General features: G+C 40.2%; 4 gene segments (V, D, J or C); all 4 read left to right on the plus strand.

Annotated features, from left to right (window-relative positions):
• Nucleotides 1–3,712: 3,712 nt before the first annotated feature.
• Nucleotides 3,713–4,215, plus strand: LOC100939612 (immunoglobulin kappa variable 1D-13-like). The segment is given in 2 exon segments: nucleotides 3,713–3,767; nucleotides 3,892–4,215. Coding segments are annotated over 2 exon segments (378 nt in total).
• An 18,433-nt stretch (nucleotides 4,216–22,648) lies between these two features.
• On the plus strand, nucleotides 22,649–23,419 carry LOC100939642 (immunoglobulin kappa variable 3-11-like). The segment is given in 2 exon segments: nucleotides 22,649–22,735; nucleotides 22,905–23,419. Coding segments are annotated over 2 exon segments (459 nt in total).
• Nucleotides 23,420–36,967: 13,548 nt separating this feature from the next.
• On the plus strand, nucleotides 36,968–37,455 carry LOC112131990 (probable non-functional immunoglobulin kappa variable 1D-42). The segment is given in 2 exon segments: nucleotides 36,968–37,022; nucleotides 37,139–37,455. Coding segments are annotated over 2 exon segments (372 nt in total).
• Nucleotides 37,456–56,756: 19,301 nt separating this feature from the next.
• Nucleotides 56,757–57,429, plus strand: LOC100939736 (immunoglobulin kappa variable 1-9-like). The segment is given in 2 exon segments: nucleotides 56,757–56,832; nucleotides 56,958–57,429. Coding segments are annotated over 2 exon segments (378 nt in total).
• Nucleotides 57,430–68,999: the final 11,570 nt, after the last annotated feature.

Raw genomic sequence — 68,999 nt, forward strand, 5'->3', positions numbered from 1 at the left:
GGTCACAGATGGATTCAAAGGTTTCCTGACTGGCAACTGGTTGAAAGAGTTAAGCTCTGCCTAAGAGTTGAATTCATCATAAAGAAATGCTTGAGTTTAGATAAGGGGGCGTGGAAGCCAAGGTTCTTGACATGTAGATGAATCCTATGGGTTGCAGACAAAGTAGATTGGGGAGGCGCTTATCAGACCTTAGAAAAAAAATGTCAGACTCTTTGGGAAAGACTTAGTAAGGGGAGGAGATTCTCTGCAGAATGCAAATTTTCCCAACAACAGGCAGCTTAGCAGGGCCACTTCAGAATAGGGCAAAGAAATATTTTTAAGGTAAAATATTTTGATTTTTCTCAGGGCCTGTTATCTGTCATGTTGGAGTATGGTATCTTATTGCTACAAAGAGTCTGTTTTGTCATTCCAGCGATATCTGTTGTAATGATAATGCTGGTCATTTGTGTCTGAACTCCAAAGGGAGGAGAGCATAATGAGGCACATCTAAATCCACCTGTTACTCATGGCCTAACCTAGTTTTTCAGATTTCTTTGAAGTTCTCTCTGCCAAAAAAGGAGTCCACTCAGCTGGTAGGTGGCCTACAACATAATTTTTGGTTTTAACTCACAGGAAAAAAAAATCATTGCATAAATTCAATCTAAAATAGATAGGTAAAGAAAAATTAATTGCTTCCTGAATATTCCTATATGTCAAAGAAAAAGAAGTGATAAGAATTCAGATAATTAATACCCCTCATACAAAAGAAAAACAATTTTTTTTAAATATCTTAGTTTGGGTCCACCAGCAATGAGGATTCCTGTTTAAGCAGCAAATTTACACTGGGAGGACAGAAGGAAAGTGAAGGAAGGGAACAGAAGATGAATGGTAAAAGACACGTCAACAACCCACCTGACTCAGGATAACTGAAGGTCAACCACATGTGGAAACATGGACTAAATTCCTCTGGGCTATTCCACCTGAGAGATGAGGAAGCTGGGGTATGTATACACCTCATCCTGTCCTCACTGATTATGAGCTGTCTTTCTTGTTCTCTTTCAAGCTGCTATAACAGATTCCTTGCCACTGTGTAATTCATAAAAAAACAGAAATTTATTTTCTCACACTTCTAGAAAATGAGAAATTTAAGACCAAGGTATGGGCAGGTTAAGGTCAGCTTTCTCTACTTTCAAGATAATGCCTGAATGGTTGAGTTTTTAAAAGGAGGGAAGGCCACGTCTTAACATGACAGACAAGCCAAAGAGAGAGTGAGCGAGATCCAGCCTTATAATCCCGGTTTATAGTGGCATTAATGTATTCCACTAGAGGGCTCCACCCTCATGACCTAAACACATCCCAATAGGCCCCACTTGGCAATACATTTACACTGAGAATTATCTTTAAAACAGATGCATTCTGGAGGACACAGTGAAACCATACAACTTTCCTAAGAGATACACATTCCAGGCCATCTGGCCAGCAATGCATGCAGGCAGAGTTCTCTGCCCAAGATCATAAAGAACATAAGATATATATATATATATATATATGGCCATTGGAAGTGAGCAGAGGTATAGCAAAGGGGAAAGCCCTAGACTACAGATGGGGACTGCTACATTCATCGCGGTACAGTTAACCCTCGAATAACTTGAGTTTGAAATTTGCAGATCCACCTATATTTTCTTCTGTGTGTGTCATCTGTGAGCAAGCACTTAAGTAATAAATATATTTTCTCATTTTTATGATCTTCTTAATAACTTTTTTTCTTTAGCATACTTTATTAGAAGAATAGAGTATATAATATATCAACTATGTATTTCATCACTAAGGCTTCTAGTCAAAAGTAAGCTATTAGTACTTAAGTTAAGGATGCAAAAGTTCTACACAGGTTTTCAATTGCATCTGTAGTCAGTGCACCAACCTCCAAGTTGTTCAGCGGTCAACTGCTCTTTCAGGCTGTAGCCGCATCTCTCTGGAACAGGATTCTGGCAGGTGGGTTGCAAGTCAAAGAATCCAGAAAATACTATCTCAAACTATGCTGCATTGATATGATGATTATGTAAAACCAAAGGCATTTAGAAAGCAGCAAACGCACAAAAAGGCTTTTCCTAAATATCCCTTATCTGCTTAAAAGCAGATTCTCCAGAAGGAAATTAATTGTCAAGAAAATTCTTCCTGGGAAATTTAATATCAGGGAAGATTAACACAAAACAGGTATCAAAAATAGAAGAGATTGGAAGTTGATGCTTTATCCAGACTGGCAATTACCTGTTCTTTTGAGGATGCACTTCTATTCTTATCTATTCTCTCCAAGTTGCCTACACTTCCCAATTGCCTCTTCGCTAGAAAGGAAATATGAACAACTGGATCTCATTGAGTTATCTGGGTACTCACCCTGCTGTGATATCCCACTGCACTTTAAGTGAATTTTGTTTGCCTTTTCTCTTATTAATCTTTCGTCAGTTCATTTTCAGCAAACATTTAGAGGACAAATGGAGCTTTCTTCCTTTCCCCCAATATAAGCAAGTTCCCTTAAAATTCAGGCTGCTTACAAAGCAGCAGGAAGGTTTGTGCACAGGCTACAGCCCTGTGATTTGGCTCCCCTAGTCAGGCAGCCGTAAAATTTTGTGGAACCCTAGGTGGCAGCCCACTGATGCCAATATAGTTGGATCCATTTCCCCTGCTACTGAGCCAGGCTGGGACGTTCAGGGCACATTAGAGATGTGAGATATAATGAGTGTAAATCTGTGTCCAGTTTCATCTGGATCCAACCGATTTCTCCATGTACATAGGCAATTGCTTTATAAGAGATTGTCTTTTTCCTAAAAATGGTAACAGGGAGGCTGGTGTCTGGGTAAGGATGATATCCCTGGTCACTGATAAAATGTAAAAGAGGAAAGTGGCATTGACGATGCATGGCAGGGACATGCTCCGTGCAGTGGCCATGCTCACTAAGAGAGATGAACTTTGAGAAATCAATAGCAGAAAAGAAGGTAGACTATGAAGGTGCCCAAAACAAGAATAAGATGCAGCGCATTTAGTCTCTGGGTATTGAAGAGACCTGTAGCTCTTGATAATGGTGGATCAGTGAGTGCTGCATGCATTGAGGAAACTCGGTATCATCTCTGTGTATCCGTAGTAAATTGCTTGATCTTATAGTGGTAAGAACAATGGCATAACACCATTACCTAATACTTACAAATATATATATAGCAACATGTCACTAAATTTTCTTATTAATTTTTTTAGAAAGGAACAATGTTAAACTCACAGAAATGTTCCAAGTATAGGACAAAGTACCCCCTTCACCAACCAGAATCATGTGAGAGTCTTTTGAAGACCTGAGAATCATACCATTTAACATTTTACTACGTATTTCCTACAAACAAGAAAATTCTCCTAAAGAGTCCCCATACACCAATGAAATACATTACTCCATCAGCTCCTGAGGAATATTTCAAATTGTCAAAAAAATATACCTAAAAAATGTTTCTCGTAACAAACCAGTCCCCGGTAGAAACACATTCACTGCAGACAAATTTATGCTACCCTAGTCTTACCTGGGACACTGAGCTGGTGCTGAGTTACTCAGATGAGACAACTCTGCAGCTGTGCCCAGCCTGCCCCAGCCCCTGCTCATTTGCATGTTCCCAGAGCACATCCTCCTGCCCTGAAGATTTATTAATACGCTGGTCACACTTCATACAGGAGTCAGACCCACTCAGGACACAGCATGGACATGAGGGTCCCTGCTCAGCTCCTAGGGCTCCTGCTGCTCTGGCTCCCAGGTAAGGAAGGAGAACACTAGGAATTTACCTAGCCCAGTGTGCTCTGTACAGCTTGGTCTTCAGGGAAGTTCTCTTACAACATGATTAATTGTGTGGACATTTGTTTTTATGTTTCCAATCTCAGGTGCCAGATGTGACATCCAGATGACCCAGTCTCCATCCTCCATGTCTGCATCTGTAGGAGACAGAGTCACCATCACTTGCCGGGCAAGTCAGGGCATTAGCAATAATTTAAATTGGTATCAGCAGAAACCAGGGAAAGCCCCTAAGCTCCTGATCTATTATGCATCCAGTTTGCAAAGTGGGGTCCCATCTAGGTTCAGCGGCAGTGGATCTGGGACAGATTTCACTCTCACCATCAGCAGCCTGCAGCCTGAAGATTTTGCAACTTATTACTGTCAACATTTTAATAGTTACCCTCCCACAGTGTTACAAACCCGAACATAAACCCCCAGGGAAGCAGTTGTGTGAGGCTGGGCTGCCCAAGCTGCTCTTCCTTATGCCTCCATCAGCTGAGAGTGTTCCTCAGATGCAACTACCCTCTGATGGTGTTGATAGAGGGGGACATGAAGTCACCTCTGCATCCCAATTCCTTTCTTTCTAAGCCCCTGCTGCACAGACATAGAAATGCCTCTCCTGATTTAATAGAAAAGACAGAGATCATGACACCTGAGGAGTCTAGTTTAGGGCTTTGGTTGGAATTCATATAACGGAGAAGAAGCCACTATAGATATTCTAAGCAGGAATTGTCATAAAACAGAGAATTAGAGTCTAAACTACTGAAGTCTAAATCAAATGTGGAGATAAATCTCTAAATGTAATGTATTATTTGCAAAGAAATATTTGCCAAATGGTGCATACAGGAAAACTCAGTGGTCTGCAATACGTTGGAAGAAGAAAGAGAAGGTTAGTGTTTTATGAAAAAGGGAAAATATTACCTTTTGCACTTTGAGAAAGTTCATTGACACTAGGAAGGGTTGGGAGCTGGCAAGCTCAGACTGGTAAGCAGTGGTGGACAAAGTGAATCCTAGAATTACATTGAGTTATCTCAGAAGTTGCAGGTAAATGTGGATTCAGGTCACAGGAAGCCAAAGCAGTGAAAGTTGCAGAGAATTTTCTTACTGAAATGCCAGGGATTCAGTGTAGACCCTGCTGCTCACCACACATAAAGCCAATCACTAAAACAAGTACTGCCAAGGAACAGGCTTCAATCAGGTACTGCAGCAAGGAGATGGGACACCATTTGCGAATGTATCTTCCTAACCAACTAAAATTAGGAGTTTATATAACAGGGAAGAAAGTGGGAAAACAGGAATGAGGGAAGGGTAAGGAAGATAATTTGGTCAATAGGAAGCAGGAGGTCAGTTAGGCAATCATAATGGGTGAAGGGTCTGATGTCTCACTGTCCCAATTCAGTCTTTTTTTTTTTTTTTTGCTTTTATTATTATTATTATTATTATTATACTTTAGGCTCTATGGTACATGTGCGCAATGTGCAGGTAAGTTACATATGTATACATGTGCCATGCTGGTGCGCTGCACCCACCAACTCGTCATCTAGCATTAGGTATATCTCCCAATGCTATCCCTCCTCCCTCCCCCCACCCCACAACAGTCCCCAAAGTGTGATGTTCCCCTTCCTGTGCCCATGTGTTCTCATTGTTCAATTCCCACCTATGAGTGAGAATATGCGGTGTTTGGTTTTTTGTTCTTGCGATAGTTTACTGAGAATGATGATTTCCAATTTCATCCATGTCCCTACAAAGGACATGAACTTATCATTTTTTATGGCTGCATAGTATTCCATGGTGTATATGTGCCACATTTTCTTAATCCAGTCTATCATTGTTGGACATTTGGGTTGGTTCCAAGTCTTTGCTATTGTGAATAATGCTGCAATAAACATACGTGTGCATGTGTCTTTATAGCAGCATGATTTATAGTCCTTTGGGTATATACCCAGTAATGGGATGGCTGGGTCAAATGGAATTTCTAGTTCTAGATCCCTGAGGAATCGCCACACTGACTTCCACAAGGGTTGAACTAGTTTACAGTCCCACCAACAGTGTAAAAGTGTTCCTATTTCTCCACATCCTCTCCAGCACCTGTTGTTTCCTGACTTTTTAATGATTGCTATTCTAACTGGTGTGAGATGGTATCTCATTGTGGTTTTGATTTGCATTTCTCTGATGGCCAGTGATGGTGAGCATTTTTTCATGTGTTTTTTGGCTGCATAAATGTCTTCTTTTGAGAAGTGTCTGTTCATGTCCTTCACCCACTTTTTGATGGGGTTGTTTGTTTTTTTCTTGTAAATTTGTTGGAGTTCATTGTAGATTCTGGATATTAGCCCTTTGTCAGATGAGTAGGTTGCGAAAATTTTCTCCCATTGTGTAGGTTGCCTGTTCACTCTGATGGTAGTTTCCTTTGCTGTGCAGAAGCTCTTTAGTTTAATTAGATCCCATTTGTCAATTTTGGCTTTTGTTGCCATTGCTTTTGGTGTTTTAGACATGAAGTCCTTGCCCATGCCTATGTCCTGAATGGTAATGCCTAGGTTTTCTTCTAGGGTTTGTATGGTTTTAGGTCTAACATTTAAGTCTTTAATCCATCTTGAATTGATTTTTGTATAAGGTGTAAGGAAGGGATCCAGTTTCAGCTTTCTACATATGGCTAGCCAGTTTTCCCAGCACCATTTATTAAATAGGGAATCCTTTCCCCATTGCTTGTTTTTCTCAGGTTTGTCAAAGATCAGATAGTTGTAGATATGTGGCATTATTTCTGACGGCTCTGTTCTGTTCCATTGATCTATATCTCTGTTTTGGTACCAGTACCATGCTGTTTTGGTTACTGTAGCATTGTAGTATAGTTTGAAGTCAGGTAGTGTGATGCCTCCAGCTTTGTTCTTTTGGTTTAGGATTGACTTGGCGATGCGGGCTCTTTTTTGGTTCCATATGAACTTTAAATTAGTTTTTTCCAATTCTGTGAAGAAAGTCATTGGTAACTTGATGGGAATGGCATTGAATCTGTAAATTACCTTGGGAAGGATGGCCATTTTCATGATATTGATTCTTCCTACCCATGAGCATGGAATGTTCTTCCATTTGTTTGTATCCTCTTTTATTTCCTTGAGCAGTGGTTTGTAGTTCTCCTTGAAGAGGTCCTTCACATCCCCTGTAAGTTGGATTCCTAGGTATTTTATTCTCTTTGAAGCAATTGTGAATGGGAGTTCACTCATGATTTGGCTCTCTGTTTGTCTGTTATTGATGTATAAGAATGCTTGTGATTTTTGAACATTGATTTTGTATCCTGAGACTTTGCTGAAGTTGCTTATCAGCTTAAGGAGATTTTGGGCTGAGACAATGGGGTTTTCTAGATATACTATCATGTCATCTGCAAACAGGGACAATTTGGCTTCCTCTTTTCCTAATTGAGTACCCTTGATTTCCTTCTCTTGCCTAATTGCCCTGGCCAGAACTTCCAACACTATGTTGAATAGAAGTGGTGAGAGAGGGCATCCCTGTCTTGTGCCAGTTTTCAAAGGGAACGCTTCCAGTTTTTGCCCATTCAGTATGATATTGGCTGTGGGTTTGTCATAAATAGCTCTTATTATTTTGAGATACGTCCCATCAATACCTAATTTATTGAGAGTTTTTAGCATGAAGGGTTGTTGAATTTTGTCAAAGGCCTTTTCTGCATCTATTGAGATAATCATGTGGTTTTTGTCTTTGGTTCTGTTTATATGCTGGATTACATTTATTGATTTGCGTGTATTGAACCAGCCTTGCATCCCAGGGATGAAGCCCACTTGATCATGGTGGATAAGCTTTTTGATGTGCTGCTGGATTCTGTTTGCCAGTATTTTATTGAGGATTTTTGCATCAATGTTCATCAAGGATATTGGTCTAAAATTCTCTTTTTTGGTTGTGTCTCTGCCAGGCTTTGGTATCAGGATGATGCTGGCCTCATAAAATGAGTTAGGGAGGATTCCCTCTTTTTCTATTGATTGGAATAGTTTCAGAAGGAATGGTACCAGCTCCTCCTTGTACCTCTGGTAGAATTCGGCTGTGAACCCATCTGGTCCTGGACTTTTTTTGGTTGGTAAGCTATTGATTATTGCCACAATTTCAGCTCCTGTTATTGGTCTATTCAGAGATTCAATTTCTTCCTGGTTTAGTCTTGGGAGGGTGTATGTGTTGAGGAATTTATCCATTTCTTCTATATTTTCTAGTTTATTTGCGTAGAGGTGTTTGTAATATTCTCTGATGGTAGTTTGTATTTCTGTGGGATCGGTGGTGATATCCCCTTTATCATTTTTTATTGCATCTATTTGATTCTTCTCTCTTTTTTTCTTTATTAATCTTGCTAGCGGTCTATCAATTTTGTTGATCCTTCCAAAAAACCAGCTCCTGGATTCATTTATTTTTTGAAGGGTTTTTTGTGTCTCTATTTCCTTCAGTTCTGCTCTGATTTTAGTTATTTCTTGCCTTCTGCTAGCTTTTGAATGTGTTTGCTCTTGCTTTTCTAGTTCTTTTAATTGTGATGTTAGGGTGTCAATTTTGGATCTTTCCTGCTTTCTCTTGTGGGCATTTAGTGCTATAAATTTCCCTCTACACACTGCTTTGAATGCATCCCAGAGATTCTGGTATGTTGTGTCTTGGTTCTCGTTGGTTTCAAAGAACGTCTTTATTTCTGCCTTCATTTCGTTATGTACCCAGTAGTCATTCAGGAGCAGGTTGTTCAGTTTCCACGTAGTTGAGCGGTTTTGAGTGAGATTCTTAATCCTGAGTTCTAGCTTGATTGCACTGTGATCTGAGAGATAGTTTGTTATAATTTCTGTTCTTTTACATTTATTGAGGAGAGCTTTACTTCCAAGTATATGGTCAATTTTGTAATAGGTGTGGTGTGGTGCTGAAAAAAATGTATATTCTGTTGATTTGGGGTGGAGAGTTCTGTAGATGTCTATTAGGTCCGCTTGGTGCAGAGCTGAGTTCAATTCCTGGGTATCCTTGTTGACTTTCTGTCTCGTTGATCTGTCTAATGTTGACAGTGGGGTGTTAAAGTCTCCCATTATTAATGTGTGGGAGTCTAAGTCTCTTTGTAGGTCACTCAGGACTTGCTTTATGAATCTGGGTGCTCCTGTATTGGGTGCATATATATTTAGGATAGTTAGCTCTTCTTGTTGAATTAATCCCTTTACCATTATGTAATGGCCTTCTTTGTCTCTTTTGATCTTTGTTGGTGTAAAGTCTGTTTTATCAGAGACTAGGATTGCAACCCCTGCCTTTTTTTGTTTTCCATTTGCTTGGTAGATCTTCCTCCATCCTTTTATTCTGAGCCTATGTGTGTCTCTGCACGTGAGATGGGTTTCCTGAATACAGCACACTGATGGGTCTTGAGTCTTTATCCAATTTGCCAGTCTGTGTCTTTTAATTGGAGCATTTAGTCCATTTACATTTAAAGTTAATATTGTTATGTGTGAATCTGATCCTGTCATTATGATGTTAGCTGGTTATTTTGCTCGTTAGTTGATGCAGTCTCTTCCTAGTCTCGATGGTCTTTACATTTCGGTATGATTTTGCAGTGGCTGGTACCGGTTGTGCCTTTCCATGTTTAGCGCTTCCTTCAGGAGCTCTTTTAGGGCAGGCCTGGTGGTGACAAAATCTCTCAGCATTTGCTTGTCTGTAAAGTATTTTATTTCTCCTTCACTTATGAAGCTTAGTTTGGCTGGATATGAAATTCTGGGTTGAAAATTGTTTTCTTTAAGAATGTTGAATATTGGCCCCCACTCTCTTCTGACTTGTAGGGTTTCTGCCGAGAGATCCGCTGTTAGTCTGATGGGCTTCCCTTTGATGGTAACCTGACCTTTCTCTCTGGCTGCCCTTAACATTTTTTCCTTCATTTCAACTTTGGTGAATCTGACAATTATGTGTCTTGGAGTTGCTCTTCTCGAGGAGTATCTTTGTGGCGTTCTCTGTATTTCCTGAATCTGAATGTTGGCCTGCCTTGCTAGATTGGGGAAGTTCTCCTGGATAATATCCTGCAGAGTGTTTTCCAACTTGGTTCCATTCTGTCCGTCACTTTCAGGTACGCCAATCAGACGTAGATTTGGTCTTTTCACATAGTCCCACATTTCTTGGAGGCTTTGCTCGTTTCTTTTTATTCTTTTTTCTCTAAACTTCCCTTCTCACTTCATTTCATTCATTTCATCTTCCAGGGCTGATACCCTTTCTTCCATTTGATCACATCAGCTCCTGAGGCTTCTGCATTCTTCACGTAGTTCTCGAGCCTTGGTTTTCAGCTCCATCAGCTCCTTTAAGCACTTCTCTGTATTGGTTATTCTAGTTATACATTCGTCTAAATTTTTTTCAAAGTTTTCAACTTCTTTGCCTTTGGTTTGAATATCCTCCCATAGCTCGGAGTAATTTGATCGTCTGAAGCCTTCTTCTCTCAGCTCGTCAAAGTCATTCTCCGTCCAGCTTTGTTCCGTTGCTGGTGAGGAACTGCGTTCCTTTGGAGGAGGAGAGGTACTCTGCTTTTTAGAGTTTCCAGTTTTTCTGCTCTGTTTTTTCCCCATCTTTGTGGTTTTATCTACTTTTGGTCTTTGATGATAGTGATGTACAGATGGGTTTTTGGTGTGGATGTCCTTTCTGTTAGTTTTCCTTCTAACAGACAGGACCCTCAGCTGCAGGTCTGTTGGAGTACCTGGCCAGCCGTGTGAGGTGTCAGTCTGCCCCTGCTGGGGGGTACCTCCCAGTTAGGCTGCTCGGGGGTCAGGGGTCAGGGACCCACTTGAGGAGGCAGTCAGCCCGTTCTCAGATCTCCGGCTGCGTGCTTGGAGAACCACTGCTCTCCTCAAAGCTGTCAGACAGGGACATTTAAGTCTGCAGAGGTTACTGCTGTCTTTTTGTTTGTCTGTGCCCTGCCCCCAGAGGTGGAGCCTACAGAGGCAGGCACGCCTCCTTGAGCTGTGGTGGGCTCCACTCAGTTCAAGCTTCCAGGCTGCTTTGTTTACCTAAGCGAGCCTGGGCAATGGCGGGTGCCCCTCCCCCAGCCTCGCTGCTGACTTGCTGTTTGATCTCAGACTGCTGTGCTAGCAATCGGCGAGACTCCGTGGGCATAGGACCCTCTGAGCCAGGTGCGGGCTATACTCTCCTGGGGCACCGTTTCCTAAGCCCGTCGGAAAAGCACAGTATTCGGGTGGGAGTGGCCCGATTTTCCAGGTGCCGTCTGTCACCCCTGGAAAGGGAACTCCCTGACCCCTTGCGCTTCCCGAGTGAGGCGGTGCCTCGCCCCTGCTCCGGCTGGCGCACGGTGCACTCACCCACTGACCTGCGCCCACTGTCTGGCACTCCCTAGTGAGATGAACACGGTACCTCAGATGGAAATGCAGAAATCACCCGTCTTCTGCGTCGCTGGCGCTGGGAGCTGTAGACCGGAGCTGTTCCTATTCGGCCATCTTGGCTCCTCCCCCCCCCAATTCAGTCTTATGTTAAGTTTCAGCTCCTTGATAGTATCTGGCAGGCCTGATGGTTGGTTTCCTGAAAAAAGAACTCATGTAAGACAAATGTAACTATCTTGAGTTTTAAGACTGGGGGAGTCAATTTCTGTTTATTCCAAAAATCATAAACATTAGTTCCATGGGATAACAGGGCCTATTTCAATCACATTCTAGAAACAATATTTTGCACCCTGAGTGCCTTTCCCCTCTGGTTTCTTGGCTCTGTTGGGTATGACAAGAATGACCAAATTCCTAAGATTAATTTTCACCTACAACCTTTCAAAGTCAAGGATATAGTAGTCATGAAAGCTGGTATTAGAAGCAGGAATCTCTGGTGCTCCCTCAGGAAAAAAAATGCATCTGCCCCTGCAGTACAGGCTATCTAACCATGTGGTCCTCAGTCCTGTCTGGTAGCTCAGGGGTGGGGGTGCTGATGCTCTCAGCTTCCTACAGCATCTTTCCAGGTGTTTCTCCAGTCCTCACCTCTGTACCTGTGTCTGTCTTAGGTACCAATGGAGAATATTGAGTCATCTTTTTCTGACTTCCAAATCTCATGGGAGGACTTCTTATTGGGCAACTCTATAAGAAACAAGAGAGACAAAAAGGGATATTTATGTAAGTTAAAATGATTTTTCCCCATGAGGCCACTTAAATAAATTGTATTTAAAGCCACATGTTGAAAACACATCCAGCTTTATTTTCTTATTAATGCAAATTTACATGTGCAAATATTTTCAACATTGTAAAGGTTGAAAACATAATTATTTATACGTGGAATGATCAAACACCTCTATAATTAAATACAGTAAACATTTTCTTAAAAATTTGTACTCACTGAAATAAAGCAATATATTTGAAATGTGTGAAGCTATGTTAGAAATTATTGGACTTAAACTCAATTGTGCAGTTTTGTTTGGGATGTTGTTCACTCTTGTGACCTGCCACAAGAATCTTGAGTCATGTGTAGTCACTGCTGTTCAGCCTTATCCTCAGACAATTGATATGTATAGGCTGAAGACGAGTTAAGTGCCATGCAGAGAAACCACTCACCTGACCCCTCCTTGATCAGCCAGATTATTGGGAACATGAGCACCCATGAACATGAAAACAAATGTTTACTGTTGTCTGTCACTGAGTTGTATATTTAACCAGTTACCAATCATTAATGCATAAAAGTTTCCTGATACAGTATTTACACCTCTACCTACATGTAACACATGTATTTTTTCTTAAATTGGTGGCATAAATGTAAATATTTAGTAATCAAATTATAAACTTATTAAGAGAAAATTAACGAGAAAAGTAAAACTAATATTTAAATAAAAAATTAAAATTTACCATATTTATGGAAAAATGTGCACACATGTATATAAGATACATACAAGGGAATATATTTTTATTTGATAAAATGTTGGCTACAAGTATATATAGTACTCATACTTAAGTGTCTTTATTCTATGATATATGCAATATATGTCTATTTGTAAAATTATTATCTAAATTGAATACATTTAAATAATTTTTGTTACATTCCATAAAAAAATGTATTCTGGACCACACACAGTTCATACTCTTACTGCAGAAAATGTATTGATAACGTTTATTTTTAAAACTCTACCAAATGATTGTCCTTACCCGAAAATATTTTCCAACCCAGTAGAGCTCCAAGGGTATGACTAAAAGAAATTTTGACTAATGTTGAATATTAACCATGGCATCCTATGAAAGTCTCCATTATATTCATGCCCACAATGATGATATGCCCGACAGAGTTCTCACAACGATGGATGCTGGATGGAGTCACATCAGTGCCATTGTCACAGAAGCCCTGGAAATGTAAAAATCATAACAGTGGGTAAACTGAAAGGCCTACATCTGATGATCACATTGCAAAGAGAACAACATTTTAATAATATTGGCTGTTGGTTTTGACACGTCATCAGGCCTTAAAAGAAATGCAACCGGATGATTACAGACAAAGTCATTCTGTAAGAGCTATGACTAGATGTTTTAAAAATGAGCCATAATCCAAAAAGAAAAAATACTTTCCAAGTAGATGTTAATCGAAATGCCATTAATGAGCAGGGGCTTTTAATAATGAGGATGATTCAACACATGGACTTCAGTCAGTCACCTCTCCCAGCTTTCCCAGGGAGTCTCATGAACCAATGTTATGGAGGTCCCTGTGGGGACTCAATAATATGAGTTTCCCCCAGTGGAGACTTAGAGTGCTACTGGCTCTTCTGAACACCTAATTTGCCAAGAAGAATGACCCCTCCTGAACCCTTCACATTGTATCACACATCAGGGCTCAGACTAACAGCTGGTGTCAGGTGATTCTAGTGTCACTGGGTGCACCAGACTCAGATTTTGGACACAAAAGTTTCCTGAAGCAGCCACCAGTTATGCCTCTTTTGAATGGCAGCTCCTTGCTTACTGTAGGAAACTGATAGGTGCTGAGTATCTCAGAGCTAGAGCACCAGGCAGGATGCTGCTACCTTAACTAGCCATTCTCACTTTGGTACCTACAAACACAATCAATAAAACTGGACAGGCCCAACAGATCGAAATCATTAAATGGAAATGATACAGTCAGAATCATCCCTAACCAGGATCCCACAGGACCCATGTGCCCCATGAACAAATGGCAAGCTTGCTAGAAGGGAACAAATGTCTATAGGGGACAACTTAGTTTTTCCTTTGGTAACATACGGCCAAAGATTCAGAGACATGCCTATGTCAGTATGGCACGGGGCCCTGATGATTGCACAAAACACATGCCAGTGGGTCCACTGGCTGCGGCCACCATCCAGCCAGGGGATGGCATCTTTTGACTGACACTGAACATGGCCATTCTGCCCAATGAGACAAACTACATGCAATGATAGTAGCCATGCAGGCTGCCCCTAACACTATATTTTGCTCCATTTCCACTAAATCATGGGCCATTGCCAACAACCCAGCCATCTGGTGAGGAAAATAGCAACTGAGTGACTGAACTATTAAAGGATCTCCTGTGTGGAGAAAAGGACTATGGCAATAGCTTGCTTCCTGGACAGCTAAATATATGTCACTCTATTAGATGCTGGGGCTACCAAGGCCACGCTTGAGAGGAATTTATGTCCTGTTTTTGGATATTCCATGAGACTTAACTCTGACCAAGAAACAGCCTCACTGCACAATCAACATGACAATGGGCACATTCTCGTGGAAACCAAGAAGGGGTGATCATAAAGCAGGCTCACTGGCTGCAGAGAATGGGACATCTGAAAGATCCTCCTTTCACTTCTTATCATCTTAGTGACTGCTTTGGGGAGTTTTATCTTCCTACCAGTGGAACTAGCTTTTCGCGGCCCAGTGAAATATACTCTCACTATGGCTTAATAATCTGCATTGAGATTGTGTAAGTCAAGGTGCTTCATCAATCTGAGAAGATAAACTTCTGCCTCCAGTTCAGGGGAAGTTGGTGATCATATGAAATATGCTAGCTTTGCTAAGGGGGATGTCTAGGTAGTAGGGTAACTGCAAGACAGTTCTCCAATTACCCTGGACTGACTTAGTTCTCTCCACTTTCTTGCTTATTTTAAGAGTTCTCAAGTATAATTGTTGAATGTGCTGGAATTGTAACATCCTGAGATAGACAGGAACTGAGCAGAACAACCTACCTGTGCTCTATACCAGTTTCCCATAGAATAGAATGTCCATTAGCACTTTAGCCCTGTGTGTCTTGTTACCCCAGGATATAAAACCCAGAGTGGCTACTTTCGTGGGTTCCTGCACTGTGGTGCATGTGGGGTACATATAGTCGACTCCATCAGCTCCACATAGCTTTCCTGTGCCTTGGGGGATCGGCCCATAATGAGTCCAAGACTTTTGTGTTCCCTTGCTGCTTATCTGTAATAATAAAGCCACTTCATGTAACTTGCTATGGGGGGTGTTCTGTTCCCCACGCTCAAGTATGTTGGTAACCAGTGCACAGCGAAGCTGCTTCAAAGATGTCATTGACATAGAGACAGAGCTGCAATGGAGGTTGCTGGGGGTAGGGATAGAGAAAATGGGTAGAGTATTGTTTAAGGGGTATACATATTAATTTGTATATATTTCTACAGATTGTGTCAGTAATAATGGCAGAACATGTGAATATACTTAATGCCACTTCTCTGTATTCTTAAGTATGGTTAAAATAGACAATTTTATATTCTCTGTGTTAACTATAGTTAAATAACTAACATCTTTATTATAGTATTGTTAGCTCAGAAGACATTGCTTTATTTTCTAATTTTCTGAGCAAATGTTCATAAATAATCACTTTGTGATGACATTGTTCACAAATTTTGTGTGTGTGTGTGTGTGTGTGTGTGTGTGTGTTGTAAACATGGGGTCTCCATATGTTGCTGAGGCTTCCATCAAATTCTTGGCCTTACGTGATGCTTTCTCCTTGGTCACTCAAAGTGCTGAGATTACAGGTGTGAACCCAAGCACCTGGCCAGAAGAAACAGTATATAAGACATTTCATAGGGGACTTCTTCAAAACGTATATTTCATCGCAGCCACCTCCAAAGCCAATCTCCTCAGCCATGTTTCTGTACCCAAGTGCACTTCTCCCTGTTTGATGTCACATCCCTTCAGCATGAAGTCACACGGACACATAGGAGAACAAGGCAAGGAGTCAACCCAACTTTATGAGTGGAAATCACTGCAAAGATCTGTCATTAATAGGGTTTAGGTGTTGCAGCACTTCTCCACTAGCAAACACCCTCTGATTTCTCTTCCTGGATTGTTTTCTCAGGGGTTTCCTAATATTTAATGCTAAAGCTGAGATTAGAAGCTTTTTGTCCCAAGTCTAGTTGAATGCTATTTCACTCAAAATGTATTGTCTTAAGGAGTCTGATAATAAATATTGAATAATGCCTGTTACTACTACCAACAGTCCCTTTAGATCTCCTGTTATCGTGCTAAATATCATGACTTAGGGAAAGTGTTTGAAAGGGGGTTTAGACAATATTGATCCTGTTTTCAATATCCTAATACAAGTCAAGCACCCACAAAAGTCAAGAAAATTGTAAGGAAAACATGACTTAATGATCATTAGCCATTCTGGTCACTGTTGAGTGAAGATTAACAAAAAGTCTTAAAAACAAGTAGCTGAAACATTGAGAACGCTCGTGAATTCTGGGCTGAGATGTAAAATGGTACAACTACTTTGGAAAACAGTTTGGCAGAGTATTAAACACTTACTGTAAGACCAGCAACTGCACTCCTAGGTATTTGCCCAAAAGCAATAAAGAAATATTTATGCAAAGCCTTGTATAATAACATTCATGGTAGCCTTATCCATAACAGCCCAAAGTGGAAACAACCCACATGTCCAACAGCAGGTGATGGGATACATTTGAAATAACTACACAGTTAAATAGTACTCAAAAGTGAAGAGTAACACATCATGAGGACACAGGGCGACATGAATGAGCCTAGGAAACAATTATGCTTCATGAAAGTCACCAGCCACAAAAGAACACCTGCTATATTCTATTTACGCGAAATTCTTAAAAAGAAAGTGAAATCTATACTAACAATAAGCTGACCAAGGATGGTCTGTTCTGTGAGGTGGAAAGCAAGTTGATTCCTGAAGAGCAGGACGAAACTTTTTGGAGTTATAGAAGTATTCTGTGTATTGATTTTGGAGGTGTTTACAAGAATGTACTTGTTCAACAGTATATTTAAAATCAGTGTATTTGATTGGAAACATTTTTTTCAATAAAATTGGTTAACAGTGAATAGTTAGTAATTGCAAATCCAATTAAGTAACATTGCTTCACATCTTTTATTCTTGCAGTGTCCTTGAAGCTACATGAGCCAAAATTTATTTCTGGGAGATAATCTCAGCCTGACACTAAAGAACTGTGTATCTTCTGGCAAGAGCTCACTTTTCTAGGTGTTTTTTGATTTTTCCAAGAATTTAAATGTATTTCATAGGTTAAATCAAAATGGTAGGCTTTTAATACACATTTCTTATTTATATCAACTAAAAGTCTAAGTAATAAAAAGTTATTAAAAATTGGGAAATATTTAAATGCAAAGAAATATTTTTTAAGTTAGGGAAAGAGATCCAACATAACTTATAGTTCATATAAACTTTTCAGAAATTAAAATTACCTATCAAGACTTCTTATCATAAAAACTGTAACACTTTTTACAATGTGTGTTCACTAAATGTGTAGATACACAGATGGATTCCATTTTAATTTTTTTCTTATGATTTTTGTGTCTATGTTTATAAGAGATCCTAGCCTTTAATATCCTTTTTTTGTTATGTCCTTATTAATTTTTGGACTGGAGGACATTATGACCTCCTATAATAATTGAGAGTATTTTTTTATTCCCTTGAAAGTTTGTGTAATTTTGATAAGTACCATGTCACTAACCACCAAATAAAATTTGGAGTTTTTTTTTTCTGGGTAACTTGTTCTTACAGATTTCTTGTTACTTTTGAGGTAAGAAGTAGGCAGGATTTCACTCTGGACCAGATGTGAGGCTGGCCAAAACAGGAATAGGATTCTGAAAACACATCTCCGTAAGACATACCCACCAGTGCCATGACAGTTTACCATTGCCATAGCAAAATCCAGAAGTCACAGCACCTTGCCATGGCAAAACCTGGAAATTGCTGCCCTGCCATGGCAACACCCAGAAGTTGGGGCAACACAACCCATTTTTGCACAATTTCTGGATAACCCACCCCTTAATTATCACATGATTAAAAGTGCTTATAAATGTGACTGTAAAACTGCCCCTGGCTGTTAGTCTTAGCCCTCTGCCTATGAATTATGCCTGCTCCACCGGAGTAGTCACAGAGCTGTAACACTGCTGCTGCCTCAATAAAGCTGTTTTATTCAATCACCGGCTTACTCTAACGTTCTTTCCTGAGCAAAGCCAAGAACTTGCCTTGCATCAAGATTGAGACAGCCAGTCAACTCTAGAGATGGTGAGAGGCAGCGTTTGATGTGGCATTGAGACAGCAGAAACAGCAGAGAAGCAAGACAACAAGAGACAGCAAGAGATGGGATTTTGTGAGAAGATGGACATAGCGGTTAGCAATGAGCAGGACAGCTATTGGAGAAGTGGCAAGACAGCGATCAGTGAGAGAGGGCCAGACGGTGATCAGTGCTACAGCGATCAAAGCTACAGAGTTGCTAACATTGCAGAGCTGTTAACACTAGCCGAAGGCTGTTTTAAGAGCCATCATCTTTCCTGACAGGCGGTGGAGCCCTGGGGATGCGCAAGTGGCCACAGAGCCACTGCTTCATGCAGGCCAGCCGCTCTGTGCTCCAGTTCCCCCGCGGGAGCGCAATCCACCCAAGCTGGGGAGCCTGGAGAGATTTTCACACAGGCCACACGTTAGAGACTGCTTGGCACCATTTTGGCTCCTGCACACCTGTAAGTGTGTGCCCACCTGCCCTATATCAGATGATCCAGGGCATAAGAGCTTTGGCTAGATAGTCCATTTGAAGTCCTCCATAGCACACCTGACTACATCCTCCTTGCTCTTTCTCTTAGTCATTTCTCCTCTAATGCCATTTTATTTATCCATCAGCCATTTTATCTTATTTTCTGCCCTGATATATGTGTTTGCTTTGCAGTTTTGGCTTTGGTTCCCTGCTGATTATGTTTGTGCAATTGTTTAAGGCAGGACACTTGGATGTAAGAATTCTCTTGTTCTGTTGGCCATAAGAAGCCAGAGTCACATTGTTCTGTGGCCCCAACCAGGCCTTTGGGGCTCACTGTTGGCCACCCAACTGAGGCTCCAGGATTTTCTGCATTCGTCAGCCCCTGGATACTCCAGGGTTTTCTGGCATTTGGTGTGGGGACACTGATAGGCTGATACTCGGGTACTCTGGGTTTTCAGCATTAGGTATTTTTGGCCACTCCCTGGATGCTCCAGGGTTTTCAGCATTGACATTCCTCCTAGGATTGTGGATTGGAGACTTACCTTATGAGAATCTTGGTTTGCCTTTTCTTGTTTTCTGCCCTAAAGTTATCATTTTTCCATAATGGCATTTTGTTTTTTTGTTGTCTCTTTATTTATGTTTTTTCTTCTACACTTTACTAAATGAAAATACTGCTTTAAGGCCTGGCACAGTGGCTCACACCTGTAATCCCAGCACTTTGGGAGGCTGAGGTGGGCAGATCATTTGGGGTCAGGAGTCCAAGACCAGCCTGGCCAACATGGTGAAACCATGTCTCTACTAAAAATGCAAAAAAAAAGGGCCATAAGTGGTGGTGCACACCTGTAATCCCAGCTACTTGGGAGGCTGAGTCACAAGAATCGCTTGAACCCACGAGGTGAAGATTGCACCATTTTTGTCAAGTTAGTTGCCAAAAAGTTACTCATTTAGCCTCTCTTTATTTTTTTACTCTAATAGGCTGTGTAATGACTTTCTCCTTTCCATTTACAATATTATGTTTTGTGTCCTTTTTCTTTCCCTCTTCCTATACACCCTTCATCAAGTAGTCACAAGTTTCAATTCAATTATTTCTTGGTGGTAGTATGGCTCATGAGAACTGCAGATTCTTCTGGGTTTAAGGCCATTCACCATTTTTATATGTAATACTGTGGAATGTATTGTGACATAATCCTCTGCTTCACAAACTGATCACTGTCAAACATCATCTCCCAAGCAATACAGAATTTTTCTGTTCCTCAATGGTATAATTCACATAGGAGTAGAAATCTCAAGTTTAAATTGTGGATTTGCACCTTACCACTTGCTGTATTCAAGGTGAATAATATTAATACATCAGTAGGGCCAGGCACAGTGGCTCATGTTTGTAATCCCAGAACTTAGGGAGATCGAGGCGGGCAGATCACCAGAGGTCAGGAGTTCGAGACCAGCCTGACCAACACGGCAAAACTCCGTCTCTACTAAAAATATAAAATTTAGCCGGGTGTGATGGCACATACCTCTAATCCCAGATACTTGGGAGGCTGAGGCAGGAGAATCGCTTGAACCTGGGAAACGGAGTGAGCCAAGATCATGCAACTGCTCTCCAGCCTGGGTGACAGAGCAAGACTCCATCTCAACAACAACAACAAAAAAATCAATAGCTTTGAATTTTTTTTTTTTTTTTTTTTTGAGACAGAGTCTCGCTCTGTGGCCCAGGCTGGAGTGCAGTGGCGCGATCTCGCTCAGTGCAAGCTCCACCTCCCGGGTTCATGCCATTCTCCTGTCTAAGCCTCCCAAGTAGCTGGGACTACAGGCATCCGCCAGCACGCCCAGCTAATTTTTTGTATTTTTAGTACAGACAGGGTTTCACCGTGTTAGCCGGGATGGTCTCGATAGCTTTTAATTTTAAACATCTATTTGACAAGAAATTTACAATTCCTTCTCTCTAAAATAATGTAATGATTCTCTCAGGAGTGAGCCTGTTTTGATGCCTCTCTCCCCAACATGATAGAAGTGTGTCACAAATCTTTGAAAAATTCAATTTCCCTGTGGCAACAACAACTACCTGGGACTGAAAACTTCTTCCCTCGCTCTAGTCCTTTCTTCTACACCCACTTCCACCTAATCTGTGACTCATACAATACTTGTCAGGAAAGATTCTGGAAAAAGCAAAAAAGGCTTCCTTAGAGGTATCAGAGGTTCCTGTACCAGCATCTGTCCATCTCTAGAGGGGGTTGTGAGTATGAGGAAGAGCAGAGTTTGTCAATCTTCTACTTGCTTTCACTGCCACTGTATTTCCTAACAACAGCAACCACAGCAACAGCCATAACATCACAGGACAAACCTCTACTACTTCCAAGGCTTTTATCTCAGTAAATCTGCTCTACCTCTATCTCAGGCAGCTAGAAGGTTTGATACTCATACAAATAGTACTGTAGCTTTCTGTTCATAATTGGAAAAGTAGACAAGACTCAGTGTAATGCAGGCATTCCTTATGCCAGTTAGCACTCAGTTTTTGGATCATCATTGCACACATATATCCATCATATGTCTAATATATATGTAAAAATCCATGAAGCAAGAGTCATAATAGCTAGTGTTTGATATTGTATTGTATTTTCCTCTTATACCATCTTCTCCTTTTCGTCATTAAAAAAAATCTGTTCAAGTCAGTCTAAATTAATTATTGGATGATAAGTAGATAAAATCCTTTATTTCATAACACATTGACCCAATGAATATGTTTCTTTGCAAGACAGAGTCCTCATTTCCAAGATAACAAGCCTGACAAAATTATACTGGAGCAAGTCCACAAGTAATGATGGTAGCTTTTCCTTATTGTCAGTCCTGGGGCAAGAATAAGACAAAAGATAACAAGGTAGAATAAAGATTATGTAAGAAAGAAGGACAGCAACAGGACATGGGAAACTTTCATCGGGTAACATTTTGATAATGGATGATGAGAAGTAATGCGTTAGGGATGGGCGGGAATGATTGAAGGTCTGAGTACTTTAGCACAGATTAAGACCAAATCATTAGGATTTTAAAAGTTGTGTACAGTTCCTGAAGAAAAAGCCCTAGAATTTAATTTGACTGTTGATAAAACAGTCTTGGATTAGATTGAAGACTCTTTTCTGTGCTAAGTAAGTATATTTATGATAATGATGATGACTGTAGTGCTGAATATTTAATCAATAAAAACAAAAATAATTGCCGCATACATAATGCCCTGAATACTATTATAAATGTTTTATCTTATTTTATTTAAACTGTCTACAGCACTGTAAGGCAGGTACCACTATTATCACAGTTACACAGCCATGGAAACTGAGACACACGGAAGTTAAGCTACTTGATCAATTCCAAGCCATTGGCAAGCCATGGAGCATCTATGTCAGGGCCGGCCAGGACATGTGACTGTAAACAGAAGTTTTTAACTTTTTAACTCAAAGAGGGTATGTGTCTGGGTTAATGGAAAGCTTCAGGACCCTCAGAAAACATTACTAACAAGCAAATGAAAGGTGTATCTGGAAGATTATGTTCTAACAGACTCTTCCTTTTCATTGATCCAATAATGCACTCAGGGAGATGGCCGGGCATATTGAGGACAGGAAGAGAGAAATGAAAACACAGCTTTTTAAGTTGTTCTTAAAAAGAACAACACAGGCTTGTGCCAAACATCATCTGGGTGGATTTAGGTGATTGAGGAGAAGAAAGACACAGGAGTGAAATTCTGTAATCACAAGGGAGGAGTTCTACACTCAGGCTGAGCCAACAGACTTTTCTGACCTGACAACGAGGGCGGCACAGGATGCTCAGTGCAGAGAGGAAGAAGCAGGTGGTCTCTGCAGCTGGAAGCTCAGCTCCCACCCCAGCTGCTTTGCATGTCCCTCCCAGCTGCCCTACCTTCCAGAGCCCATATCAATGCCTGGGTCAGAGCTCTGGGGAGGAACTGCTCAGTTACGACCCAGAGGGAACCATGGAAGCCCCAGCACAGCTTCTCTTCCTCCTGCTACTCTGGCTCCCAGGTGAGGGGAATATGAGGTGGTTTTGCACATTAGTGAAAACTCCTGCCACCTCTGCTCATCAAGAAATATAATTAAAATTCAAAGTAGATCAACAATTTTGGCTCTACTCAAAGACAGTTGGTTTGATCTTGATTACATGAGTGCATTTCTGTTTTATTTCCAATTTCAGATACCACCGGAGAAATTGTGTTGACGCAATCTCCAGCCACCCTGTCTTTGTCTCCAGGGGAAAGAGCCACCATCTCCTGCAGGGCCAGTCAGAGTGTTAGCAACTACTTAGCCTGGTACCAGCAGAAACCTGGGCAGTCGCCCAGGCTCCTCATCTATGATGCATCCAACAGGGCCACTGGCATCCCAGCCAGGTTCAGTGGCAGTGGGTCTGGGACAGACTTCACTCTCACCATCAGCAGCCTAGAGCCTGAAGATTTTGCAGTTTACTACTGTCAGCAGTATAATAACCAGACTCCCACAGTGATTCAACATGAAACAAAAACCTCAACAAGACCATCAGTGTTTACTAGATTATTATACCAGCTGCTTCCTTTACAGACAGCTAGTGTGGTGGCCACTCAGTTTTAGCATCTCTGCTCTATTTGGCCATTTTGGAGTTCAAGATGTCAAATCCAAAATTACTTATGTTAGTCCATTGCATCATACCATTTCAGTGTGGCTATTATGTTCAACTAAATGCATTTTAGAAGGCATCTCTGTTTATGGCATCACAAAGAGTTTAATAAATCTTCTGTGCAAAAATAAACAACAAACACACATTTAAATATAAAGCTGAAATATCAAAACTATTTCAGCACTCTGAAAATTGGCAAAGCATAAAATAATTAAGGTTGCATATTCTTTATAGAAAAAAAAAGCACCAGTGCTTTGAGTAAGGACAGAAAAGGTCTGTAGCCTTTTGCCTGTGACAGCACCCATCTACCCCCAGCTCAATCAGCATGAATTACAGAACTGGAGTTTTACCAATATGAGCATAGCAAATAAAACTGGCAGCTTGCTGCCAAAGGGGGTGGACTTGAGTAAAGCCAAGGAGTGGAAAAAAAAATTCTTCAGTGTTTCCAGCTAAATATGCAGAACTCCGTAGGAAATGAACAGAAAAATCCCACAGCTTTACAAGTCCAAGATGATGCCCTGTTTGAGGCAAGTAGTACATCTGCTGATAGTAAATAGCAGATTCCTGGATAAGATAGACCCATATTGCTGAAATAATCTCTGCACACATTCCTAGTGACCTAGAAGCTATAGATATGAGTGATGGGAACCAGGAGTTTCCGGTGCAAAGTAAAACCAGAGGGAGGTAAGAACTAGCTGCATTTTGCATGCAGTTTGCTTTTTAAACTACACACAGATGCGTTGACAGAAGATAGATTTATAACCTCCAGATATTTGAGCAAAACATCTCAAATCACTGGTGACCACTTTGCTATGCAGATACATGTGCAGTTACTATAAATTCAAACTAAATATTAATATTAAGAATAAAAGGAAGCAGAGATATCAGTGGTCAAACACCATGTGAGATAGATTTTTCAATATCATGCAATGAACATGCATTTAATGCATCTAATCCACTTAACATTATAGCTCAGCCTGTCCTATCCTAAATGTGCTGAAAACACTTACATTAGCTTACACCTGGGCAACATTATCTTACACAAAGCTTATCTTCCAATAAAGTGTTGAATACCTCATGTAATTTATTGAATACTATATCGAAAGAGAAAATAGAATAGTTGTATAAATACTAGAATTTCTATTTCTACTTGAATGCATATCACATTCATACCATCTGAAAGTCAAAAAGTTATAACTCCAAGCATCATAAGTCAGGTACTATCAGTAAGTTCACCCAAGTAACTAAGAAGAAAATTAAAAAATGATCAGAAAAACGAAACAAATTCCAGGCCTGACATGGTGGCTCAAGTCTGTAATCCCAGTACTTTGGGAGGCTGATGCAGAAGGATCACTGGACGCCAGGAGTTCGAGACCAGGCTGGGTGGGCAAAATATGTTACAAATTTTTTTTTTAAAAAAATAGCAGAGAGTAATGGCATGCACCTATAGTCCCAGATACTCAGGAAGATGAAGCTGGAGAACCACTGGACCCCAAGAGGTTGAGGCTGCAGCAAGCTATGATCACACCACCATACTCCAGCCTGGGTGAAAGAGTAAGGCCCTATTTCTAAAAAAATTAAAATTAAAATTAAAAAGTCCATAATCTAAAGAGAGGTACTATGAAATATTATCAAAAATGTACAATTTTCAGTTTAACAGCTCCTGGGAAAAAACCGAGAAGAATGACCAATATTAAAGGAACAAAAATAAAGCAACTACAATAATGACAACAGAAAATAGTCAATGAAAGCTGATTCTAACATGCCGTAATTATCGGATTTAGTAAAGACTACAAAGATTTTCAAATAATTATTTTTAAAACTATGATCATTGACATAAAAAACAAAATGTTAAGAAGATTCGGCAAGTAGGGCCTCAAGAAAAGACATGGAAAATATAAAAAATGACCAAATTGGAACTCTAGAAATGAAAAGTAAAATAACCCAATTTAAATATGTATTAGCTAGGTCTAATAGCAATTTGAGATGGCAGAATAATCAGTTAACTTGAAAATAGAGGAATAGAACTTATTGAGTCTGAATAAAATGTTTAAAAAAAAGGAAGAAGACGTCAGAGATGTATAGCTCAGAGTGAAGGATACCAACAAAAGTATAATGAGAGTCACAAAGGAGGAGAGACAGAGAAAGTGGCTGAAAAAATGCTATATCCAGCAAAACAATCATTTAAACATAAAAGCAAGGTAGAAATGTTCCTTCATACACAAAGACTAATTCATTAATAGTGTATCTGCCTTGTGGAAAATTCAAGAGAAAATCCTTCAGAATAACGGGGAATGACAGCAGACAGCAATTCAAATTGACAAGAAGGAATCAAGCCCTCAAAAAATGAAAGAAATTAGAAAGAAACTACAAAAAATGTTTACTTTACCTGATATAAAGATTAGGTCCAGGAATAAAACAATTATAATATATATCAGAATATCATTTACATTGATTGTGTTTTGAGCAGCAGTTTTTGACTGGGAAGGTGCACAATGAAAGCAGCGAGAGAACTGGAAACCTTCCGTATTTTGATGTGGATCATGACATGAAGTGATCTGGATCTTGACATTCATTTGCACCGTTAAGATTTGAACCCTTTGCACTGTGTGTTTTACCTTACATAAAATAAAATAAAACAAACCTAGGCTCTTTTAAATAAACCTGAACCAAGAAATAAGAATCACCAAATATTTATGAAAGCTCAACCTTATTAAAGAGAAGTGTAAACCATGCCTGAGAAAGTCCTAACGAACTAGAAATCAGGTAGAGGAAACAGCAGGAAACATCTAAATATGTCCCTTCTGCCACTCAGGAAACACAGATTTTACCTCTCTTGATTTCCTTAAAAACATAAAATATATTTATGTCATTTTGCTCACAAGAGAGGTCCCCACCTTCTCCTTGGCTCTTTCCATCCCACTGCACCCACCAGGGGATTTGCATACTGTCCCCTAGGGAGGACTTTCCTTGTGAGTCTGAGATAAAAGCTCAGCTCTATCCTTGCCTTGACTGATCAGGACTCCTCAGTTCACCTTCCCACAGTGAGGCTCCCTGCTTAGCTCCTGGGGCTGCTAATGCTTTGGGTCCCTGGTAACGGCGGAAGGGAAATGAGGGAGGATGATGGGGTAGGAGGGTGAACTCTGTGGACCCCGCCACCTCCCATGTGTGTCCTGTCCTCGTGTTAGATGTGTCTTGTCCTCCAGGATGGAGCATGTGATGTCTAGATCTGTGACAGTGAGGAAGATTTCAGAAGGAGCAAAGAGGGGGATGGGGTAGGTGACTTCTAGAGGCCCATTTTGCCTTGCAAATATTGGTTCTTTTTAAACCTGTATGTTTTGGGAGGATTAATCAAAATCACACACACAAAAATAATTTAGAAAACATAAATAACAGACAGAAAATGATTAAAATGACTCACAATGTTTGTACATAACCTTGCGCTTCTCTTATTATTTCATGGTCCAATGGAAATGCTGTGATGACCCAGCCTCCACTCTCCCTACCTGTCACCCCTGGGGAGCCAGCCTCCATCTCCTTCAGGTCTAGTCACAGCCCCCTTCACAGTAATGGACACATCTATTTCAATTGGTACCTACAGAAGCCAGGTCAGCCTCTATGGCTCCCAATCTATTTGGTTTCCAGTCGGGACCCTGGAGTCCCAGACAGGTTCAGTGGCAGTGGGTCGGGGACAGATTTCATGTTTAAAATCAGCAGGGTGGAGGTTGAGGATGTTGGGGTTTATTGCTGCCAGCAAAGTATACATCATCCTCCCACAATGGTACAGTCCTGAACACAAACCTCCCTGCTTGCTGTGGCCCAGCTGCCCAGATGTGTTGTTTGTGTGGAGAGCAGGCACTGTGGATTCTCTTAGATGCCTAAAGAGGAAGATGTTCGAGAACTCAGATGACTCGCTGCAACTGAGGGCTCATGACCATAAATTTCTCGGCTACACCTCACGCACCACATTTTAAGGTCCCGTCAGCTGCAGCAGCCTTTGTATGACAGAGTCTGCAGAATGGAGGAGGTCTTCATGCCCTCTGAGCAATGAGACACAAGAGAAGAGAAAGCTCAATGAGAGCTCATTCTAATCCTCTCTTCCTTCCCTATATTCATTCATCAACTAAATTCATTCTGCATAACAGACACCTAATTGAGACTGATTACTGGCAACACAAAATTAATACATTCTTTTGATTTGGTTTAGCAGTTACCAGAGTACGTGCATATTAATAAGATTTGGTGGTATTAAATCAGCTTCCCTCCCTTCCTCCACCTCCCCCCTCCACTTTTTGTAAGGCAGACCCTTGACCAGAACAGCAGCAGGCACTGTATTTTATCCTACTTTTTTCAGGAAGAACCCAAATAAAACTCTTCACAGTCTAGATTTTTAAATTACTAGATATGTTGTGGCAAATGTATGCAAAAATAAAGACCTAGTTGCTAAAGTCTTTGCACAGTCTCACTCACAGCATATTGAAGTACAAAAGTAGTTTTCTGAACTCCAAAGCTGGGTTTCAACAACAAGGACAAAGTTTGAAAGAATAAAGGAACATATGTATGTTATTTAAACAGAATTTGGATGAATGCAAGATAATATATAAGCTAACTTTTTACCCCGTGAAAAAATAACAATGTGAAGACTTTGAGCAGAGGGCAACAAGTGAGAGACTGGTGGGTTGTGTTTGAGATATGAACCCAGATGGAAGTCCTCACGTATTTCCTGGGAAGAATCACAGAGTTGAGAAGCCCCTGCCTGGCTTTCAAGGCAGGAACAATCTCAACAGAGTCATGTTATCAAATGGAAATGGCACATTCTTGATCAGTCTTAGTCAGGACCCCACAGGATCTGTGGCTCCATGAACAAATGGAGAGGTTGTTGAAGGGACCAAATGACTTGTAGGTGATAATTTGGATCTTCATTTACCCATGTGGAGCCCAAGATTCAGAGATTTCCATACGACAGGAGTCACTGATGGCTGAGCAAAACACAAATTGACAGGTCCACTAGGTGTGGCCACCATTCAGCCAGTGGATGGCCACTTTTTTAACTGAAACTTAGCATGGGATTTCAATCCAGTGGGTCAAACTACATTCAGTGGTAATGGCCATGCAGGCTGTTCCAACATCTTATCATGCCACATTTCCACTAAATCATGGGCCATTGCCAACAGCTTCAACATCTGTTCAGGAAAATGGCTACTGAGAGACTGGACTTTTAAAGAAACCCTGGTGTGGAGGAAAGGACTATGGCCACAGCTTTCCACCTGCAGGAAAAAGAGATATGATGCTCAATTGCATGCTGGGACTACGAAGGTCACCCTTGAGAGGAACTTATGTCATATTTTTGGATACCCCAAGACACTTCACACTGACCAAGGAGCATCTTTCACTGCCCAAGCAACATGACAATAGGCACACTCTCATGGAACACGATGAACTTTCCACACACCCTGCATCCACAGGCCAATGAATCTAGTGAATGCTAGAACAGTGGAATCACACAGCAACATCTAGAAAGGACATCTAGAAAGTCTGCTAATGGGATGGTACCCAATCTGACCAGAGCAATATGGGCATTAAATATCGCACTCCAGAACAAGGGAAATAATGAATGTTAAGGAACATAATGCTGAGTGGAAGTGAAGGTAGTCCAGGCAGACACTTTAATAGTCTGGACCTGTGAAAGCCATTTCAGTGTTCCTAACCATTCTTTCTCTTTTTTTCCTTTAGAATGCATGCCCTGGGGTGGTTTTCAATTCAGGCCATCATCGTACCCCAGACAGGCCCCCTAACTCTAATATGGGGATTATGTTTCCTCTAAATGCCTCTTTTCTACAAGATCCCACAGGATGGATAACAAGACTAAGAAATATCACGGAGCTAGGGGCCCTTTTCTGGTGTCAGGGACATCTTATCCTTCCTTTAGTGTTGGTGATATTATGAAATATGTCAAGTTTTTACAGGGCATAACCTCCCTTCCTGGAGTGGACAATCAGGACTGAAATGTCTGGGTCAAGCGACAAAGGCAATGGATTGTTCACAGAGCAAGGACAGCCAGACCGCATTCCTACACCAATACAGCCTAACCCTTGTAGATGGGTAGGAGATACCTGAGACCCTGGGATGGGTGAGAGATGTTGCACTAACCTGTCACACTGCATTTTGGCAAGAATGAGGCAGCAAAGGCCTAGAAGCATAACATCTTTGTTAGCTTCTTGCAAGTCACCAAGTGTAATCTTTCAAAATACTGAATCTGCCATTCTTGACCTCGTTCTGTCACTAACTAGAGGTTTCCTTTCATTTTACCAAAGGTAAACAACACCAATATTCCTGATACCATTGTGTACATCAACAGGACCCAAGCACTGGCCTACCAACTGAAGATGTGACACCTACCACATGGGAGAAAATTGGAGGCGCCCCGTTTAACTAAATTGACTCTGTGGCAAATGTCATGACCACAACTAAAAAAAACATTGGTGGACTGATATTTTGATGCACCATACTTCTTTGACTGCGTAGATGAGAAATGTCCCAACGGCAATGACAAAAACAAGGACTGGACTAATGCTAGCCATCCATCTATGGACAATATTGTATGAGCAAACTTTGCTCATGCAACTCTTCCATCAGTGAGACTTGGCTAATGAACACACCAATACCTGCATAACCATGACTGGGTGATTGAACAATAAAATGGGAGAAAGGGGGTTGTGTGCACCCAAGGGCTACATATTTCTCTGTGAATGATCTGGGAGTGACCAAAATGCAGGGTGTGTGATACCATCTCTGGATAACTGTGGGATGGTGAGATTCTGCATGTTGGAAATGCTGGGGTTGTCCCTGGATATTACTCCTTGGAATTAGGTGAACCATTGAGCCTGCAGCCCAAAGCTGTACCTCAGACTTACTAGGGACCTGCCAGAAGGCATAACAGACTATGGGTTTATGTCTGTGTGATATTTTTGGTACTAAGTATAGGAGTCAGTGCTCATGAAAAAAAGAGAAATGATAAGAAACGTGTCCCTGACCATGGCAGATATTGCTCCTCCTCCATAGCCACTGCCTTGGTAGCCCAGCAGACATCCATTAACTCCTTCAGGAAGGATGTTTAAGATAACAGTGTTGCTCCAGACTTTTTTAAAATCCAAGCTGGGGCCGGGTGCGGTGGCTCACGCTTGTAATCCCAGCACTTTGGGAGGCCGAGGTGGGTGGATCACGAGGTCAGGAGATCGAGACCATCCTGGCTAACACGGTGAAACCCCGTCTCTACTAAAAATACAAAAAATTAGCCAGGCATGGTGGCAGGTGGCTGTATTCCCAGCTACTCGGGGGGCTGAGGCAGGAGAATGCCGTGAACCCGGGAGGCGGAGCTTGCAGTGAACGGAGATTGCGCCACTGCACTCCAGCCTGGGCGACAGGGCGAGACTCTGTCTCAAAATAAATAAATAAATAAATAAATAAAATACAATAAAATCCCAACTGGGAGGATTGTATACAGTTTCCAACACCTCCTGCTGTACCTAAACACCTCAGGTATCCTAGAAATTCAAGTAGAGAAGATCTGGAAACAGGCTCATAATTGCAGAAAATGGGCCCACCTGAAGGATTCTTCTTTGACCCCTTTAGCAACTTCTTCTGTGGATCATGGGATCCTGGGCTACATAACTGCTTCAAGTGGGCCTGATCATCTTGCCTCCGGTAGTAGTTTTCATTGGCCCAGTGAAATCTATTCTGGCTCTGGCTCAATGATGTTGCTTTGACATTGTGTTCGTCAAGGTGCTTCATCAGTCTGACAAGACACACCTCTGCCTCCAGTTCAGGGTGGTTGGTAGGCATATAAAATGGAATGGCTTTCTAAGGGGGGGTGTCTGGGTTGTGGGGTGACTCCAGTACAATCCTCTGATGGTTCTCCACTCACTTCGTTCTTCCCACTCTCTTTCTTACACTTCTCAAGAATAATTGTAGAATGTGCTGGAAATGTAACATTCTGAAAGACTGGTCAGAACAGCCTGCCCCTGTTCCAGCTTCCCCTAGTACTGTCCTCCAGTACTTTAGTCCTCCAGTACTTCAGCTCCATGTGTCCTGTGACACCAGGATTAAAAACCCAGAGCATCTTCTTTCTGGGGTTCCTGAGTGGTGGTCCAAGTGGGGTACACACAGTCAAGATTCCATCAGACCCACATGCCTGTGCCTCAGGGGACAGACCCAGGATACATCCTAGGCTTCTGCAGTCCCTTGCTGGCCACCTGTAAATACTACACCAGATTCTTGTAACTTGTTGTGTATGACTGTTCTGTCTCCCTGTACTCTGATAAGTTGGTAACCAGTGCACAGTGAACCTGCTTCATAGTAGTCACTGTCATAGAGACAAAATTTGAATGGAGGTTGCCAGGAACTGGGAGCAGGGGAAATGGGGAGAGGGTTGTCATTTAATTGAAATACAGTTTCAGTTTTAGAAGATGGAAAGAGTTCTGGAGATCAATAGTATTGATGATAGCACAACAATGTGACTTACTTAATGCCATTGTCCTGTACACTTAAAAATGGCTAAGATGGGCAATGTTATGTTCTCTATATTTACCATAGTTGAAAAATTTAACATCCTTATTATGATATTGATGGATCAGAAGACATCATTCTATTTTCTATTTTCTGAACAAATGTTAATAAATAATCTCTAATAGATGTCATTGTTCACACCACATCTTAACAAACATTCTTTTTTTTCTAGAGACGAGGGGGGGATCTCCCTACGTTTTCCAGGCTGGTCTTGGACTCCTGGCTTTCAGCTGTCCTCCATCCTTGACTTTGCAAACATCTAGGATACTGGACATAAGCCCCTGCACCTTGCCTTAACTAACAATTTATCAGCTTTTAACAGGGAACTTCCTTGAAAATGTATATTCCATTGAAGCCAACTCTAAGGTCAGACAATCTCCTTAGCCATATTTCTGTACCCAAGTGCACTGCTCCCTCTGTGATGTCACATGCCCTCAGCATGAAGTCCCTTAAACAGAACAAGGCAAGGAGGCCACCAAAGAATCTGAGTGGAAATTATCGTGAAGGCCTGGCATTAGAAGAGCATCAGTGTTGCAGTGCTTCTTGACTAGCAAAATACTCTCAGACTTATCTTCCTGGATTTTTTTTTCCTTAAACATTTCCTAATGTTGAATACTAGGGTTGAGATGAGAACCTTTCTATCTTAAGTCTAGTTAAACACTATTTCATTGAAGACATATTGCCTGATGGAGTATGATAATAGATATTGAATACCCTTATTACTACTCCCAACACACCTTGTATATATACTGTTACCATCTTAAATATTATGGCTTGATAAAATTATTTGAAAAGGAGCTTGGACAGCATTGATTCTATTCTCAATATCCTGAAACACATCAATCCCCAAAATTGACAAGAAAATAGTAAGAAAAACACAGTTTAATAATCACTAGCTATTCTGGTTACTGTTGAGTGACAATTAGGTGAAATCTTAAAAAAAAAATCAAAACAGCAGTTGGAGGGTGTGGAGCTATAATAAGTTATTGGTGGACATGTAAAATGTTTCAGCCACTTTGGAAAAAGTTGATCAGAGTATTAAACACTTACTGTAAGACCCAGCAACTACACACCTAGGTATATGAAGACACATGTTCATGCAAAGTCATGTTCAAGAACCTTCATAGCAGCTTTATCCATAATAGCCCAAAGTGGAAACAACTTACATGGCAATCAACAGGTGAAGGAATCCATTATAAAATTACCAAACAATTAAATAACACTCAAAAATAAAAAGGAGCGCATAACTGGAACACACGGCCTCTCAGTGAATCTGAGAAACAGTTATGCTGCACAAAATTCACCAGACACAAAAGAGCACATGCTATATTTCATTTATATGAAACCCTTAAAAAGAAATGGGAATCTGTACTGACAATAAGCAGATCAAGAATTCCCTGATCTGTGCGATGGAAAGCAAGTGGATTCCAAAAGAGTGGGTCAAAACTTTTGGGAGTTATAGAAATGTTCTATGTCTGGATTTTGGAGGTAGTTCTAAAGACGTGTTTATTTGCTACAGTTCATTGACAGTGTATTTTATTGTAATTATTTTTTTTTCAGTAAACTTAGTTAACAGTGAACAAAGTAAGTGCAAGACCAATTGGGTAATGTTGTCTTTATATCTTCTATCTGCAGTGTACTGAAAATTGTATGAGCCAGAATATCTGAGACAAAATCTCAGCTCTGAAACAAGAACTGTGTATCTCTTGGCAAGATCTCTCTTTTCTAGGTACTTTGGAATTTTCTTCTATAAAATGAGAATTTAAATATACTTCATAGATTAAATCAAAATGGTAGGCTTTTAATACACATTCATTATTCATTTCAACTAAAAGTCTAAGCAAAACAAAAAGTCATACAAAAATAAAAATAATATTTAAATAAGATGAAATATTCTTTTAAAAGTTAGGAAAATAGAACTGTCACATCTTTTGTTTCATATCAGTTTTTCAGAACTTGTAATTACATATCAAGTGTTCTTAGCATAAAAACTGTAATACACTTAACCATGTGTGTTCACAAATGTATAGATATAAAAATGATTATATTTTCCTTCTTTCCCTATTTTTCAGCATATTTGTGTTTATGCTCACAAGAGATACCAGCATTTAATTTCTCTATTTGTTAGGTCCTTGTCTGTTTTTAGACTGGAGTATATGGTGATCTCATATGATAAGTTTGGGAGTATTTATTCTTTTTGAATCTCTTGAAAATTTGTGTAATTTTGATAAGGTACCAAGACACCAGTTAGGCAGATATAAAATTGGAAATTTCATTCTGGGTAAATTAATAATACAAATTTATTCTTACTTCTGTCAAACTAGTTGCCATAAAAATACTCAGAATATCCACCTTTTATATTTTTATCATCATAGGCTCTGCAATGATTTTCCCCTTTCCATTTATAGTACTCTGTTTTGGGGCTTTATTCTTTTTTCTACCCCTTTCATCAACTTGTCACAGGCTTCAGTTCTTTCTGGGAGGGCGTATGGCACATGAGAAATGCTGGTTCTTGTGGATATGAGATCATTCACTGTTTTTGTATGTAATACTGTGGAAAGTGCTGTGACATAAACCTCTTCTTCACAAAATTGATTACTGTTCAAACATTGTTCCCCAACCAATATAGAATTTGCTGTGTTATTAATGGTATAATTCACATAGGCATACAAACCTTGAATTGAAATTGTGGATGTGCCCTCTACCACATGGTGTATTTAAAGAAGTTAAATAATATTAACACATAATGAGTAGCTTTGAATTTTAAAAATCTATTTGGCAAGGAATTCACAGTTCCTTCCCTCTAAAATAACCTAATGATTCTTCCAGAAGTGATCCTGGTTTGATGCTTCTCTCCCCATGATGACAGAGGTTTGGCACATCATCACACTTATAAAGCCCCCCATTTACGTGTCTACAACCACTGCCCAGGCATGAACACTCTTTTCCCTTGCTCTAGTCCTTTTTTCTATACCCTAGTTTCACATAATTTGAGACTCAAAACATTTGTCAGGAAAGATTCTGGATGGAGCTAACAAGGTTTCTCCAGAGGTGTCAGAGATTCCTGCACAATCATTGATGCATCTCTAGAGGGAGTTGTAAGTATGAGGAAGAGAAGAGCCTGTAAATCTTCAAGCTGCTTTTACTCCCACTGTACTAACAACAACTACTACAATCACAACATCCACAATACCACAGGATGAGCTTCTACAGCTTCCAATGCATCTATCTCAGTAAATCTCCTCTACCTCTATCTTATGCTGCTAGAATTTTTGAGAGTCATGCAAGTAGTGCTGTACCCTTTTGTTCATAATTTGAAAAGAAGGAAGCCTCAGCGCAACATAGGCAGTCCTTAAACCAGTCACCCTTTAGTTTCTGGATCATCATTATACACGTAAACACAGCATATATCATAAATATATATATATATTCGCGCACACACACACACACACACATATATATATATCCATGAGGCAATACTTACCACAGTCTGTGTTTTCTGTGGTATTATATTTTTCCTCTTATTCTGGTTTTCTCATTAAAAAATCTCCAACTAACTTAAGCAAATTAACAAGCAAAAAAAAAAACCTTTTAAAAAAGCGGACAAAGTATATGACCAAACACTTTTCAAAAAAGCATATAAACGGCCAAAAAGCATGTGAAAAAGTGCTCAAAATCACTAATTATTAAAAAAATGCAAATCGAAACCACAGTGAGATACCATCTCACACCAGTTAAAATGGCCATTATTAAAAACTTAAAAATGACAGATGCTAGTGAGTTTATAGAGAAAAGAGAACGCTTATACACTGCTGGTGGGAATATAAATCAGTTCAGCCATATAAAAAGCAGTTTGGCAATTTTGCAAAGAACTTAAAACAGAAATATCATTTGACCCAGCAATCTCTTTATTGGATATATACTCTAAGGAATATAAATCATTTTACCATAAAGACACATGCATGTGTATGTTCATCACTGCACTATTCCTAATAGCAAAGACATGGAAGCAGCCTAAATGCCCATCAGTGGTAGACTGGATAAAGAAAATGTGGTACATATGCAACATGGAATACTTACTATACAGCTATGAAAAATGAGATCATGTCTTTTGCAACACTATGGATGGTGCTGGAGGCCATTATCCTAAGCAAACTAACAAAAAGATTCAAGTTTATGCTAATCAAGGCTCCTACAGTAGAAGAAGAAAAAAAATTGTTTTAAAGTAATCAGATTTAGCACTGCTGGTCAGACTTTTACGCTGATGGACCATGGGAAATAATTCACAATGACAGAAAAGGGGGCAGAATATGGGGGTCCCCAAACAAAGAATAAAATGAATCCCATTAAAACTCGAGCATTAAAGAGACTTATAGCTCTGGACAATGCAGGAACTGTGGATGTCATATGCTTTAAGGAATCACAATATCATCCTCTTTGTCAGTCTGCAGTAAACCTCCTCAGCTGAGACTGGTAATAACATTGGTTTAGGGCCATTACAAAATGCTTTTGAGAATATTTTACTTGCTCATGACTAAGTGTTCTTTTTCACTTAAAAAAAGATCAATTTCATGCTTACAAAAATGTAGTACGTATGTCACAAATTATCCCTCCCAACTGGAACAATTTCACGGTGTGTTGAAGACTTGATAGCCCCACCCTCTAAGACTTTATTAAGCACTCTCTACAAACAAGGATATTCTCCTACTTATTCCCAATACAGCATTGAAATATATTACTCCATCTAGTTCTCACTACCACTTCAAGTTTTGCCAATAAATGCTCAAAAATGTACTTGGTAACAAAATATCCTTTAGTAAGAAACATTCTCTGCAGGCAAATCTAGGTGCCCTGGTCTGACCTGGGACACTGGGGACACTGCCCCTGTGCTGAGTTACTGAGATAAGCCAGCCATGCAGCTGTATCCAGCCTGCCCCACCGCCTGCCGATTTGCTTGTTCCCAGAGCACCGCCCCCTGCCCTGAAGACTTCTTAATAGGCTGGTCACACCTGTGCAGGAGTCAGTCCCAGTCAGGACACAGCATGGACATGAGGGTCCCCACTCAGCTTCTGGGGCTCCTGCTGCTCTGGCTCCCAGGTAAGGAAGGAGAACACTAGGAATTTTCTTAGCCCACTGTGCTCTGGCACTTCTGGGAAGTTCTCTTATACCATGATTCATGGTGTGGATATTTGTTTTTATGTTTCCAATCTCAGGTGTCAGATTTGACATCCAGATGACCCAGTCTCCATCTTTCCTGTCTGCATCTGTAGGAGACAGAGTCAGTATCACTTGCCGGGCAAGTGAGGGCATTAGCAGTGATATAGCCCGGTATCCGCAGAAACCAGGGAAATCCCCTAAGCTCTTCCTCTATGATGCAAAAGATTTGCACCCTGGGGTCTCATCGAGGTTCAGTGGCAGAGGTTCTGGGACAGATTTCACTCTCACCATCATCAGCCTGAAGCCTGAAGATTTTGCAACTTATTACTGTAAACAGGAGTTCAGTTACCCTCCCACAGGGTTACAAGCCTGAACATAAACCCCTTAGTAAAACAAATGTATGAAGTTGGGTTGCACAGAGGCTCCGCCTGGTGCCTCCATCTGCTGAAAGCATTTCTCAGATGTATACAAGTTTTTAAGCTTTTGGCACAAGGGATCAGGGAGTCTCCCCTGTTTTCTAACTCTCTTTCTTCATCCTCAGTCCCGGGAGCACAGACATGACAACGTCTCCCTGATTTAGTAATGAATAGCAATTATGATACCTGAGGAATCTGTGTTGTTGCATCAGTCAGGGTTCATACATCAAAATAGAAACCACTCTACAGATTTCAAGAAGGAATTGTTTTAAAACAGGGAATTAGAGTCAAACATCCATACCTAGGGGTGTGGTAAACAGAGAAGCTGATACTAGAAATACGGGACTCTCTGGTGGTCCACCAGAAACCCGAACACATCTGTCCCTGAAGGTGTGGGCTGCTTAAACATGTGGTCCTCTACCCTGTCTAGGAAGTAAAGATATGAGGGTGCTGATTCTCTTAGCTGAGAATCATTAGGTGATTCTCCAGTCCTCACCTCAGTCCATGTGTCTACCTGCAGGTGTCAATAAATATTAAATCATCCTCCTCTGACTCTTAAATAGGACATGAGGGCCCATTATTGAGCAACTCTACAAGGAACCATAGCAGGAAAAGAGTTTTTGTTAAATGTGCTTCCAGAAATGATGGTGATAATGAGGAACAGAGAGCTGACAACCAAGTAAGGTCAATATTTCCCCAAATCTCAGATTTTTCCAGATTTGGGACGACCCAAGAATATCCTTGCATGTACTTCCATGTCTTATTAGCAAGTCTGGGATTATTGCAAGAAAACTTCCTATGTCATAAATTAAACAGAAAAATGAGAAAATTGCTTAGAATACCTAGCAATTCTTTGACAAAAAAATGAAACACTTTCTTGATAAAACAACCAAGCCACCTAATTGTTCACAAAGTATATTTTTTCCTTAATGTGAAAACACTTTGCTAATCAAAATTTGTCCAGTTGCCAACTCAACTGCCTCCTCAGCATCACAATGAGCATGTTATGAATGCAAACTAACAAATTGTTAGTTTGTACCTATTGTGTTACAGTCTGCATTTTAACAAGTGTAGGGGTAACCCACAGAAGTCTTCAGGAGCTATGTTCTAGAGGATTTTACCTCAGCTAAAAATGTATATTTTTTACAGAGGCCATTTATATTAAAACCACATGTTAAAGACACACTCAACTTTAATTCTAATTAATGCGAAATTTCTTTTGAAGGCATTTTTAAGATTGTAAAAGTTAAAAAAAAAATTTTTTTATCAATAGATCAAATACCTTGATAATTAAATGCAGTAAATGTTTTTAGAAACTTTAGTATTTACCAAAGGGAAAAAACAATTAAAACTCTGTGTACCTGGGTTAGAGATTATTGTCCTTATAATAATTATTAGACTTAAGCTGAATAGGCAAATAATTTAAGTTCAATAATTAGATTTAAATTATTTTCCTATGCAGCTTGGTTTGGGGATTGTATTCACTCCTGCTGCTTGCCAAAGGCATGTTGTACCTTGGTTAGACCCCGCCTGGGTCCCAGATCCAACCCTATCCAAGTGCTGGTGATAATCTCAGTGCCCTGCAGCAGAACCACCCTGCTAAGCCCTTCCTTGATCAACCAGATGATTGTTATCATGAACAGGAAAAGAAATGCTTAGCGTTATTAGCCACTGAGTTTTGAGTGGTTATATACCATATGCACATTTTTTTGATGACACAAATTACCATCATTATACTCAAATATTATTTAGTTTCAGTTTCTTCTTAATATTTTTCTAAATGGATTACCAACTATTCATATCTATATCATCAATTTTTATAAAATGAATTTATCTGCATGGTTAGAAATGTAAATATTATATTGGTCGGCTTTTGCCCAGGTGATCAGGTCAGAAAAGGCTGTTAGCTCAGCCTGAGTTTAGAATTTCTGTCCTTGGTCACAGAATTTAATGCCTGTGTTCTTCTGTCTCACCAGTCATCTAGAGTCACTGAGATGGTGTTTGGCACAAGACTGTTAGGAACAAAGTAGAAACTTGTGGTCCCATCTCTCTCTTTCTACCCAAAATGTGCCTAGTTGTCTCTCTTGGTGCATGATTGTGAGACAGTATAAGGAAAAGAGTCAGTTGTGGCAGGAAAAATGCATTGTTCTCAGTATCCCAATGGGCCTCACATGTCCAGGCACATTTCCACTCCTATCTTCTTGCCTCCCTTAACATAGCTGACTCCAGTTCCATAGCAAAAAGCTGTCCTCTCCCAACTTAGCTGACTAGGCCATAATCCTATCCATAAAAAGAAGAGCTCAACCATTTATCTCCTTTGGTGATGTCTCTCAAGATTTTATTTTATTTTTTTCTTGAGACAGAGTCTCACTCTGTCACCCACGTTGGGGTGTGGTGGCACAATCTCTGCTCACTGCAGCCTCTGCCTCCTAGGTTCAAGTGATTCTCCTACCTCAACCTCCTGAGTAGCTAGGACTTCAGGCGCACACCACCATGCCTGGCTATTTTTTGTATTTTTAGTAAAGATGGTGTTTCACCTTGTTGGCCAGGCTGGTCTCAAACTCCTGACCTCAAGCGATCCATCCTCCTCAGCCTCCCAAATTGCTGGGATTACAGGCATGAGCCACTGTGCCTGGCCTCCCAAGGTTTCTAAAGTGGAACTCTAATGTTCCTGATAAGAACCTGGTCATCTTGCAGAATTGCTGCAAGATCTGGCATTGCTCCAAAGAACCAAATGAGATCTAACTGGCTGAAGACGAGATGGTCTCCAGCACTGACCTTTCACTGATTTTTCCTCATTATAATCTCACTGTAATACTAAAATATCCACCAAAGGCAGAGCTTATCCTCCATTTCCTGATCATGTTATATATGTTAGAGCATGACCCTCCACTGCACAAATGCAAAGAAAACTTCACCTAAACATGCTTATATGTCATTCCTTTTTCTCCCTCAGCTTCCTTAAAATAGTAAGAGCTGGGGACTTTAGGGCATTGCCACTGGGATCTCTTACCCATAGGCTGCTCCCTTGCTTTGCACATGCCACAAACCTATTAAACCTTGCCTGAGAAAATTTCTGTTGTGGTCTGGTGTTAATTTCTATTTACAAAAGGAGCAAGGGGCCAGGCACAATGGCTCACTCCTGTAGTCCCTGCACTTTGGGAGACTGAGGTGATGGGTCACCTGCTGTCAGGAGTTTGAGATCAGCCTGACCAACATGGTGAAAGTGGTGGTGAGCACCTGTAATCCCAGCTACTCAGGAGACTGAGGCAGGAGAATCCCTAGAACCCAGGAAGTGAAGGTTGCAGTGAGCTGAGAGCGCACCACTACACTCTAGCCTGGGCAACAGGAGCAAAACTCCATCTCAAAAAAAAAAAAAAAAAAAAGAAAAAGAAAACAAAAGAAAGAAAAGAAAAAAAAATTGGGATCAAGAACTTGGGATCCCAGCAGCAGCAAAAAATGCATCAGGTGGGAATGAAGAGCTGATTAGAACTTTTCTTCCGAGAATGCATTTCAGTTTCTCCTTAGTGTATTTACCAAGGATCCTGAAGCTTCCCCAAAGAGTAACACTCAAATAACTCCAGCACTGCAGGTGCAAAGGTGACCACAGCTGCATGGATGAGCAAGACCCAGGCTCTGACCCTCAGGGTACCGATACAGTTGCCATGAAGACAGATGATGATGCCATCCAGGAAGGCAGGGGACTATTCCTTGGCTGATTCTGTAATCTCCACACCACTCATTCTACACAACACATCTATCAAACTAGACTCAATTTCTCTTCTCCTTAATGGTTGTGAAAAACTGTTCACACTCCAGAACTTCATTTCCTATAAATCCGCTTCTTTCCTTTAAGCAGTTAAACTCTTTTGCCCTCTGGACATTTCTCTTGGACTGAAGGAAACAATTTTATTAATGCTACACCAAGTTCTAATGGCATCTTCATCCATCCTGGAATTAGAGCTTCATGTACAGCCAGATGAGATCCATGCAACAGTCCAGACGTTGTCTTGGCAGGCCCTGAAGTCAAACCCTTGGGGTTGGGGACAGAGCTTACTGCTTACAGACTGTGTGACATTAGTAAAGTGACTTAACCTCCCTTTACCTCAGTTTCTATACCTGCTTTGCTGTGACAATAGTAGGTTCTACCTCACAGGTCTGTTTACTATTTAAACAATGTAAAACATTTAGAATATTATCCAACAAATAATATATGCTGCTATTAATTTTGGTATACTTATTGCTATAATACTTAGCACTGAAATAGTCATCATTATCATAACTGGCCTAACTTAGCAGAAACTTATTGGAAATAGTGTTAAATCCAAGTTCATTACATCCACAGCCCCAGATTTTTCCACTATCCAATTCACAACACTTTAAATCCCAAGGATTTTTTCTTGATCTATGCTAAATTGCTCAGATCTTCAATCATGCCCATGCCTATCTGTCCAATCCATTTCTTCTCACCATCTATTATCACAAACTATTATCCTATGATATGTTCAATTGTCATAGGGCTGTCCTGCTTTCTTGTGTAAGTCTTATTCTATCTTTTAAATCTTTTCTCTATTTCTCTAATACTTGTGCCATAACTCACAACCTAATCTCAGTTTCTTTGACATGCTTCTATGATAATGATGTAGTTTATTTGATGTTGTCTATGCTTTTACTTGCTGGATTCCTATGGAAACAAATTCCTTTTAGCTCAGGCCCTTCTAAGACCTCAGAGATAGAAGGTGAAAAAAAGCTAAGTGAATGTGTATGAAGAAGAGTGATTTGGGAAACTGAAGTGTCACTTCACCTTTATCTAAAGTCATCTATTTTCTCTAGCAAGAGTTTTCAAGTTGTATTTGATTTTTTGTTTTTTAGACAAGCCATGTGTGACTTTGTCCAACACTTTTCATCTAAAGCCTTTTTTTCTCCAAAAGCCCACATCAGATTAACTATAACCAGTAAAGTCTGGTAGGCCTTTCTCTGATATTCTCCCTGTATATACCCAAAAGTCTACACATGATACCCCACCAGATTTAACAGCCTTGGCCTGGCAGAACCAGCAAGACAATGGAGCGGATGCGAGTGCCCCCCTGAGTAACCAGACATGACAGCAGATAAAGCTGAGTGAAAGTACATCCTAATCCTTCCTGCCTTCGCTACACTTTTTGGTCAATTGAACCCATTCAGTATAACAACTTTATATTTAAGACTGGTTCATGCCAAACCAAAACCAACAACTTTTCTGGATTTTATTTTGATTAAATAGTTCCTGGTGTACATGTACCTGGGTTAGTTTAGGTGTATAAAGACTGTTTCTCTTTCTTTTCCCAGCTTCACACTTCCACTTTTTCTTTGCACCTGTCTCTCTCCAGGAAAGGGGGTGGAATGACCCCTTTTTATACCACTGTTGCAGAGAGTAGCCAGGTAAAAAAGTTGACATTCTCAGCTTTTGGCTACTAAATAGATGTTGTTAAATCTACTTAAAAACAGAAGTCCTGTGTGAAATGTCTGATCAGTCAGACACAGCAAGATGAACTAAAAGGAGAGATTTCTGAATTCTCAATCTGAGTTTTAAAAATGAAGAACCAAGTCTATAAGAATTTAGAAAGTATACATTTGTATTCCATATTCAATAGAATTTTGAAAAATATAAGATAATATAAGGCAATTTTTGCCTAATAGAAATAAGAATAATAGGATTTGGGGCAGCAGCAGTGAAAGCAAGCAGTGAAAGCCGGTGTCAGCTTTTGGTGCAAACCCACCTCTGTTGCTCATGTTTGTTGGGGTTCCTATGACAGCGGGGTTTGGGTTTAGCTACAAACCCAGATAGAAACTCATAAGTATCTCTTAGAAAGAATCAAGTGTTGAATAGACTCCTGCCTGAACTTTAAGGCTGTGCCCTGATGTCACTGCAAGCTCATGGGGTAACTTGTGCATCACACAGGGCTTTAGGACTTTAGTGACTCAAGGGTTAGGGAAATTTCTGTGCAAAAGCACTTTAGGTCATGTCACACCTTCCTAGTCAACCCAGAAGGACACAGATGAGCTTCCAAATGTTGATTTTCCCATATCATATATCTGGGGATGATATGAGAAAAAATGATGATTTGGGAGGCACCAGAATTTCATATCCAGACAAACAAACCTTCATAAGTGAAGAAGAAATACAATTCTTTACAGACAAGCAAATGCTGAGCAATTTTGTTACCACCAGGCCTGCCTTACAAGAGCTCCTGATGGAAGTGCTAAATATGGAAAGGAAAAACCGGTACCAGCCACTGCAAAAACATACCAAAAAGACCAATGACACTACGAAGAAACTGTATCCACTAATGTGCAAAATAATCAACTACCATCATGATGACAGGATCAAATCCACACATAACAATATTAACCATAAATGTAAATGGTCTAAGTGCCCCAGTTAAAAGACACAGACTGGCAAACTGGATAAAGAGTCAAGACCTATTGGTGTGCTGTATTCAGGAGACCCATCTCACATGCAAAGACATACATAGGCTCAAAATAAAGGGATGGAGGAATATTTACCAAGGAAATGGAAAGAAAAAAAAGAAAAATAAAAAAAGCCAGAGTTGCAACCCTAGTCTCTGATAAAACAGACTTTAAACCAACAAAAATAAAAAAAATTAAAAAACAAAGAAGACTGTTACTTAATGGTAAAGGTATCAATGCAACCAGAATAACTGTCTATCCCAAATATATATGCCCCCAACACAGGGGCACCCAGATTTGAAAAGCAAGTTCTTAGAGACCTATGAAGAGACTTAGACCTCCACACAAAAATAGTGGAAGACTTTAACACCCCACTGTCAAAATTAGACAGATCAATGAGACAGTAAATTAACAATGATATGCAGGACTTGAACTCAGCTCTGGACTAAGTGGACCTAATAGATATACACAGAACTCCTCACCCTAAATCAACAGAATATACATTCTTCTCAGCACCGCATAGCACTTATTCTAAAATTGACCACATAATTGGAAGTAAAACACTCCTCAGCAAATGCAAAAATATAACAATCATAACAGTCTCTCAGACCACAGTGCAATCAAATTAGAACTCAGGATTAAGAAACCCACTCAAAACCACACCACTACATGGAAACTGAACAACCCTCTCCTGAATGACTACTTGATAAATAATGAAATTAAGGCAGAAATAAATAAGTTCTTTGAAACCAGTGAGAACAAAGACATAATGTACCAGAATCTCTGGGACACAGCTATAGCAGTGTTAAGAGAGAAATTTATAGCACTAAATGTCCACATCAAAAAGTGGGAAAGTGAACAGTGATAGACTGGATAAAGAAAATGTGGCACATGTATACCATGGAATACTATGCAGCCATAAAAAAGAATGAGTTCATGTTCTTTTCAGGGACATGGATGAAGCTGGAAACCATCATTCTCAGCAAACTAACACAGGAACAGAAAACCAAACACTGCATGTTCTCACTCATAAGTGGGAGCTGAACAATGAGAATACATGGACACAGGGAGGGGAACATCACACAGTGGGGCCTGTCAGGAGGTGGGAGGCAAAGAAAGGGAGAGTATTAGGACAAATACCTAATGCATGTGGGGCTTAAAACCTAGATGACAGGTTGATGGGTGCAGCAACCCACCATAGCCCACGTATACCTATGTAACCAACCTGCATGTTCTGCACATGTACCCTAGAGCTTAAAGTATAATAATAATAAATTAAAAAAGAATGCCAACTTTGTGATTACAGAATAATGCGTATCAAGAACATAACAATGTGTATCAAATGAATATGAATAAAGGCACAAGACATGATCACACCTATGTGGAAAGTGAAGGGTAAAAACTGAACAAATGATAGTCAGAGCTTGCAATACTTGATACTAATTATGATTTTTATATTCCAGTAATAAATATATAGAACCATATGCTTTATATATGCCACATTTAAAGGAATGCTCTAATAATATTTGGATCCAAGACAGAGAGTATCAAGTTTGATGTTATATAATGATAGAAATAATTAAAGTTTTATTTAACAAAAACAATTCTATATTATATTTATATTTTGAGACTCATAAAAATTGCCCTCGTTCTGCAGACATTTCTAGAGGTGGCAGGCCAGTGGTGCTCACAGCAATGTCTAGCATGCAATGTCTGTTCTATTGTTCATGAAAATTGTCTCACATAGTCTAGCAGTGGGCAGCAGCAATTGAGTATTGATATTATTTCCCTGAGTCTTATTTAGCAGACTCCTTAATTCATTTTTCCACTATTAAATATAAATTTTGAGGATATTTAGAGATAATTGGCTAATGATCATTGCAATTAAGGAACCTTGAAGACATGTTAGAAATCACAAAAATTAGGATATTTTGCAAATGTTATACTTCACCAACAGGAGCTGGTTTATCCTAAAACATCTCTTATAAAGTATGCTTCCCCAGATATTCCCAGGGGTGGCAGGACTAGTCACTGCCAGTAGATGCAGGACAGATTTCACACTCAGTACAAGTACCTGATATTTGAGGAAACTAAAGATGCCAGAACACCGTAGCAGAACCCTCTCCCCAGTGAGTCACGGAATTGTATAATCTACTTCCACAGAGAACAGGCAGAACCTAGACTTGCTTCTAACCCATACGGTATGGCAGAGGTTATGAGATGTCTTTCCACTGATTGTATTGTATTCTAGAAGCCTCTGTCATAGCAGAATGGAAAGAGACACTCTCTGAAATCTTCTGCTGGCCTTGAACAAGCAAACAGCCATGTGGGCATTGCCTGTGTGAGCATCACATGGCAGGGAATTGCCCACAGCCTCTGGGACCTGAGAGCAGCCTTGAACCAAGAGCCAGTTAGAAATTGAAGCCCTGAGTCATAGAAATGCTAAGGAATGAGCTCTGCAACTACCTGAAAGAGCTCTAAAGTATCTATGTTCTCAGGGGAGTCTCAGGTGAGAGTGAAGCCCAGTCTACACTGTGGCACAGTCTTGTGAAATACAATGGGCAGGACCCAACAAAGCCATGTGCCAACTGCTGACTCAGAAATTGAGAGATGATAAATGGGTGTAGTCTTAAGCTGATAAATTTGTGGTAATTTGTTACCCGGCCACAACAAACTCAACACACATTTTAAGAAAAAATAATAGACCTAAGAGCAGCCATGCCACTGACATTGACTGTAGATGGGCACAGGCTTATTCTCATTGTGACCTTAGGGTTTCCAGGCACTGCGAGAGAGAGGAAAGCTCCAATGAGCAAGCCCTTTCCAAGACTCCACTTGTGTCACATCTGCTATTATCCTATTAGCCGGAGCAAGACACATGGGCAACACCTGAGTCCATTTACAATGAGGCCGACCAAAGGATGAGTGCAGGGAAGGGATTTATTGCAGCCAATTGTTCAAGTAGTTTATCCTCAAATTTATTATTATTATTTGCTGAGAAATACCCCGAGAAAAGGGAAACCTCTTTAAAAGGTTTAAAATTTTTAGGTTGTAGCTTCATTCACTGTAGCGTTCTGCTGAACATCCAAGTATAAATAACTGAGGACTCCTTCAAACTATTATTTCTGTGATGGTCTATCTTCCCCATACCTTTATCGGTAGTTTTGGTCCTGCAATGTGCTGGCCAAGTTTACTCTGCAGAGCTGACCATTTACAAAATATGGCTGACACGCCATTGCACCTTGAATGTGGACCTTAACTAGTGGTGATCTATGAGAATCTGTTTCTGCAAAAGAATTTACTTGTCACCCCTTTGAGCTTTATCCTATCTGAATCCACACACTTCTGTATTGTTCCATGGCTAATCCATATCTTGTCTCTATTAACTCACTCTTGCCATAAGTGACTAAGATCACCTAACACAGAAATAATAAATATATCCAGTTCTGAACATTCAAATTCGCTAAAAAACATGGGGACATTATAGAAAGAAATTGTATAACTGTTTTGAGTATAAAGAATATGAAGTCTTTGTATTTTGGAACGAACCTGTGTGAAAGCTGTGTATGCAGGTTTCAGCACGAGGGTGGGCCCCTGCCTTTCCTGTGACTGAGAATATTGGCTTTCTCACACCTGCAGGCATCCAGGGAAGTGACTGGATGGGCTGAGCTGAGCTGCACTGTTCAGCCATCCTGGGGAGACCTTGATTATATAAGATGCATTTCAGAGGATAACAATAACTGCTGACAGCAATAAATGACAGCAGTTCAGCTTAGTCATTACCAATGGTCTGTGTGCAATTTCTCCCAAACAACCCACAATGAATAGACTTGAACCCCCGAGTTAATCTGGGAACAAACCTAATAGAGGTTGGAGAACAGGACCCATCTCCCTGACCCATGTAAATTGATACCAAATGTTGTCCAACCTGTACATCAAACCAGCTTCTAGATAGGTTAAAGAAGTCACATCAGACCATCCAGTCACAACTGAACCACAGGCTACAGCCAGCCCAATATGGAAGAACCGCAGAGCTGACCCTCAGAATTATAAGGAGCAATACAGTCAGCCCTCTGTCCATGGGATCTGCATCCATGGATTCAACTAAACCTGGATCAAAAATATTTAGAAAAAAAATCCACAAAATTCCAAAAAGCAAAACTTGACTTTGCCATGTGCTGAGTACCTCTTGGATGAATCCACACAAGTTAAGTCATGTATTAGGTATTATAAGTAGGCTAGAGATGGTGTGAAGTGTACAGGAGGATATGTGTATGCTATATACAAATATTGCTTATTTTACATAAAGGTTTTGAGTCTCCAAAAATTGGAATGTCTGCAGGGTGTCCTGGAACCTATTTCCCATGCATACTGAGGGAGGATTGTACATGCTCATTTTATGGCATTGTGTTTGGAGCTGGTTTGTTTTGCAAGAAGAGCTAACTAATACAACCTGTTTTTGTGAACAGGAGGCAATAGAGTTAAGTGATAGGGTAGTCACTTTTATTGCATTTTTTTTTTTGTGATTGCAAAGCCTAATTGCTTGTTTTTTAAGGCAGATAAGAATCCTCATACCTGATTATCATGGACTTTGGATGTCTTCCTTATCTCCCTGGCAAATGCAAAATGCAGCTGAGAAAACAATTCCTTTCTTCAATTTCCTCTCATTCTTTCTGACTATGAAGGGCAGCACACTGCTGTTCATACTTCTCATTACTCAGAATAATCCATGTTGTACATTCAATGGGTTGTTTTCAATGTGTATAGGTCACGAGTGTTGATTATGTCTTTGAGAGTTTCTTGCTCATTAACTTTTCATTCATTCATTCATTCAGTAAAGTATAAATTGAGCAATTATGCTGGACCAGGAATGTGTGTAGGCTGCATCCCTGAGAAAGTCAGTGTCTGACTCTCATTTACCTATATCTTTTCTGGTGAAAAAAAAAAAGGCCATGTTTAATTAAACATAAATCAACAGGAAGATTCTAGAAAAGGATAGGGGTCATAAAGGAAAAAAATGGCAAGGGAAGAGGAAGTGGTTAATAAGGAAATGGAGTCAGTTAGTTGGGGAGGCAGAGGCTGCTTCCTCTGACAAGGTGACTGGCCTGGATGAGGAGAAGAACTGATCTGAAGAGAAGTTTCTGAAGGGCATTGAGGTTCATGACAATCAAGGCTCTTAGGAGGAACACAGTATGAACTTGGGAAGGACAGAGAAAGTCACTATGAGTAGAGTGACTTAACCAAGGGAAAAAAGAGAAAGTCTGAGAGGGGGCAGGTCAGAGCTCTTTTCTCCCAGTATCTTAAAGATCACCACATATGACTGATGTGAAGTGAAGGAGGCCTTCATTTTCTGTTTGAGGAGCAAATGCTTTCTAAGTACAGCAGGACATTCTGGGAATTTTTTAAAGCAAAGTACCCCCATGGTCATATTTATTTTTTAGCAGAGTAACAACTCTAGTTGGGCTGTGAGAAGCAGAAGAGATACTCATCTGGGCAAAGCGAACCCTGGCATAAACTAGTCTTGGGGCAGTGAAGATTATTGGAGACATAAGCAGATGATATCATATTTTTAAATTAATGTCATTTATACTCCTTTATGTGAGAAGAGTCAGATTAAGAGTGACCTGGCAGCTTTGGCCTTAATCTATTAGATAGATTCTGATTTACTGATATTAAATGTATTAGCAGCCAAGAAAATCAGGATAAAATAAAAGGAGTTTGTTATTTTTGTTCAATTCTAGATTGAGATGCTAATAAACATGCAGATTAAGTGGCCAGGTTTGCAAGTGAGTGGAGTTTGAGCTCAGAGGAAAGAAAATACACATAGGTATTCAGCAGTGCTTACAGGGTAATTTATGTATTAAAGCCACATGTATGCATATGCATCTGCACATATTTATGCATGTGTATGCACATATATTCACACATGCATAAAAGTGTTTTTCAAAAAACAAAAGGCATAAAATCAATAATCACAGCTCCCACCTTATGAAACTACATAAAGTGGAGCAATTTAAATCTGAAGTAGAACGTGAGCAAAATATATAATAAATATTAGGGCAGAAACCAATAAAACTGCAAACAGAAAAAGCAACACTAAACACCAAGCAAATCAAAGGCTGGTTCTTTGGAAAGAACAGTGTTGTATAGTTCCCACATATTTGAAGAATTGGGGGTTATACTTTCAATATTGATTTCTAGTTTGATCACTCTGTGGTCAGAGAACACACTTACTGTGATTTTAATTATTGCAATTGTGTTGAAATGTTATGTGGGCAGAATATGTCCTATCTTGGTATATGTTCTGTGGGCACTTGGAAGAAAGAAATGTGAACTTCTATTGTTATGGGTTGGAGTGTTCTATAAATGCCAGTTAGATCCCATGGGTTGATGATATTGTTGAGTTCTTCTCTATCCTTGCCAATTTTCTGTCGAGCTGTTGTATCAAAGATTAAGAAGGGGTTTTGAAATCTCCAAGTGTAATTGTTCTGTTAGTTTCTGCCACATGCACTGTATTGCTCTGTTGCTTGGTGTCTACGCTCTTAGAACTGCTCTGTCTTCTTTCCAAAATGACTTTCTTCATTATGTAATGTAACTTTCTATCCCTGGTAAAATTCTTTGGCTCTATAGTCTACCTTGTCTGATAATAGTATTTGCTAATGATTCTTTCTTTTGATTAATGTTTGCATAGTATACCATTTTCTTTCCTATTATATTCAATCTATTTATACTGCTGTATTTGAGGTGAGTGTCTTATAGACAATATATAGTTGGGACATTTCTTTTTGATTCACCAATTGTTGTCTTTTTAAAAATTTCATAGTTTACATATTTAATATATCAATAATTATTGATATATTAAGATTTAAGTCTGCACTCTACTTTTTTGCTATATCTTTTTTTGCTTCTCTGTTTTCTTTTTGCTGCCTTCCTTTGGGTTACCTGAACATTTTTACAATTTCATTTTAATTTTACCTAATTTGGGGTATCTCTTTTTATGGTGATTTTTAAATTGGTTGTCATGGTATATTGCCTTTATATGCATAGCTTCTCACAGAACATTGGTGTCAATATATTACCATTTAAAATAAATACAGACTTTTACCTTCTTTTATGTCATTTTTCCTCCCCCATTATAAATAGATGGTTTTTTAAAAGTAATTTCTCTGCAGATATTGGGAACAAAACTGTATTACAACTTTGATACAAACATCACACATGATTTCGAAATGCATTATATTCATCTATCTTCTCATTTTTGTAGCCTTTTGTCCCTAAATTATTTAATATACCCTCTTCATCTTTAGTTTTACCTTTCTAGGAATCATTTTGGCTATGCTTAAAGTGGATCTGCTAGCAGCCAATACTCTTAGTTTTTCTACAACTGAGGACTTCTCAATTTGACCTTCATTTCCAAATAATACTTTTACTGGAAATAGAATTTTAGGGTAGCAGATCTTTAAATACTAGAAAATGTGTCATAATTAACACCAGAAGACAAGGTGAAAATATTTCCAAGGACAGAGGACAAGCATGCACTTGGTGAGGTAAAAGACATCTCTTCCTTGTGCATTAGTTTCCAACGCTGCTGTTTAAATTGCCACAGTCTTATTGGCTTCACACAACATAAATGTATTTCCCTGTAGTTTTGGAGGTCAGAAGTCTCACTGAGCTGATGTTAAGGTGTCAGTAGGGCTGTAATCCTTCTGGAGGCTCCAGAGGAGAGAACTGGATCCTCTGCTTCTTATCTTCAAGGTGCTCCCACATTTCTGGTTCTATGGCCCCTTCCCTCCTCAAACCACATCCCTCCCCATTGTCCCAGCTCCTCTCTGATTGCAAGCCTCCTCCTCTATTTTAGGGACCTTTGAGATTATATTTATTTAATCTGGATAACCAGGTTGCTTATTCTCAAAGTCCTTAACTTCCATCTTCAAGTTCTTTTTTTACTATGTAAGGCAGAATCCTTATGATAAGGCTCCGATGACTAGAGGAACACCAGGGTTCTTGTTCTCATGCCAGTTTGGATAAAATGACATGGACACGCGTGAAGTGGTTTTAAGGAGAGAAAAGTTTAATACACAAGTACGAAGGAAGATGAAAACAGCTCCCCCTTATAGAGACAGAGGGACAGGGGATTCGAACAAAGGGAAAACTCCATGTGCTGCGGAAAAGTGGCTGCTTATATGAGGAGGCTGGAGAAGGTGGTGTCTGATTTGCATAGGGCTCAGGGGATTGGTATGACCAGGCATGTCATTCAGGTAGCCTGCTGAAAAAACTGGCCTTCTCACCCTAGCCTTTTAATATGTAAATGCAGGGCACCATAATGTTCTACACACATGGGGATATATGGGGACAGCCATGTTGCCAGGCACAAGTGGGGACAAGGAAGAAGATGGTGGGAATCACCATGTTTGGGTGAACCCAGTTTCTAATGGCTGGCATTTACATAAGAAAGGTTGCCAGCCTGGATCTAAGAGCCAGGGTTTTCCTGCTAGACAAGAAATCTTTCTAGAGCTGCTTAAACATAACAAAACCTTCACAAGGACCCCTTTTCCTCTCTATCTGCCTACAATAATTTCTTAATAACTCCTATAACACTTGGGTTCCAGATATGAGAACATGGACATCTTTTGGGGTGGGGACATTATTCATCCCACCAACCATAAACATATTCCCCAAAATTGTCCTTCTCTAAAGTAAAATTTAAAAAATCACAAAGTATTTTTATGAATCAAGAGAGCTGAACAAAATCTTAGACTCAGATTTCTCTAACTTGTGAGTTTTAGCTTTTGAGGTAGGCTCACTCCACTCTCACTAATGTAGATTTATGGATGTGTAGATAGTTTTAGAGGATTTTTAAATTTTGTGACCCATTGTAAACAAAACAGTATCTGAGAAAGGTCTCAATCAAGTTATAGATTTATTTTGCCAAAGATAAGCCTTATGGCCTGTGACACAGCCTTAGGGGGTCCTGCAAACATGTGCCCAAGGTGGTTTTATACACCTTAGGGAGACACAGAAATTCAGGCAAAGACATAAATCAAGACATGTAAGATATACATTAGTTTGTCCTGGAAAGGTGGGATAGCTCGATGCAGGGGCTTCCAGGTCACAGGTGGATTCAAAGCTTTCCTGATGGGCCACTAGTTGAAAGAGTTAAACTCTGCCTAAAGAGTTGAATTCATCATAAAGAAATGCTTAAGTTTAGATAATGGAGTGTGGAAGCCAAGATTCTTGTCACATAGATGAATCCTGTGGGTAGCAGATAGAGTAGATGGTGAATATTGCTTATCAGACCTTTAAAAAGAGTCAGATTCTTTGGAAAAGATGTAGTAATGGGAGGAGTTTCTCTGCAGAATGCAAATTTTCCCCCACAACAGGCAGCTTTGCAGGGCCAATTCAGGATATGTCAAAGAAATATTTTTAGGATAAAATATTTAGATTTTCTTCAGGGGCTATTATCTGTCATGTTGGAGTATGGTATCTTATTGCTATAAAGCATCTGTTTTGTCAGTCCCAAGATCGCTGTAGTAGTGATAATGCTGGTCAGTTGTGTCCGAACTCCAAAGGGAGGAGATTATAATGAGGTACATCTAAACCCACCTGCCAGTCATGGCCTAACCTAGTTTTTCAAATTTCTTTGAAGTTCTCTCTGCCAAAAGAGGAGTTCATTCACCTGGTTGGTGGCTTACAACTTAATTTTTGGTTTTAACACACAGAAAAAAAAAATCATGGCATAAATTCAATCTAAAATAAATTGATAAAGAAAAGTGCTTCCTGAATATTCCTACTTGTCAAAGAAAAAGAAATGATAAGAATTCAGATGAGAAATACCCCTCATACAAACAAATAATGATTTTTTTTTTTTTTTAACTATCTTAGTTTGGGTCCACCAGCAATGAGGATTCCTGTTTAGGCAGCAAATTTACACTGGGAGGAAAGGAGGAAGGTGAGGAATGGAACAGAAGATGAATGGTAAAAGACACATCAACAACCCACCTGACTCAGGATAACTGACGGTCAACCACGTGTGGAAACATGGACTAAATTCCTCTGGGCCATTCCACCTGAGAGATGAGGAAGCTGGGGTATGTATACACCTCATCCTGTCCTCACTGATTGTGAGCTGTCTCGTTCTCTTTCAAGCTGCTATAACAGATTCCTTGTCACTGTGTAATTCATAAAGAACAGAAATGTATTTCCTCACACTTCTGGAGAATGGGAAATTTAAGATCAAGGCATGGGCAGGATAAGGTCTGTTTTCTCTGCTTTCAGGATGATGCCTGGAAATTTGAGTCCTTCAAAGGAAGGAAGGCCATGTCTTAACATGACAGACAAGCAGAAGAGAGAGAGAGACCCCAGCCCCATAATCGCTGTTTATAGTGGCATTAATGTATTCCACTAGAGGGCACCACACCCATGACCTAAACACACCCCAATAGGCCCCATCTGGCAATACCGTTACACTGAAAATTAACTTTACAACAGATCGATTCTAGAGGACACAGTCAAACCATAGCAGTTTCATAAGAGATACACACTCCGGGCCATTTGACCAGCAATGCATGAAGCCAGAGCTCTCTGCCCAAGACTGTAAAGAACATAAGACATATATATGGTCATTGGAAGTGAGCAGAGGTACAGCAAAGGGGAAAGCCCTACACTACAGATGGGAGCTGCTACATTCATCATAGTACAGTTAACCCTTGAGTAAATTGGGTTTGAAATTTGCAGACCCATTTATATTTTCTTCTGTGTGTGTCACCTGTGAGCAAGCTCTTAGTAAGTAGTAAATATATTTTCTAATTTTTATGGTTTTCTCCATAACATTTTTTTCTTTAGCATACTTTATTGGAAGAATAAAATATATAATATAAATTACTTTAAAAAACAGTTAGTCAACTATTTATTTTATCACTAAGTCTTCCAGTCAAAAGTAAGCTATTAGTCCTTCAGTTAGGAAAGCAAAAGTTCTACACAGGCTTTCAACTGCACCCATGGTCAGTGCCCCAACCTCCACGTTGTTCAGGGATCAACTACTCTTTCAATCTGTAGCTGCATCTCTCTGGAACAGCATCTTGGCAGGTGGGTTGCAAGTAAAGGAATCCAGAAAATAATATCCCAAACTATGCTGCATTGGTATGATGATTATGTAAAACCAAAAGCATTTAGAAAGCAGCAAATGCACAAAAAGCCTTCTCCTTAAATATCCCTTATCTGACTAAAAGCAGATTCTCCAGAAGGAAACCAATTGTCAAGAAAATTCTTCCTGAGAATTTTTATATCAGGGAAGATGAACACAAAACAGGAATTAAAAATAGAAGAGACTGGACGTTGATACCTTATCCAGACAGGCTGTTACCTGTTCTTTTGAGGATGCGCTTCTATTCTCATCTATTCTCTCCAGGTTGCCTACACTTCCCAATTCTATAGAAAGGAAATATAAACACCTGAATCTCATTGAGTTATCTGGGTAATCACCCTGCTGTGATATTCCACTGAACTTTAAGTGAATTTTGTTTGCCTTTTCTCTTATTGATCTTTCTTTTGTCAGTTTATTTTCAGCAAACATTTAGAGGATAAATGGAACTTTCTTCCTTTCTCCCAATATAAGCAAGTTCCCTTAAAGTTCAGGCGGCTTGCAAGGCAGCAGGAAGGTTTGTGCATGGGCTACAGCACTGTGATTTGGGTCCCCTAGTCAGGCATCAGTAAAATTTTGTGGAGTCCTAGGATGCAGCCCGCTGATGCTGACGTAGTTGGATCCACTTCCCCTGCCACGGAACCAGGCTGGAACATTTTTGGCACATTAGAAATGTGAGATATAATGAGTGCAAATCGTGTCAAGTTTCATCTGGATCCAACTGATTTCTCCATGTACATGGGAAATTGCTTGATAAGAGATTGACTGTCTCTTTCCTAAAAATGGTAACAGGCAGGCTGGTGTCTGGGTCATGATGATGTCCCCAGTCACTGATAAAATGTAAAAGAGGAAATTGTCATTGACGGTACATGGCAGGCACATGCTCCATGCAGTGGCCACCCTCACTAAGAGAGATAAATTTTGGGAAAAAACACTCAATGGCAGAAAAGAAGGTAGACTATGAAGGTGCCCAAAACAAGAATAAGGTGCAGCGCATTTAGTCTCTGGGTATTAAAGAGACCTGTAGCTCTTGATAATGGTGGATGTGTGAGTGCTGCATGCATTGAGGAAACACAATGTGTATCTGTAGTAAATTGCTTGATCTTATAGTGGTAAGAACAATGGCATAATATCATTACCTAATACTTACAAATATATATAGCATCATGTCAATACATTTTATTTTTAATTTTTTTTTAGAAAGAAACAATGTTAAACTCACAGTAATGTTGCAAATATAGCACAAAGTACCCGCTTGCCTAACCGGAATCAAGTGAGAGTCCTTTGAAGACCTGAGAATAGTACCGTTTAACATTTTACTATGTATTTCCTGCAAACAAGAATATTCTCCTAAATAATCCCCATACACCAATGAAACACATTACTCCTTCGACTCCTGAGGAATATTTCAAATTTTCAAAAAATACCTAAAAAATATTTCTCATAACAAAATAGTCCAAAGTAGAACACATCACTGCAGACAAATTTGTGCTACCCTGGTCTTTCCTGGGACACCTGAGGACACCGAGCTGGTGCTGAGTTACTGAGATGAACCAGCCCTGCAGCTGTGCCCAGTCTGCCTCGCCCTCTGCTAATTTGCATGTTCCCAGAGCACAACCTCCTGCCCTGAAGACTTATTAATGTGCTGGTTACACTTCATGCAGGAGTCATACCCACTCAGGACACGACATGGACATGAGTGTCCCCGCTCAGCTCCTGGGGCTCCTGCTGCTCTGGCTCCCAGGTAAGGAAGGAGAACCCTAGCAATTTACTCAGCCCAGTGTGTTCCGTAGAACCTGGCTCTCGAGGGAAGTTCTCTTACAACATGATTAATTGTGTGGACATTTGTTTTTATATTTCCAATCTCAGGTGCCAGATGTGACATCCAGATGACCCAGTCTCCATCCTCCGTGTCTGCATCTGTAGGAGACAGAGTCACCATCACTTGCCGAGCCAGTCAGGGCATTAGCAGTTATTTAGCCTGGTATCAGCAGAAACCAGGGAAAGCCCCTAAGCTCCTGATCTATGCTGCATCCAGTTTGCAAAGTGGGGTCCCATCAAGGTTCAGCGGCAGTGGATCTGGGACAGAATTCACTCTCACAATCAGCAGCCTGCAGCCTGAAGATTTTGCAACTTATTACTGTATGCAGCATAATAGTTACCCTCCCACAGTGTTACAAACCCAAACATAAACCCCCAGGGAAGTAGACATGTGAGGCTGGGCTGCCCCAGCTGCTCCTCCTGATTCCTCCATTGGCTGAGAGTGTTCCTCAGATGCAGCCACACTCTGATGGTGTTGGTAGAGGGGGATGTGAAGTCACCTCTGCATCCCAATTTCTTTTTCCTTCTCAGCACCAGGTGCACAGACATAATAGTTCCTCTCCTGATTTAATAAAGGCAGAGATCATGACACCTGAGGAGTCTAGTTTATGGCTTCAGTTGGAATTCAAATAACAGAGAAGAAGCCACTATAGATATTCTAAGCAGGAATTGTCTTGATACAGAGAAATAGAGTATAAACAATGGAAGTCTAAGTAAATATATAGAGATGAATCTCAAATTTAATGTTTTATTTGCTAAGAAATATTTGCTAAAAGGAGCATACAGAAAAACTCAATGGTCTTCAATATGTTGGAAGAACAAAGAGAAGGTTAGAGTTTCATGAAAAAGAAAATGTTACCTATTGCTCTTTGAGAAAGTTTATTGGCTCCACAAAGGTTTGGGAGCTGGCAAGCTCAGAATGGTAAGCAGTGATGGAAAAACTGAATCCTAGAATTATGTTAAGTTATTCAGAAGTTGGGGGTGAATTTGATTTCAGGTTACAAGAGGCCAAAGCAGTGAAGCTTGCAGAGAATCTTGTTACTGAAATACCAGGGATTTGGTGTAGATCCTGCTGCTCACCGCATATAAAACCAATCACTAAGACAACAAATACTGCCAAGAAACAGGCTTTAATCAGGTGCTGCAGCTGTGGAAATGGGACACCATTCTGAAATGTATCTCCCTGACAAACTAAAATTAGGGGTTTATATAGCAGGGAAGAAATGTGGGCAAACAGGAATTAGGGAGGGGTAATGAAGATAATTTGGTCAACAGGGAGCAGAAGGTCAGTGAGGCAATCACAATGTGTGAAGGTTCTGATGTCTCACTGTCCTGATTCAGTGATATGTAAGTTTCAGCTTTCTGATAGTATCTGGAGGCCTCTTGGTGGGTTTCCTGAAAAAAGAACTCAGATAAGACAAATGTAACTATATTGAGTTTTAAGAATGGGGAAGTCAATTTCTATGTTTATTCAAAAAACCATAAACATTACTTCCATGGGATAATAGGGCCTATTTCAATTGCATTCTGGAAATAGTATTTTGCACCCTGAGTGCCTTTCTCCTCTGGTTTCTTGGCTCTGTTGGGTATGACAAGAATGACCCAATTCCTACCATTAACGTTCACACTGCAACCTTTCAAAGCCAAGGATATAGTAGTCATGAAAGCTGATATTAGAAGCAGGATTCTCTGGTGCTCCCTCAGGAAACAAAATGCATCTGCCCCTAAAGTATGGGCTATCTAACCGCGTGGTCCTCAGTCCTGTCTGGAAGCTTAGGGGTGGGGGTGCTGATGCTCTCAGCTTCCTACAGCATATTTTCAGGTGTTTCTCCAGTCCTCATCCATGTCCCTGTGTCTGTCTTAGGTACCAATGGAGAATATTGAGTCATCCTTTTCTGACTTCCAAATGTCATGGAAGGACCTGTTATTGGGCAACTCTATAGGACAAAAGAGAGGCAAAAAGGGATATTTATGTAACTTAAAATGAATTTTCCCCCATGAGGCCATTTCAAAAATTATATTTAAAGCCACATGTTGAAAACACATCCAGCTTCAGTTTCTTATTAATGCAAATTTACATTTGCAAATATTTTCAATACTGTAAGTTGAAATCATAGTTATTTGTCCATAGAATGATCAATCACCTCTATAATTAAATGGAGTGAACATTTTCTTAAAAATTTGTACTCACTGAAATAAAAGAATATATTTAAAATGTGTGAAGCTATGTTAGAAATTATCGGACTTAAACTCAACTGTGCAGTTTGGTTTGGGATGTTGTTCACTCTTGTGACCTGCCAGAAGAATCTTGAGTCATGTGTAGTCACTGCTGTTCAGCCTTGTCCTCAGGCAATTGATATGTATAGCCTGAAGATGAGCTCAGTGCCATGCAGAGAAACCACTCACCTGAGCCCTTCCTTGATCAGCCAGATTATTGTGAACATGAGCATCCATGAACGTGAAAACAAATGTTTACTGTATCAGTCACTGAGTTGTGTATTTAGCCATTTACCAATCATTAATGCATAAAAGCTTATTGATACAATATTTACACCTCTACCTATATATACACACGTATTTGTTCTTAAATTGGTGGTATAAATGTGAATATTTAGTAATCAAATTATAAAGTTATTAAAAGAAAATTAAAGACAAAATTAAAACTAATATTTCAATAAAAATTAAAATTTACCTTATTTGTGGAAAAATGTGCATAAATGTATGTAAGATATGTACAAGTAAATATATATTTGTTAAAATGGCTACATATATATGGTATTCATATTTAAGTGTGTTTATTCTATTATATATGCAATATAAGCCTATTTGTAAAATTATTATCTACATTGAATACATTTAAATACTTTTTGTTACATTCCATAAAAAATTGTATTCTGGACCACAAATAGTTCATACTCTTGCCACAGAAAATTTATTGGTAGCCTTTATTTTTAAAACTCTACCAAATGGTTGTCCTTACATGAAAATATTTTTCCAACCCAGTAGAGCTCCAAGGGTAGGACTAGAAGAAATTTTGACTAACGTTGAATATTAACCATTGCATCCTATGAAAATCTCCATTATGTTAATGCCCACAATGATGATATGCCAAATAGAGTTCTCACAACAATGGATGCTGGATGGAGTCACATCAGTGCCGTTGTCAAGGAAGCCCTGGAAATGTAAAAATCCTAACCATGGGTAAACTATAAGGGTTACATCTGATGATCCCATTGCAAAGAGGAGAGCATTTTAATAATATTGGCTGTTGATTTTGACAGATCATCAGGACTTAAAAGAAATACAACAGGATGATTGCAGACAAAACCATTCTGGAAGAGCTATGACGAGATGTTTCAAAAATGAGCCATAATCCAAAAAAATGCTTTCTAACTAAGTATTAATCAAAATGCCATTAATGAGCAGGGGGCTTTTAATAATGAGGATGATTCAACACCTGGACTTCAGTCAGTCACCTTTCCCCGCTTTCCCAGGGAGAATCATGAACCAATGTTATGGAGGTCCCTGTGGGGACTCAATAATATGACTTTCAACTAACTGAGACCTACAGGGCTATTGGCTCTTCTGAACATCTAATTTGTCAAGAACTCCTAACATTGTATGATACATCAGGGTCAGACTAACAGCTGGTATTAGGTGATATTAGTGGACCTCATGTAATATGAGGAGGGGACTGGTTATTTTCCTATATATGAATTTGCCCTTCTTTTCGGTTATGTTTCTGCATAAAATATTATTTGAGGATTTTCCAAGGGCTTTCATCAGAATCAGGAAATTCTTCCATAATATGGCTTTGGATCAAGCAAGTTATTTACCTCAAAAAAGAAGAGCGAAGTGTAGCTCATGATCTTGTCTTGTGCACAGGTGCAACTTTCCCTATAGACAGGGAAAAACCCATTATTAGCCAAGCAAAGCTGCCACACAAACCCTTGTGCTGTTGAATTACTATGCGATCAGAAGTGGTGGAGGCTCTGAAACACTAACCGTGATGGGTGCTTTTACTCCCTTAAACAGAAGATATATATCTTGAAAATGAGCTGTAGACTTATCATTGTTACACCAAATGAACAGCTTGAAATACTCTATTTCTGTTTTCTCAGGGCTGTGGTTTTCTGGTTGATGGTTCTTTTTTGTTTTTTTAAGACGGACTGTCACTCTGCTGCCAGGCTGGAGTGCAATGGCGCCATCTCGGCTTCACTGTAACCTCCGCCTTCCAGGTTTAAGCTATTCTCCTGCCTCAGCCTCCCAAGTAGCTGGGACTACAGCGGTACACCACCTGTAGCCCAGCTAATTTTTGTATTTTTATTACAGACGGGGTTTCAACATGTGGGCCATGATGGTCTTGATCTCTTGACCTAGTGATCTGCCTGCCTCTGCCTCCCACAGTGCTGGTATTACAGGCGTGAGCCACCACGCCTGGCCTGGTTGATGGTTCTTAATCCAAAGAGTTGACATGACAATTATCCCATGAAATTGGAAGAAATTATATGATAAGCACGTGACCATTTAGACTTAATACAGTACTGGATAAGTTGTCCACACAGGGTGTTAGTTTGTGTGCTAGGGCCATAGATATAGTTCATATAAAGCAAGAGCAAATAGAATTGATTTTTACATATCTTAGAGAGGAAGTACAGAAAATATGCACCCTAGGGGACCTTCTGGAATGTTTCTATTTATTGCCATTTCCACTGGTAAAACTCAGAGAAGACGTCAACAGTCATCAGGATGAAGTTCTAGGGATCGCAGTCATGTGAAGAATTCTCTGCACTTAGATCGCCAGTGAGGCAAAGGGAAGATGAAACGCATAGTGGGGTATGGAGGTGGAAACATTCCTGGTCAACTTAAACGTGGAAAAGTGTATTTATTTTTTCTCTTTAGATTTATCACTGAATCAGTTGGATCTGAGAAAAGCAATTATGACTGGTTAGGTAGAAAGGTGTTTATTACCATGAACTAAATGGATTGAAAACATTTGGAGAAACCAGTGGCAGCTCAGGGAACTCCAAGTACTCCTTTTGCTATTCCCTGACCCTGCCCACCCCGTGTTTTCCACAGTGAAGGAAGATACTCTCATTTTGATAGAAACATGGCAAGTGAAGACACTGTACCCACAGGACTGTGCTGCCTGGCTGTGACCCAGACCAGGAAATTGAGCACATTTGAGTGAGATCAGGCACGTCCCCTCCCTCATCTCAATCCAAAAGCACTCTGTAGTAACACAACTGATGGGCATTCTTCACCACATCTGGGACTTAGGAAGCCAAGGACATGAGGAGTAGCCTTTCCAGACTCTACCCTAGAGAAAGTGTTGCCAGAAACTAGAGAATAAAATCAATACGAAAGAAGCTGGTGACAATAACGGAATGAGTCATTCACATATGTAAGTTAAATAATTTAGTCTTTTCAATACATCCTTTCTTTAAAAAAATCAAAGTGCTATTTTTAGCCACCTTTATAATTTAGACCACATATTAAATAATATGTACACAGATTAATGGCTCATGAGAGAAGATCATTTTTTCCTGGATGGTGTTGGGCTGAACAGATTGGATTTTCCCCACATTTTGGGGAGCACAATGCTGCATGGGTAGCATGATGTTCTTTGTAAAGAAAATATTTATGTTAGATTGTAGCATATTGTGGTTGATACTAGTAATGCCTGGAAATTCAAGTGTAGAAAGATGTATATTTATGATAGAAAGCCACAGGATGGACTTGGGCAGAAATAATCCCTGTAGCCTTGAAAACAGATGAATCTACATGAGACTGAAATGAAGATGTAATCAACACAGGCAGGGCTACAGAGAAAGGGGTCAGGTCTCTAGTAGCTGATAGCAGAGCGGCTGTCCTTCTGGGGGCAGTAGTGAGAAGAGTTGCTCTCTTACCTGCAGGAGAGGGCTTGAATGTGGAGTCTCAGGCAGCAGGAGCTCCTCCCCAGCCTGTGCCAGCAGTGCCATTCTTGAAAGTGTTCCAGAGGCTTTGCCTGGAGGCTGTTCCTTAAGGCTTTTCAGCAATTTGTAAGGAATTTAATATCTCTGGTAAATCCTTTTATGCTTCATGGATTTGACATTTGCAACAGGGAATATACACAGTCCACACTGACATCATTCACTGTCTCCTTTTTTCTTGCTAAATATAATGCTTTTCAGGTGGACCTGCCAGAGAAAGCCAATGTGAACAACAATCCATGTCACCAAAAATGCAAGACAAATAAGCTCGGGAAAGTCACTGGGTTCTCACGTAGCTGCACTGTGCCCTGGTACAAAATGTGAGAGTGTAACACTCTTAGCTCCACCATCAGAGAGATGGTGGATTGTGACATTCTCAGCATAGTAAGTCAGTATTTATAGACATTTAAATACTAACACCTTTAACACCAAAATACAGGCAAAAGCAAAAAAGAAGATAAATTGGACTACATAAAAATTTAAAATGTGCATCAAAAGACATAATCAACACAGTGAAAATGCAACATGTGGAATAGAAGAAAATATTTGTAAATCATATATCTGATAAGGGGTTAATAATATCTACTATACAAAAATAAGTCCTACATGTCAGCAGTAAAAATAAAATACCTGATTAAAAATGAGGAAAGTACATGAATAGACATTTCCCTAAAGAAGGTTCTTTAGAGATAATTAGATAACTAGAATAGGAAAAAAGGCTCAATGTTATTAATCCTTAGAAAAATAAAAACAAACCCCACTTTACATGTATTAGGTTTTTTTTCCAACAGAAAAAGACCAGTGTTGGTGAGAATTGAGGGAAATGGAACTCCTGTGGACACTGTCGTGGTGATGTAAATGGCTCACCTGCTGTGGGAAACCAGATGGTGATTCCTCAAAGAATTAAAAATAGAAGTACTATATAACTCAGCAATTACACTTTTGGACATATCTCCAAATAATTGAAGATATTAACTTGAGGAGATATTTGTATGCTCACATTCAGAACCAAATTGTTCATAATAGCCAAAAGGTAGAAGAAACGCAAATGTTCACAAAGGAAAGAACTGATAATCCAGAGGTGGTATATACACACAGAAGCACATTATTGAGGGAAATTCTGACACATGCTACAACATGGATGAAACTAGAGGACATTACACTAAGTGAAATAACCCAGTCTCAAAAATACTGAGTTATGATTTCACTTTGGTATTTGCAGAACAGTTTCCATTTAGTCATGAATCAACCCAGTCTCCTTCCCTTTCTTGCTAGTAGTTTTCAGGAATAACTGTAGAATGTTCTGGAAATGTAACATTCTGAGATAGGACAAGATTGGCCAAAATAGCCTGGACTCTGTTTCTGTCCCTACTAGAAACAGGAATTCCCTCAACACTCTAGCCCAGTGTGTCATGTGATTCTAACACATAAAACCCAGGGTGGGCTGCATTCCAGGGTCCCTCAGCTGCAGTCCTTGTTGGGTATGCACAGTCTAGAGTCAATCAGGCCCTGACAGCTTTGTGCTCTCTCATGCTGACTCTCTGTAGGTAGTAATCTACTTCATGTAACTGGTTGTGCATGGGTGTTCTGTCTCACTATATTTGGGTAAGTTGGCAACCAGTGCACAGCAAAACTTCTGGGCAAAATTGGTGCAGTGAGAAGGTTTGATTTGAGGAAACCATGGCTTATGGTGAAGTTGGAGGAACAATACTCTCCAGTACCTGGCCCAGGACAGAGACATCAGCCTGGGGATGCAAGGCCTGGACATGCAGATTGATGTTTAATGCAGAGGAAGAATAAATGGGACATTTGTCCTCCTCCCATTAATATGGATCAGCTGGCTGACTGAATTGAGACAGAGAGAAAAGAATGTGGAAATAGGAATGGGGTTCAAAATTTTCTAGTTGTTAGACAGTTGCATGATTGCTCATTCCTGGGGCAAGAGAGCTCAAAACATGGGTAATCAGATGGACCTTGAGTCACCCAAGATGAAACAAGAAAGATAATCTCAATAGTCCCTGAAGCATCTGAGAAAGAACCAAAATGAACAACAATGGCCATCACAGAAAAGGAGGCTCACTCTCTATAAAAGAGACATGGAAAAATACCAGGGAAGTCTTATGCAGCCTGGTCGGTGTGTTTGTTTGGTTAAGCCACATTGCAGACCCAAATGTCTTTGTCTGAATGGCACAGTTAGGAATAGGGCCAAGGTCTCCACCAGAGGCTACCGGCCCTATATTCCTCTCAAGATAGAAGGTGAAAAAAAAAAAAAAGAATTCAGACTATTCTGGGATTTTTGTATGCTGTAATCCACCTGACAATATTACCAGGTCCTCCTGGAAAAAATTAAACTGAAGACATCAGAAGGTGTCAGGACAAATGCAGAGCCCATGGTGAGTATGTGCTTGTGTGCTGATCTGCATGTGGACCATTCCCTTTGGGCCATGTTGGGTGCTGGTGACCATGGTTCTCACTGCAGAGTGCAATAGAGGTACTGACATTTTGCTGCTGTGCCACAGAACATCACTGCTGCCTGAGGGGCTATCTGCACTCATAGCTAAGTATTCAAGGAATGACAGTGGGGCATATCCACTCCTGCCTGCAACCTAAGCTTTCCATGTCCCAGAGTATTGTTCACAAAGCAGGACTGCATATTCAATGAAGATCGGAACACTACCTAGTTAATTTAATAGTTGCTACAAAAAGATTAAAATGTCACAAAGCCTGGTGTCACAATGGAACAACCCAGTCTGGCAGACCAACGATGGATTGTTGAAGGCTGAATGCCAAGGCCACCTGAAAAAGAAACCAAGGAGGTATCCCAGGTATAATTAATCATTGTTGGTCCCGGTGGCACCCACTAATAAGATGGAGACCCAGAAGCTAGTAGGTATTTTTGGGTACTGGGGACAGTAGAAACCTTACCTGGGTGTTCTTTTGGTCATGTTAGTCAAAATCACAAACAAAGTTGCCATCCTTGAACGAGGCCCTTTGCAATGGTACCCTTGGAATCTGTTCAACAAGGCATGACTGAGGCACTTCTTTAAGACATTTAGAGCCTGCTTGCTCGATGGAAATCCAGGTGTCCACTATTTCTATATATGCTGACTGGAGCCTGTGGCAACAGAAGCCACCAGTTGTGTCTCTTTTGAATGGCAACTTCTTGCTTGCTGTAGGAAACTGATAGGGGCTAAGTATCTCATAGCTAGAGCATCAGGGATGACGCTGCTACCTTAACTAGCCATTCTCACTTTGGTGCCTACAAACACAATCAATAAAACTGGACAGGCCCAACAGATCCAAATTATTAAATGGAAATGATACAGTCAGAATTTGCCCTAACCCAGTTCCCACAGGATCCATGTGCAAATGGATGAATGCCCATAAACAAATAGCAAGCTTCCTAGAAGGGAACAAATGACCCATAGGGGACAATTTTGTTTCTCCTTTGGCCACAATGAGCCAATGATTCAGAGATATGCCTATGTCAGTATGGCATGGGGCCCTGATGGTTGTACAAAACACATGCCAGTGGGTCCACTGGGTGTGGCCACCATCCAGCCAGAGGATGGCATCTTTTGACTGACACTGAACATGGACATTCTACCCAATGGGCCAAACTTCACGAAATGATAGTAGCCATGCAGGCTGCCCCCAACACTATATTTTGCTCCATTTCCACTAAATCATGGGCCATTGCCAACAACCCAGCCATCTGGTCAGGAAAATAGCAACTGAGTGGCAGAACTATTAAAGGATCCCTTGTGTAGGGAAAAGGACTATGGCCATAGCTTGCTTCCTGGACAGCTAAATGTATGTCACTCAATTAGATGCTGGGGCTTTGGTGACCTTTGAAAGGAATTTATGTCATGTTTTTGGATACCCCATGAGACTTCACTCTGACCAAGAAACAACTGCCCAATCAACATGACAATGGGCACATTCTCACAGAACCCAATGGAGACTTTCCACACAATTACCAACACCCAACACTGCCTGCTGTACCTGGATAAACACGTCAGGTATCCTAGAAATACAAGTAGAGGTGATCCTAAAGCAGGCTCACTGGCTGCAGAGAATAGGGCATCTGAAAGATCTCCCTTTCACTTCTTAACATCTAAGTCACTGCTTTGGGGAGTCTTATCCTCCTGCCAGTGTGTGGGCAAAAGATTATGTAGGTGCCGAGGCAAGAGACTGAAGGCAAAACTGTTTCAGTAGAATAAAGAAAGTAGTTAGAATAAGAATAGTCATAACACAAATTAGATATAGAGATGATCATGGACAATTATCAATCATTATTATAAACATTATTAATCATTAGCTTTTAATATTACTCTTTGTCACATTACTAATATAACCTAGGAATAACAGAAGCATATAGTGTCAAGTACTGAAGGGACATTGTGAGAAGTGACCTAGAAGGCAAGAGGTGAGCCCTCTGTCACACCTGCATAAAGGCCACTTGAGGGCTCCTTGGTCAAGCAGTAATGCCAGTGTCTAGGAAGACACCCTTTACTTAGCAGACCGCGAAAGGGAGTCTCCTTTCCTTGGAGGAGTCAGGGAACACTCTGCTCCACCAGCTTCTTGTGGAAGGCTGGATATTATCCAGGCCTGCCCGCAGTCATCCGGAGGCCTAAACCCCTCCCTGTGGTGCTGTGCTTCAATGGTCACACTCCTTGTCCACATTCATGTTCCTCCCATACTCCGGGTTCCTCTTTGAAGTTCGTAGTAGATAGCGGTAGAAGAAATACTGAAAGTCTTAAAGTCTTTGATCTTTCTTATAAGTGTGTAGAAGAAAACGCTGACGTATGCTGTCTTCTCTCTCTCTGCTTCGGCTACCTAAAAAGGGAAGGGCCCCCTGTCCTATGATCATGTGACTTGCTTCACCTTATCAATCACTTAGAAGATCCACCCTCCTTAACCTGCCCGCCTTGTCTCGTATGTAATAAATATTAGTGTGCCCAGCCGTCCAGAGTCACTACCAGTCTCCACGTCTTCATGGTAGTGGTCCCCCAGGCCAAGCTGCTTTCTCTTTATCTGTCTTGTGTCTCTCTTTATTACAGTCTCTCATCTCCACACACGAGGAGAACACCCACTAAGCCCCATAGGGCTGGACCCTACAAGAGTGGTACTAGCTTTTCGTGGCCCAGTGAAATGTACTCTCACTATGGCTTAATAATCTGCATTGAGGTTGTGTTAGTCAAGGTGCTTCATCAATCTGAAAAGATAAACTTCCGCCTCCAGTTCAGGGGAAGTTGGTGGGCATATGAAATATGCTAGCTTTGCTAAGGGGGTTGGCTAGGTGGTGAGGTAATTGCAAGACAGCTCTCCAATGACCCTGGACTGACTTAGTTCTCTCTACTTTCTTGCTTATTTTAAGAGTTCTCAAGAATAATTGTAGAATGTGCTGGAATCATAACATCCTGAGATACAGAGTAACTGAGCAGAACAACCTACCTGTGCTCTATACCAGTTTCCCATAGAATAGGATGTCTGTTAGCACTTTAGCCTGTGTGTCTTCTTAGCTCAGGATATAAAATCCGGAGTGGCTGCTTTCCCGGGTTCCTGCGCTGTGGTGCAAGGCGGGTACACACAGCCAACTCCATCAGCTCCACATAGCTTTCCTGTGTCTTGAGGGACTGACCCATAATAAGTCCAAGATTTTTGTGTTCCCTTGCTGCTTATCTGTAAATAATAAACCCACTTCATGTAACTTGCTGTGTGGGGGTGTTGTGTTCCCCACACTCAAGTACGTTGGTAACCAGTGCAGAGTGAACCTGCTTCAAATATGTCAATGACATAGAGACAGAACTGGAATGGAGGTTGCTGGGGGTAGGGATAGAGGAAATGAGGGGGAGTATTGTTTAAAGGTTATAGATATTAATTTTATTCAGATGAAAACGGTTCTGGATTTAGTATCAGTAATAATAGCAGAGCAATGTGCATATATTTAATGGCATTGCACTGCACTTAGAAATGGTTAAGATAGACAATTTCATGTTCTCTGTATTACTATAATTAAAAAATTAACATCTTTATTATAGTATTGTTAGCTCAGAAGACATTGTTTTCTAATTTTCTGAGCAAATGTTCATACATAATCACTTTGTGATGCTAT

This window comes from Pongo abelii, chromosome 12 (genome assembly GCF_028885655.2).
Source record: "Pongo abelii isolate AG06213 chromosome 12, NHGRI_mPonAbe1-v2.0_pri, whole genome shotgun sequence".
NCBI lineage: Eukaryota > Metazoa > Chordata > Mammalia > Primates > Hominidae > Pongo > Pongo abelii.